At 45.5% G+C, this 72089-nt stretch overlaps 1 long non-coding RNA gene across 2 annotated transcripts; it reads right to left on the bottom strand.

Annotated features, from left to right (window-relative positions):
• Positions 1-46921: 46921 nt before the first annotated feature.
• LOC123330651 lies at positions 46922-71274 on the bottom strand. Of its 2 annotated transcripts, none has more exons than XR_006546710.2 (3): positions 70983-71274; positions 59587-59842; positions 46922-47282 (listed from the first exon to the last, which is right to left on the bottom strand). It is a non-coding gene; the product is annotated as an uncharacterized LOC123330651 (long non-coding RNA). The 2 variants fall into 2 exon arrangements; XR_006546709.2 differs by lacking the exon at positions 46922-47282 and adding an exon at positions 52423-53085 and having other exon boundaries at positions 70983-71271.
• Between the last annotated feature and the right edge of the window lie 815 nt (positions 71275-72089).

The raw sequence follows: 72089 nt of genomic DNA, 5'->3' as shown, positions 1-72089 counted from the left end.
TCTTTTAATTTCATGGCTGCAGTCATCATCTGCAGTGATTTTGGAGCCCAGAAAAATAAAGTCTGACACTGTTTCCACTGTTTCCCCATCTATTTCCCATGAAGTGGTGGGACCAGATGCCATGATCTTCGTTTTCTGAATGTTGAGCTTTAAGCCAACTTTTTCACTCTCCACTTTCACTTCCATCAAGAGGATTTTGAGTTCCTCTTCACTTTCTGCCATAAGGGTGGTGTCATCTGCATATCTGAGGTGATTGATATTTCTCCCGGCAATCTTGATTCCAGCTTGTGTTTCTTCCAGTCCAGCGTTTCTCATGATGTACTCTGCATATAAGTTAAATAAACAGGGTGACAATATACAGCCTTGACGTACTCCTTTTCCTATTTGGAACCAGTCTGTTGTTCCATGTCCAGTTCTAACTTTGCTTCCTGACCTGCATACAAATTTCTCAAGAGGCAGATCAGGTGGTCTGGTATTCCCATCTCTTTCAGAATTTTCCACAGTTTATTGTGATCCACACAGTCAAAGGCTTTGGCATACTCAATAAAGCAGAAATAGATGTCTTTCTGGAACTCTCTTGAGAAGACATAAATAATCGTGAGAAAGACACTGCCTTCTACTTGGTCCTAAGTCCCCTGGCTCCTCTTTTTCCTTCACTTGCCTCACCCTACCTCCAACCACCAACATTTACATCCATCCTCACCATCAACACAGGCTGTGTGCTGGGCTGAGCGTGTCCTCTGCTGTCAAGTGGGAATAGTACCCTCAAGGTGGAAGCTGAGAGTGGCCAAGGCCACCTTATCCCTAAGCCCCTGCACTGCTCTGGAGCCAGGAAAGAGGCCTGACCACAGGCAGCCCATCCCAGGCCTAGAGGCGCCCTCTAGCTCAGCTTGACATAAGAAAAGAAACCAGGCCACCATATCTCCTCGGGTAGAAATACGACCAGTAGAAATGATGGGCCAGCAATTGGTGGGAGCCAAGCTGAGTTACAGGGGCTCGTGGTGAACCCAAATTGTGAGGCAGCGAATCCTGTGAGTACACAGAAGTATCAGAAATACACAGAGCAGAGGTGAGGCCCCAGACAGCAATGAGGAGGAAAGAGCAGGCACACAGCAAGAAGCAGGGACGCTGTGGACGCGGCGACCTCAAGAGAGACAGGGAGGGACTTCCCTGGGGGCGCAGCAGCTATGACTCCTCGCTCCCAGTGCAAGGGACTCAGGTTCCAGCCCCAGTCAGAGAACCAGATCCCATGTGCTACAAAAAAAGCCAACTAAGACCAAATAAATAAATATTTTAAGAGAGAGAGAGAGGGAGGATCACAGTCTCAGAGCCACCTCAGCTCCCAAAGCTTTCCTGGTGCCCCTCTGCCCTTTGTATTCTCCACAACCCACTCTCTCCTTCGAGGGATCTTCATGGGTCACCAGATTAGCCAAAGATGCCCCCCCTCAGCCACTGCAGACAGACCACATGCTGTAGGAGAGGGCCCTGTGGCGTCTTGCCTCCTACCGGCTGGGGCTCCTTCATCTCAGTGGCTCACTTCTTACCGACTTTACAGTTTCAGATCCAGAAATCCACAATCCATCCCAGAGAGATGACTTTTTGGCCCTCCAAGCCTATCCTCCCACCTCAAAAAGCTAAAGAGATGCTGAGCAGCACCGTGTCCTCTCAAAACATCTCAGAGGACAAGAAACCAAAAAAGCCCAAACGAAAAGATGGATTGAAAGTGTGTTGTTTTTTTTTTTTTACCTACAAGATTACAGAGAGACCAGTTATGAGCATGTGTGCATGTGTGTGTATCCGTGTGTATGTGTGTATGATTCTTTAATCCATTCACCTAGTTAGCCCTGATGAGTCTCTAAGTCCAACCATTGAGGGACCCTGAGGCTGAGAACAGGGAACGATCATGGTCAGGGGAGGGGCAGGTTTGCCTGTAAGAGGGCATGAGGGGAACTTCTGCAGTAATGCAAATATTTTATATTTTGATCTGGGTAGTGGCTCTTCCAGTGTAAACATATCTAAACCATCATCAAGGTGTACATTTAAGATTGGTACCCTCAAAAACCACTACAATATTGTAAAGTAATTAGCTTCCAATTAAAATAAATTAATTAATTAAAAAAAAAAGATTGGTACCCTCTACCTGGCAATTCTACACCTGGGCATACATCCAAAAGAAGTGAAAGCAGGGACCATTGGTGATTGCACACCAATGTTCAAAGCAGCATTAGTCACAACAGTGAAAAAGTGGAAACAATCCAAGTGTCCATCAACATATGAACAGATAGGCAAAATATAGTACATACATTCAATGGAATAGTAAGCAGCCTCAAAAAGGAAAGCCATTCTGACACATGCCACCACGGAGATGAACCTTGGACATTCTGCTAAATGAAATAAGTCAGTCACAAACAGGTCAGGACTATGGTGGTGGTGGTGATTTAGTCACCAAGTCATATCTGACTCTTTGCAACCCCACCAGGCTCCTCTGTCCATGGGACTTCCAAGGGAAGAATACTGGAGTGGGCTGCCATTCTCTTCTCCAGGGATCTTCCCCACCCAGCAATGGAAATCACATCTCCTGCATTGCAGGCAGATTCTTTACCATCTGAGCCACCAGGGAAGGCCAGACTTTGAAAATGTTATGTTAAATGAAATGAGCCAAACACCAAAAGACAAATACTGCATGAGTCTACTTTCATGTAGTCCCTAGAAAAGGCAAATTCAGAGACAAATTGTAGAGCAGAGATTACCAGGGCCGCAGGGGAAGGAGGGAGAAGTATTATTTAACAGGCACAGAGGCTTTGCTGGGGAAGATGAAAAATCGGGCCGTAGACGGTGGTGATGGCTACCCAACATCATGAGTGCATTAAAGCCACTGAATTGGGTGCTTACAAATGGTTAAATGAAAAACACTAAGAGCTTTAAATACCTTTTTCAGTTATGAGGCTCATCCACATCCAGGGCACTTTGCCAGCCAGTGTGGCAGATGCTGGATTCAGTCTCAGGTCTCCGAATTCAGAGGCCAGGATACGGTCCCGCACCCATAACGCAACCCCTTTCTAATAAACTGGTCAACCCAGCTCTGCTTGGGCTGAGAACAGCCTCCATCCTGAAGGGAGGGCTCAGGCTGCTGACCTCTCTTTACTGGTGTGGGTCAATGAACTGAAAAAAAAAATCTGTGTAACTTCAGGCTGGTGTCCTTCCTGAGCCTGTACAAAGCCCCTGGGATGTCTGTGGAGTTGCTTTGCCTCCAAAAAAAAAAAAAAAAACTGCCCCAGCTCCCTTGTCTATAAAAAGCAACTAGCTCAGAAGGTGTGGCTGAGACCAGCCAACGACAAAACCTCCCAAATCAAATGATGAATTTAATCCCACCTGGCATCAGAAAGCATGGACAAGAACCACCCCTCCACCCTTGCTACTCTGAGGCAGAATAAACATAGATGCTCATGACACCAACTTTCCACCCTCCACGTACGCTGTCCTGCCCTGCTCTGCCAGGTGGGCTAGAATAACCTGTTTGGAACAAAGATCCCACCTTATATTCAATAACATCAACAACCTTTGGATGAGGATGGGCACGTCTCCACAGTGGATTTTAGAGTTTAAAGCATCCTTTGAGGTCCTCTCACCAAATCTCTCCATTTTCCCAGAAGGAAAAACATAGGGAGGGAGTGGTGAGGATCACTGATTTTTTTAGCTAAATAGCCCTGGGTTTGAACTTGACTTTGACATTTACTTTGATATTTATATGGTCTTCAGCAAGCTGAGCTATTGTCTTTGAACCTTAGTTTGCTCATCTGTAAAATGGGGATAATATTACCACCACCATAGAGTTGTTGTAAATAATATTGGGTTGGCCAAAAAGTTCATTTGGGTTTTTCCTGTAAGATGTTAGAGGTCAAGAGCCTGGCACATGCCTCTGTCACTGTGCGGTAAGAGTTCTCCTCCACTGCCATCACCATCATTAGTATCTTCATGAAATGAAGACCCAGGGGGATGAAGGACTTCTCCAAAATCATACAGCTGTGGCTTGTGGCAAAACAAAGTCTTTCACACCAGTGGGTTTTTCCATTTCATCACCCTGAGACAGCACAATTACCTGGGCCTAAAAATTTACAGCACTTCATGGAAAATATTTGAAATCATATGACTTTTCCACATTTCCAAATTAGAAGTCCAAGCCTAATGTCCAAGAGTCTTCAGCACAGAAACAAACTTTTCAGAGTAAAGATACTGAAACCAAATAATGTGAGCCTTCTCACTCTCTGCCTTCATATCTGAACCTGAAATTCTCAGTGAGGATCACAGTGGAGCTGGAGATGGTCCAGAGAGTTCACCTAGAGGGTGGGCACAGGACAGCTGACCAGGAGACGACTGACATCTGTTCAGAAAGCTAAAAGCTGAACAGAGAATCCAGATGAATTGTGAAGGGAACAGACAATAACGATCATGGTAACAGCACCAACTGAGTGCTTAGTAGCTGCCAGATGCCGTTTTAAGCATTTACATCCATTACCATTGTTAATCCTCCAACCCTATGAAATAGGCAAAATTATTACCTATGTGAATGAGGAAGACAAGGCCAAAGGAGCTTTACAAACTCATTTCCCAAGGAAGGCCTTCCACGCACCATGGCTAAGATCTAGCCATACTGGGATACCTACTTGTCTCCCCAAACCTGACAGGCTGTCTCATACCATCTTTCCGTCTGAAATGCCTCTCCTCATCTCTGCTTATTTCAATGCTACTCATCCTTCAAGACGTATCAGGAATGTTATCGCCTCAGACTTTCCCAGGCATATTGCTTTCTGACTCATTCAGCCACAAGTTCATCACTTACCATATTGTATTATAGCTTGTGTGTGTGTATGAGTGTGCTTCTACACTAGGGGTGAAGAAAAAGGGCTGGAATCCTGTTTCATTTGCCTTTATATATTGCTTAATATGGGTTTCCCAGGTGGCGCTAGTGGTAAAGAACCTGCCTACCAATGCAGGAGACCTAAGAGATGCAGGTTTCATGCCTGGGTCGGGAAGATCCCCTGGAGGAGGGCATGGCAACCCACTCCAGTATTCTTGCCTGGAGAATCCCATGGACAGAGGAGCCTGGTAGGCTACGGTCCATAGGGTCACAAAGAGTCAGACAAGACTGAAGTGACTTAGCACGCGCACACATTGCTTAATATACATTTTTAAAAATGTTCAATAAAGGTTGGTTGGAATCTCAACGCCCTTGGTCACACAACTTGTCCTTGGAGAAACCAGGACACCTTCGATACGGACTCGTCCCTCAACTCCAAGAGCTCATGTGGACTTGAAGGACAGTCTTTCCAAAGTTGTTGATGTCCTGCACAGGTACACAGTTTCAAACTAGCCATTTGTCCTTATGGGTTCAGTGAACAAGTGGGCAAAGATCCATATACAAAGATGTTCATTACAGCCCTGTTTACAGTGGAAAAATATGAAAGAAACGTAAATGACCAACCAGGGAGAACTAGTCAAACATATATCAGTAAAAATATCTCACTGTATACCCAAAATGAAATGCCATGTAACTTTAAAAATGATAAAGTGCATCTCAGTGCACAGACACAGAAAGCTATCTGGGGTATATTCCTCTTTTTTCTAAAGCTATTTATTTATTTAATTTTTATTGGAATATAGTTGATTTACAGTGTTGTGTTAGTTTCAGATGTACACATTCTTGTTTTAATTGATAGCTTTTAGATGACATAAAAAGTAGCTTGTTATTAACTAGAACATTCAACAAAATAGCCCACAAATCCTAATTGTGTCAAATGACACAATTCTAAATACACATGCCTTATATTTATGTTTGCATGCTTGTGTACACATATTTGCAGACACATATGGTCAAAATATCTACAAAAGAGTATGTTTCAAAGCCAAAGAAAGTACATTCATCCTTTGAAAAAAAATCTCTGCTTTCTACTTTTCATCTCAATTTGCAAGATATGAGCTATGCACGGTTGGATAGAATATTAATAAGGTTCAGCCTCTAATTAAGATTTAAGCTTGATTACCTCCAACATCATATTGAGATACAGGAAAATATTCCTAAAGAATTCATATAGAGATGGATAGATGGACTGATAAATGGATTTAAAGAAAGCTTATAAAAACATATTTAATATAATTAAAAAAGAATGAAAATCATAGATATGGAAAAGAAAGGCTGGGCAACAGGACAATGTCAGGGCAAGTTCCCACGCAGAGACTCTCTGATGCCATCGCTACATGATCCCTGTCTACGGGCTGCAAGCTCAGCTCCCAGCAGTCAGAACGAAAGGGATGCTACTCGTCACTCCCTCCCAATGTGTCATGACCACAATCAGCCATCTTTGCTCTCCAGGTGACACAACAAAATGAAATAACGTCTCTCCTATGACCCCAAGCTAAAGATCACAGAGCAACTGAAAATATTCTGAAGATAATAAAAAATAAAAGGCCAAGAATCTCGCCCTGTTCCTTATCCAGCATCCTGAGATTGTCTATACCCAGTCAAGGAACTTGTCCACTGACTTCTTTTTTACCCCAAGACAGGCTCCTGGGCACAGACACTTATCATCTACCCTTTTTCAAAACTACAATTAAAAAAAAAGACAAGCCTCCATTTTAAACTGGGCCAGCCTTTAATACGTGCAAGGACAAACAGTCCCCAAACACTCCTGCCCACACCTCTTCACCTCCACGCCCACGCCCACCAGCTCCGGGAGGCATTTAGCACCTTCCTGAGCTTTCCGGAGAAACACGGTGCCGTGTGGCAGCTGTCTGGAGCTCAGGAACAGGGAAAGGGGTTGCCAAGCAGGAGAGGTGTGGGAAGTCTGGAACAGAGGTGAAAAGCCCTTTTTGCTATGGGGCTGATCTGTGGAGGCCAAAACTCATATATTGAAGCCCGAATGTCCAGTATTTCAGAATGTAATGCATTTTAGAGATAAAATCTTTAAAGAGGTAATTAATTTAATGAGGTCATTCAGGTAGGCCCTAATCCAATATGACTGTTATCCTTATAAGAAGAGAAAGGAAGGTCAGAGGCACACACAGGGAAACACGAAAACACAGGGGGAAAGTGGGCATCTGCAAGCCAAGCAGGGGCTTCCCTGGTGGCCCAGCTGGTAAAGAATCTGCCTGCAACGCAGGAGACCTGGGTTCTATCCCTGGGTTGGGAAGACCCCCTGGAGAAGGGAAAGGCTACCCTCTCCGGTATGCTGGCCTAGAGAATTCCATGCACTGTATAGTCCATGGGGTTGCAAAGAGGCAGACACAGCTGAGTGGCTTTCACTCACAAGCCAAGGAGAGACCTCAGAAGAAAACAACCCTGCCGACACCTTGATCTTGGACTTGCAGGCTCCAACACTAGTGAAGAAATACATTTCTGTTATTTCAGTCAGGGGTCCTCAACCCCAAGGCCACAGACCTAGCCTGTCAGGCCGCAGGCTGCACAGCAGGAGATGAGTGGCAGATGAGCTTCACAGGGAAGCTTCATCTGTATTTACAGTTCCTCCCCACGGCTCACGTTACGGCTGGAGCCCCGCCCCCTGTCAATCAGCAACAACATAATAAATGTAACGCACTTGAATCATCCCGAAACCATCCCCACCACCACCGCTCCAGCTCCCTGGAAAACTGTCTTCTGCAAAACCAGTCCCTGATGCAAAAAGGTTGGCAACACTGGTTTAAGCCACCCAACGTCTGGGGTACTTTGTTATGGCAGCTCTAGTAAACTAATACAAGATGATCTTAGAAAGAAAAAAATAAAAACTTACTATTGGGTAGACCACTTGATGAGAGACCCTGCCAGACACTAAAGAGAACTTTGAAAGAGAAAGATGGCCTTCTGCACATTGGCGCTGGGAATCCTCAGTCTGTCCCTGATGTTTTATTTTACTTTAGTGCCTTTTTGAAACTGATTTTGTTTGTTTGCCCAGACTTAGATGTCTGCTGATTGAAAAATCTCAGGACGTTTCCTGCCATCGTGATGCCGATTATTGCGGTGGTTTAGTCCCTGGTTGTGTCTGACTCTTGCGACTCTATGGACTGTAGCCTGCTGCCAGGCTCTTCTGTCCATGGGATTTCCCAGGCACGAATACAGGAGTGGGTTGCCATTTCTTTCTCCAGAGGATCTTCCCGACCCAGGAATCAAACCTGCACTGCAGGTAGATTCTTTACTGACTGAGCCACTAGATTATAACTCAAACGAATGTTCAACAGCAAGTGGGCTGTTAAGAAGGAAGATGGAATGGGGTTGGGTGAAGAGGGAGCTGGTGAGAGTGAAGGCCCAGGTATCAGGCCATGCACCTGACGTACATCAACTCATTCAATCACGTCACCCTTCAAGTTCAAAAATGGACATGGCATTTGTGGTTTGCCCGAGGCCACATACTAAGCAGTAACAACAGAATATGGATTCAGCCAGTCTGAATCCAGAGACTACACCTTAACTCCGACGTCTCAGTGAGGTCCCCTCCTTCCCCCAAGGGCTTCACTGAACCCAGGACAACTTAGGACTCTCCCAGCTATGACAGAAGCACAGCTTAAACTCTAATAACTCGAAAAGTGGGGTGGATCTCGAGGCAGCATTAAATCCAGGACTCTAATGAGTCATCAGGGCATTTCATCTTTCTTCTCTGCTTCCCTCTGAATGCTGCTACATCCGTCCTGCTGGTGATGGGTCCCCTCCACAAGATGGGTAAGATAACCATGAGATGACCAACATCACATCACACCAGCGTGCCAAGCCCATGGAGGCAGAAGGTCAGCATTCTCATCAATGCCAGGAAGACAGCCCTGGCCTGCTGGAGTCACATGACCATCCCAGAACCAGTGACTGTTGTTTGATTGTCCAGGCTTGGGTCAAGTGTCCACACCTGTGGCCAGGGCTGTGGCAGGAGGGCAAGAGGCCAGATGTGTTACCAGGAAGAGGGGAAGGGGACAAGCAGCATTAGCTCCCATAAATTCGTAGACCCTAGTCACCCAGGCAGGTGAGCAGGTTTCCCCAAAGTGATGAGGCAAAAGCAAAAGTCAGGGGCCTCAAGCCACTGCTGGGCGAGGCCCACAGTGATATTTGCCTTGACTTTCCAAACACCCAGGTTTCAGCACCAGATATGACCTTGGGTGGCCTTGGCCTGCAGCAGCTTGGAGCAGGGCTTGGCTTCCCAGCCAGAGGCTGAGGCTGGGTTGCATCAGTGAAAGCACCAGATCCTAGCCACCATACCAGCAGTCAGCGACAAGGGCCCTGGCCCTTTGGCTTTGCAGAAAAGAATTCCCCAAAAAAACAAAAAGTAGGAAAGCAAGTAAAGTATTAACTGGGAGAAAAAAGAGTGCAGTACACGTGGATAGACACGTGGGGTTACTCAGAGCGAGAGTCCCTGAGTTGCGCCCTTGTGGCAGTTTGAATTAACTTTTATGGGGCATTTCTTCAGGGTTTCCTTTGGCCAATCATTTCGATTTGCCTGGTTCACAGTCCATACTTGGTTTATCTCAGGATCCTCCCACGTGCGCGCACGCATCTCTTAGGCAACATGAATCCGACCTAAGAGACCTGTTGGTACCTGGCATTAGTAAGCATCACTCCCCTTTGCAAGGAGCTCTTCTGCATATGTGTGGTCCGGAAAGTCTCCTGATTTCGGGAATGAGAGAGATGTGGTCTGGGCGGGGCCCAGGCTCCTCCCTTAATGGTCCAGCTGTTCTTGGAGTTTTGGTCAATAGGGAATGAATCTCCAATTGCTTTCCCTGGGGAGGGGGTGGCCATCTGCTTCCAACCTCAGTGTCATGGTTAGGATGGGGAGAGCTGGGTGTCTGGGCTTCAGGAAGCTGTGAAAGAAGTGCTAATGCGGGGAGCTGTCCAGGTACAAAAGGCTACAGAACGCTAGTATCTTTTGTGTAAGAAGGGAGAGAGACAAGCAAATATATCCAATTTGTATTTGAGTAAAGAAACTCTGGAAGCAAGGATGTACAGAAAAAGAGGGGGTTTTGATAACTTACAGGGGGTGGGGTGAATACAAGCAGTATTCAGTCTCACTGTACATCTATGGACATTTTTATTTTTTAACTATTTGAAAGTATTGCCAGTTTTCTAAAATACAAACTTAATTTAATTTAAAATAAAGCCTAAAAATTATCCATAGAAAAAAATATGAAAGGAAACAGGCTGAAAAGATTAACAGTGGATATCATTGGATATTAAGCCTAAGTATGATTTTTTTCCCTTTGAACTTAATTACCAAATTTCCTAAAATGAACAGGTACTGTTTTTCACAAGGAAAAGAAAATGAACTTTAAAAAGAGCTGAAATGAAAAAGTCACATGACATCTGAAGCAGAAATCATAACTGACAATATCATATACATTTATTTCTCAGTCCCTCTAAATCAAGCTGCCCTGCAGCCCCACCCTCACCACCGCCCCCCACCCCATCTACTGCTTTAAAGAGCCAGGAAATCGCTGCACTTTGAATTTCAAAGAAGATTTGTAACAGCAGCAGAAAGAAAGTAGTTTTGAAAGTCAGGCTTTGTTGAGAAAAGGAATTTCTAAATTCCAAACTGCTTCCCTCGCAAAGAACACCACGTGGCGTTCTGGATAAGTTAGCAATGCTGAAAGAAAAAGACAGGATGTGACAGGGGGAGAGCTCTCCAGGCTTCTCTTCCTCAGGAGGGTGATGCTGAAGATAACGAAGATGCAGACCGAGAGATGGGGACACCCTCGCCTGGCCTGATTTCTGAAGAACCCAGCAACCCCACCTTGCCCATGGCCATGTGGGCCAAGAAGTGTCCAGCAAAAGAAGGACAGAGAGAAGGGTGCATCCAGGGGAAGGGGACTATGACGGACCATCACACACTTCCCCAAATTTACATGTTCAAGTCCCAGCTCCCAGGACCTCAAAATGTAACGGTATTTGGAGATATTCAAAGAAGGGTTTGAGTTAAAAAGAGGCCATTATAGACATTTCTCCAAATACATAGCACAAGCACATGAAAAGATACTCTACATCACTAATTATTACAGAAATGCAAACCAAAACCAGGGCTTCCCAGGTGGCACCGCGGGAAAGGATCCACCCATCAGTGCAGGAGACGCAGGACACACAGGTTCAGTCCCTGGGTTGGGATGATCCCCTTGAATAGAAAAGGACAATTCATCCCAGTATTCTTGCCTTGAAAATTCCACGGACAGAGGAGCCTGCCAGGCTACAGTCCATGCGGTTACAAAGAGTTGGACGTGACTGAGTGACTGAGCACGCAAATCAAAACTACAGTGAGGTTATCACCTCACACCAGTCAGAATGGCCATCATCAAAATATCTACAAACAATAAATGCTGGAGAGGATGTGGAGAAAGGGGAAAGCTTTTGCAGTGTTAGTGGGAATGTGAATTGATGCAGCCACTATAGAAAACAGTATGGAAGTCCTGTAGAAAGCTAAAAACAGAACTACCATCAGTTTAGTCCAGTTCAGTTCAGCCGCTCAGTCGTGTCCAACTCTTTGCGACCCCATGAATCGCAGCACGCCAGGCCTCCCTGTCCATCACCAACTCCCGGAGTTCACTCAGACTCACGTCCATCGAGTCAGTGATGCCATCCAGCCATCTCATCCTCTGTCATCCCCTTCTCCTCCTGCCCCCAATCCCTCCCAGCATCAGAGTCTTTTCCAATGGGTCGACTCTCCGCATCAGGTGGCCAAAGTACTGGAGTTTCAGCTTTAGCATCATTCCTTCCAAAGACATCCCAGGGCTGATCTCCTTCAGAATGGACTGGTTGGATCTCCTTGCAGTCCAAGGGACTCTCAAGAGTCTTCTCCAACACCACAGTTCAAAAGCATCAATTCTTCGGTGCTCAGCCTTCTTCACAGTCCACCTCTCACATCCATACATGACCACAGGAAAAACCATAGCCTTGACTAGACGGACCTTTGTTGCCAAAGTAATGTCTCTGCTTTTTAATATGCTGTCTAGGTTGGTCATAACTTTCCTTCCAAGGAGTAAGCGTCTTTTAATTTCATGGCTGCAGTCACCATCTGCAGTGATTTTGGAGCCCAGGAAAACCATCTTCTTGCTGCTGCTACTGCTGCTAAGTTGCTTCAGTCGTGTCCGACTCTGTGCGACCCCATAGACGGCAGCCCACCAGGCTCCCCTGTCCCTGGGATTCTCTAGGCAAGAACACTGGAGTGGGGTGCCATTTCCTTCTCCAATGCATGAAAGTGAAAAGTGAAAGTGAAGTCGCTCAGTCGTGTCCGACCCTCAGCGACCCCATGGACTGCAGCCTTCCAGGCTCCTCCATCCATGGGATTTTCCAGGCAAGAGTACTGGAGTGGGGTGCCATTGCCTTAGCACAGGAAACTCTGATGTGCTGAAAAGGAGGAAACTCAAAAGGGAATGGATAGACGTATGTGTCTGATGTTTCACTTTGCTATACAACAGAAACTGACACAGCCTGCTGTAAAGCAACTATACTCCAATAAAAATTCATTTAAAAAGATAAATAAAAAGAGGCCATAAGAGTGAGGCCCTAATGCAATCTGACGAGTGTCTTTATAGGAAGAGGAAGAATCACCAAGGGCATAAGAAGATAGCAGGGAAATGAGCACGTGAAGATGAGCAAGAAGGCAGCCATCTGCAGCTCAAGGAGACAGGCCTTAGGAGAAACCCACCCTGCCAGCCCGCACTTTGGTCCTGGATGCCCCACCTCCAGCACGCTGAGGAAATAAATGTCTGCTGCCACAGCCACCTCATCTGTTGTATTTTGTTATGGCAGCCGGAGCAAACTAACACAGAACCATCTCAAAGAATGTTCCCAGAGCAACAGCGAGTAGCTAAGCAAGTGGGAACGCCCACCCGGTACGGTGAGGCGCTCCTAGGAGGGCGCGTATCAGGGGCCCACAGAGACCCTTAGGGTGGAATTGGACTGCATCAAACTCCGGACCCTCACCACCAAAGGGAGCGGGGAGACCAGAGGCTTCAGAAGTGGGTGCTGTGTGACCCACACCCAGACAGGGAAGGGTGAGCAAACCAATCCCCCAGTACACATATGACGAGTGCCAGGGACCAGGCAAGATCAGCCATGCCAGCCTCAGCACGGCCCACAGCACAACAGCCGTGAGCAGACCCCGCCAGAGTCACAGTGTCACGGGGAGCGTGACTGGTGCCCAGAGAGCCCTGGGGAAAGGGTGGGTGATCTGAAAGACTCTTTCCCCTAAAGAGACTGTTTCCATTCAGATGCATTTCCATTTTTAAGCACCTCTGGCTGACTAGCTGTGAGGCTTTCTGCCATATTTTTCTGCACCTCTGAATTATGGTGGATTCACTGCCAACCAAACTCTGGTGTGACCGATAGGGAGAAGTCATCTATAAAGGAGATGGCAAGAAAAAAATGACCTCAACTTGGTCAAAGCACTGAAGACGCTGAGGGCATCCTAGCATGGAGTCTGGACTGCCTTGAAGTCCGTTGACAGTTCCAGGAGCCTTGATGGGACTTGGGCAGCATGAATCCTCTCTTGAGATGTGGCACAGACCCCAGGAGCCACATTATATGAGGTTCTGGTCAGTCTCACCAGAGGGCGAGTTCCAGTCTAACGGCTTGGAGGTCTTCCTGCTTTTTTTCCATTTTTAAAAGAGCAGATGTTCTCCTGGGAAAGAGATATTTAGCTACCCAAACAAATCAGAGAAGTGGAGGAATGGAAATAAACCAGGCATCTGCCTGCCACGGTGGCAGTACCCAAAGAAATCACATTAGCTGGAGAGGAGCACCCAGCCCCAGGGAGGGCGCGCAGCGGCTCCCGTCCCGGGTGAGTGACGAATACGACTGTCTTTGTTCTGGTTCTCGACATGAAGGACGGTCTGTGGGGTTATTTGTCTAGCTTGTTGACTCTCATAAAAGACATTCATAAATTTATTCTTAGTGCCAGGGGTGCTTACCGGTGTCAAAGTGCAGTCTTTTCAGACAGTTGCTCCGTGTTAAAACAAGCCACTCAGATGCATCTATAAATAATTGTCTGGGCTTCGTTTAGCTAACAAACGGCTTTTTTTCTTCTCTCTCTCTCTCCTCTCTTTTTAAAATCAACTCTAAAATGATTTCATAAACAACAGGAGGAATTTCCCATTAATATTAAAGTGTGTCTGGGTTGGTCATTTTAATAGAACTTTCCAGAGGGAACAAGCAGTCCTTCCATCTTGTCCATGTGAAACCTATTCCCTTTTCAGAATAAGACATTTGGCAGCCCAGCCTCACTGGGACCAGTCATAGCTTCCCTTCCCCACCATCCTATGTCCATCTCTTTCACTGCTTTGGCCAAAAAAGGAGGAGGACAGCAAGGCTGTGGAGAGCAGCAGCCTGAGCCAGTCAGGAGAACGTGTCACCACCCCGAGGCCGCCATGCGTCTACTCTGACCTCAGATGTCCAGAATTTTACTTCTCAAGGTACCACCTATATAGCCTAGAAAGGTAGAGTTATGGCCATATCTGTTTCACGGATACAACAGAACTCCCCCTTCCAGTCCCCTGGGAAAACAGTGACTTAAAAGAAGGCAGATATTTATTTCTCTTTTACATAAAAGTAGTCTAGAGATGGACAGCTTAGGGTTGGTGTGGGGCTCCACAGTTTCACCTTCTGTCTTTGTACTTCATCACCTTTGGCATGTCACTTCATGGCCCAAGGTGGCCGTTCCAGTCCAAGCATCATGTCTGAATTCCAAATAGCCAGAAGAAATAGAAGATAAAGGGTATTCCTTCCCATTTAAGGTCACTTCCTAAATTACCACACACTACTCCTTCTTCTGCTTCACAGGATAGCATGTAGTCAGATGAGCTCACCTAGCTGCAAGGGAGGCTGGGACTAGCCAGGCAGCAGGGCTACTTGAAAGGGAAGAATGGACGTTGAGAGGTCACTCGTTATCTAATCCGCACGATGGCTGCACGTGATCCTCTCCCGTAGTCTTCCACGCCTACTCCAAAGCCCCAGCGCCACAGTCCTGCCACTGTTCCTTTTTAAAGAGTTTCATTTTTTGCATCCCTTCTCTTTAAAACTCACTTTCTATCCTTCACTCTTTCTTTCTCAGAGTCAGGATTCTGACAAATTGCACTGCCAGACTGAATTCAAGCTCAGTTCTGACCAGGTCAGGACCCCGTGTTGTCTTAAACGGCTGCCCTGTGGACCTTCTCCACAGGGCAGCCGTTTAAGACAGGTCTGAAGAAGCCAGGAATGGAAATCACCCCAGGAGGATCCCTGCAAGTACAACTTGAAAGCCAAACTGGAGTCTTGCTTCATCCCTGCTTCACTCAGGGAACACAAATCTTTCAGCCTTTATGGTCCACACCAGGGAAGGTGCCAAAAGCCATGGGGAGGGCAGAGCTGCTCTGGCTGGGAGAAACAGTGAGCCCCATTGATGGGTGAAGCCGCTGCCTGCACCAGGCGTGCACATGTTGTGGATAGCCTGCTGCTCCTCGGGTCCACCCTGGACTCTAAAGACCAGCCACCGCAGAGACCCCACACCTTGCCTGACCCCGAGGCTGCCCCTGCCTGGCCTTGTGGGGTTTCGGCAGACCATACATGGCCTGTATTTGCTGACCTCCTGTTGCCCTCCTGCCCTTCTGGAGCACGTCACCAGTTCAGCACAGTGCTTTCTCCACTGTGTAACAACTTCATTACTGTCACAGATAAACGCTGTTGAGCATCAAGTGTCAGAACGTGAAATCCTCCACATGAACTCTACCCACCCACCCTGCGTGGATCACAGGAGTAGAGTGATTAGTAAAAGGATACTCAGCAGTTGTCAGAGAAATACGAGGTCGGAAAACTACAAGTAGGAACGGCAAGGGAAAACAAGCCACAAAGCAGCCTTGCTTACCCTGCATTCAGTGACACACCCGTGCCACACAATGTCAAAAGGTGTTTCCACCCCGCAGAAGCACGGTCAGTTAAGTTTGGAAACTGCTCTCACTAGAGAGTCAGACTTCAGCAAATTAAAGGCTCTGAAAAGGTCTGCAGTACAGAAAGTTGTTTATTTCCTTATTTAGCCCAGCCTTTCCTAAACTGTTTAACTACCCTCTTTTCCTTCTGGAATGTCTATTACTGTCTCATGAAACCAATGTTCATCAGAATACTGAATGAGGCTCTAATGCACTGAGGGTCACGGCTATGTCTCTGGCTCTGGAAATGAATCCCCAGCATTCACATCCCCGCTCCGGCAGTTTTTAGTGGTGTGACCTCGAGCGCATTACTAAGTCTCTTTGGCTTTAATTTCCTTGTTGGTAAAATGGGGGTAAGAATAACATCTGCCTCCTAGAGCGGTTATGAGGATTAAGTAAGTTAATGCATGTGAAATGCTTAGAACCGTTAGAATAAATGTTAGTGCTGATGATGACAATGATGATGATGATGGAGGAGGAGGAGAAAGGGAGGAGGAGGAGGTGTGGAGAAGGAGAAAGAGAGTGAGGAGGAAAGGTGGTGGAGGGGAGGGGAAAGAGGAGGAAGAAGGTAGCAACCCTGTTATTGGAGGCTGGCTAGAGCTCACAAGTAAGTTTCTCCCAGGTATCAGGATTCTGATTAAAATCATCTGCAGATCTCCATTGCCAAGATACGAAAGCAACCTAAGTCTTTGACAACAGATGAACAGATAAAGATGTGGTATATATCTGACTCTTTGTGACCCCCATGGACTGTAACCTACCAGGCTGCTCTGTCCATGGAATTCTCCAGGCAAGAATACTGGAGTGGGTAGCCATTCCCTTCTCCAAGGGATCTTGCTGACCTAGCAATCAAACCCAGGTTTCTTGCATTGCAGGCAGGTTTTTTACCATCTGAGCCACCAGGGAAGCCTATATATACATGTATATATACATACACACGTGCACACACACACATACACACACACACACACACACACACACACACACACACACACTGGAATATTATTCAGCCATGAAAAAGAATGAAATTTTTGCCACTTGCAGAAACTTGGATGGACCTGGAGGGCCTTATGCTAAGAGAAATGTCAGAAAATATATAAATAAGTCATACAGAAATCCTGTATGATATCACTTGTATGTGGAATCTAAAAGTACAACAAACTAGTGAAAATAACAAAAAAAAGAAGCAGACTCACAGATATAGAGGACAAACCAGTGATTACCAGTTTGGGAGCAGGGAGAAGCCATACAGGGATGGGGGAACGGGAGGCACAAAGTACTGGCTGTAAGATCAAGTCTAGGATGTACTGTACAACACAGGGAACATAACCAACGTTTTGTAACAACTGTAAATGGAAAGTAACCTTTAAAAGTGGTATTTAGAAAAAGCAACTGTATGTCTCCAGCATCCAGTGTAGGGCCTGGATGCTCCCAAAATGTTTGTGGAATGACTAACAAACAGAAACCAGAAGTATGGCATAAAGAATCATGAAAAGTGACAGACTTTGGACAGCAACTGCAGGTAAAAGGCAAAGGAGAATTTCTCCCAAGGGAGAGCGCCACAGCTGTCCTCCCTATTACAGACCTCCAGCGACCGCCTGGAGTGTTGGACAGGATGTCTGTCTCACACACACTGTCCCATGAGCTGGAATAACACACTGGTGCTTTTTTTTTTTTTTTTTTTTTTTTCAGAGCTGATGCACTGATCTACAACATGTCCTGGGATAGAATCAAGGCTGGTTAACTGGACCATTCGTATCATGGGTCATCGGGGAAATCAATGAATGATTACAGAGAGGGTCAGCAGTGAGAAAGGCGGAGAGGGAGAGCAGAGAGTGAGGGTTGTCGGGAAAACGCAGTCCGAAAGCAGAAGTGAGGAGGTGAAGAGAAGTCAAGTAGTGGCTGCAGGTGCTGAGAGATCCTGCGGAAACCAGCCTTGAGGGAGCCGTAATCTCTTCTGCCCTCACCCCTTGCTTGCACCAACTCCTGCTCCATCCCCAGCACTGTGGATGCGTCAGTCCATTTTTATTCTTCCAAATACCTATCTGTGCATTCACACAGCCATCCCGCACACATCCGGGTTTTACTTATATGGTGGTAAAATTCACTTAGCGCCTACATCCCTGGTCAGCCTGGGCTCAGCCCGCCCAGCATGGGGGCTGCTAAGGCAGCAGGAGAAGGTCGCTGAACAGCTCCCTTTTGTCTCATTGGATCCCATTGTTCTCACAGCCTCCAGGTGGCCCCCCTGCCAGCCCACCTTTTCCCACCTGCAGCTCCATCAGTGCTCACCTGGCTTCTCCATCCCAGCCTCCCTTCTCACCCTAGAACATCCCAGGCATTTCCCCAGCTTAGAGATTTCCCACTGGCTTTTCCCTCTGCCTGGGACACTTTTCCCGCAGACCGCCTGCTCCAATGCCCCCTCCCCAGTGACGCCTTCCCTTGGGTGCTACTGCCAACAGTTACCCCCACCCCTCGTTCCCGCCCCTCACCCCGCCCCAGCCTCTCCCCTTTCCGTAGACTTAGCCACCCACCCCTCGTTCCCGCCCCTCACCCCGCCCCAGCCTCTCCCCTTTCCGTAGACTTAGCCACCCACCCCTCGTTCCCGCCCCTCACCCTGCCCCAGCCTCTCCCCTTTCCGTAGACTTAGCCACCCACCCCTCGTTCCCGCCCCTCACCCTGCCCCAGCCTCTCCCCTTTCCGTAGACTTAGCCACCCACCCCTCGTTCCCGCCCCTCACCCTGCCCCAGCCTCTCCCCTTTCCGTAGACTTAGCCACCCACTCCTCGTTCCCGCCCCTCACCCTGCCCCAGCCTCTCCCCTTTCCGTAGACTTAGCCACCCACCCCTCGTTCCCGCCCCTCACCCTGCCCCACCCTCTCCCCTTTCCGTAGCACTTAGCCACCTTCTGTAGAGGACGGCATCGGTTTAGTTGTTAGTTGACTGTTTACAGCCTGAACCCCACGAATGCATAAGCTCCACCAGACAGGCATCTTAGCTATTTTGATCACCAGTGCATCTCAACAGCCTCCAACACACTCCTGATCTAACAGGAACTTGGTAAAAAGCATGGGAATGGACAGATGGACGGATGGGCTCAAGGCAAGAAGTGACAAGTTACAGCGTAAAGGAGACGATATTTGTTAATTCCCTGGTTGTCCAGTGGTTAGACTGGGGCCTTCACAGCTGGGGCCCCAGTTTGATGCCTGGTCAGGGAACTAAGATTCTGCAAAAAAAAAAAAAAAAAAAAGATGAAATTTCTGAACTCAAAAGAGAGAGGGGCTGGAGTGACCTCATCTGGATATTAAAGAAAGAGGTAGAAATTTGGGCCACTGAGATGGAGAAAGGGGTATTTAGAGACTGATACTCCCAAGAAAAACAAAACGATGATTTTCTCTGGGGATGGGATTCTGAGTGATTTGTATTTTATACTTTGGCGGTTATGATTTAGTCATTCAGTCGTGTCTGACTCTTGGCGATCCCCTGGACTGTAACCTACCAGGTTCCTCTGTCCGTGGGATTTTCCAGGCAAGAATACTGGAGTGGCTAGTCATTTCCTTCTCCAGGGGATCTTTCCAACCCAGGGATCAAACCCAGTCCCCTGCACGGCAGGTGGATTCTTTATCGCTGAGCCACCAGAGGAGCCCCATTTTATACTTTATATATTTTCTATATATATATATAAATATAAATACATATAGTAATAGATAATATAACTATTGCATTTTTATATTTTATATATGTAACATATATTTATATATGTTACACCTCCATATAAGTTTCTGCCTGTCAATGTTGGAGACTTGAGAGACATGGATTTGATCCCTAGGTTGGGAAGATCCAAGTAGAAGATATTAAGAAGAGGTGGCAAGAATACACAGAAGAACTATACAAAAAAGATCTTAATGACCCAAATAACCATGATGGTGTGATCACTCACCTAGGGCCAGACATCTTGGAGTGCAAAGTCAAGGGGGGTCTTAGGAAGCATAACAACAAACAAAGCTAGTGGAGATGATGGAATTCCAGCTGAGCTATTTCAAATCCTAAAAGATGATGCTGTGAAAGTGCTGCACTCAGTATGCCAGCAAATTTGGAAAACTCAGCAGTGGCCACAGGACTGGAAAAGGTCAGTTTTCATTCCAATCCCAAAGAAGGACAATGCCAAAGAATGTTCAAACTACCACACAATTGCATTCATTTCACATGCTAGCAAAGTAATGCTCAAAGTTCTCCAAGCCAGGCTTCAACAGTATGTGAATCGTGAACTTCCAGATGTTCAAGCTGGATTTAGAAAAGGCAGAGGAACCAGAGTCAAATTGCCAACATCCATTGGATCATAGAAAAAGCAAGAGAATTCCAGAAAAACATCTACTTCTGCTTCATTGACTATACTAAAGCCTTTGACTGTGTGGATCACAACAAACTGTGGAAAATTCTTAGAGAGATGGGAATACCAGACCACCCTCTAGCTTGGCTTCAGGTCTGCTTCCCATCCCTGAATGCCTTGCCTTGGAGCACCCACTTCATACATCACTGCACACAAATCTGAGGGATGCAGCTGGAGACGTCAGATGTAAACAGGCCAGGGGGGCTCTGAGCACTCCCGGAGACCAAGGGGTGAGGGAGCCTGGAGATCATTCTCCACCAATCCCCAGAAGATTCCACGCTGAGCACAGGCTGTTTCTTCTCCCGCTTCCTCCAGGCAGCCGTAGAGTAGACCACCTCCGGAATACCCAACACCTGGGTTGTCACACGAGAAAGGAAACCAGCCCGGCTTCCTGCCAGGGAGAAGCAGCATAGCAGGGGTGATAAGGGCCTAAGGCACGAGGTCTTTCCTCCCCACTCTGAGCCAGGGACTCAAGGCCAGCCTGCACACTGCACTCTGATCCCTGCCCTCTTCCCCTTCCCGTCTGCCCTCACGGCCTCCGGAGGTGCGGCAGTCATCAGCACCATGGGCCAGTGCCATGGGGTGCTAATAGGCAGCTCTCCAGACCCATCTTGGATGGGCCCCACCATGCCATGAGCCAGGACCACACATGGGGCCCTCGAGTGCCTTCTACTCCTAGGGACGGGGCAGCCAGGGCTGAATTCCTACTTCTTTTGCTGTCACTAGATAAGTTTTGACTCTTGAAAGGCGGTGACTCTACTGTGCCTCTCCAGACCTTGTGGACAAAATGACCACAAGGAGTGTGTGGACCTTCTCCCGGCATCGAGTGGGCACTGCTGCTTTTGTCTCCTCAGGAGCCACTCCAGCTCCTTCCAGTAAGATGCCCCCAAGGCCACGTCACTCTGAAGGCTCCTCTGATGAGCAGGCAGCATGACAAAATAAATGCACAGAACCTGGGCCACAGTGATTGGCTGGGGGGCAGACCCACGACCACAGACCAGCCAGAGAGACCTCACAGTGGCCTCGGGGGAAGGGAGATGCTTTCTTTCTGTCAGATGTCAAGCTGGGAGCACATAAGCCTTTGGCCAGGAATCACCATGGGGGAGGTTTGGTCAAGAGTGAAGTCAATGCATCCTCTGCTCCGTTGCTGTTAGGGTTCTGCTACTGCTGTTATTTTCTTCTAATTTCCTATTTACGCTGATTTGAATAGAGTTTTCCATCACTTGCAACTGAAAGCATAATAACCAATAACAATCCTGATGGATCAAATACAGGGAGGAAACTGTCTCTCGTGTCATATGGCTTTGCTCAGGGCCCTGAACATCTAAAACAAAGGCAGTGGAGAAGCAATGGATAGATCTGGGCTCTGGGCAGAACACATCAAATTTACTTTGCCTTCGGCTTCCTTTCCATGGAAATCTCCTTCAAAGCTCAGTTTAAACCTCCAGGACGCCTACTCTTCTCTCCCCAGTCCTTGGGGATACCTCCTGCTTCAAATTCCCGCAACATTTACCTGTCTGTGCCATTTACTGGTTCTCACGCCACCTTGACATTTTCAGGTCACAGGTCATGTATATGTGCTGTGTCTCCCCCCCAAAAAAGTAGCAAACTGCATTGCCATTACCCCAGGCACTGTGCTAGGAAGCCCATCATATGCAGATTCCTATAGATCCACCTGCAATGCAGGAGACCTGGGTTTGATCCCAGGGCTGGGAAGATCCCCTGAAGAAGGGAATGGCAACCCACTCCAGTATTCTTGCCTGGGAAATTCCATGGACAGAGGAGCCTGGTGGGCTACAGTCCCTGGGGTCACAAAGAGTTGGACATGACTGAGAGAGACTAACACATAGACGCTCACGGCCACCCGGCAAGTTATTATCTCTTTATCCCCATTTGAAAGAGGAGAAAGGGGAGCTTGAAGAAAATATGTCACTTGCCAGAACTCACCCAGGGGGACAAGACAGGGGGATTCTTTGAGATGAGAAACTTCTGGGTCATACTACTCTGCTCCGCAGATACACACCCTCAGCCCAGTGTTGTGTATCGCATATCGATTGCTCCCAAACATCAGCTAATGGATTCAACTATTATGAGAGGATTTGGGGAAGCAATAGGTCAGACAAGAGGAAAGATCAGTGGCACATGGGGCTGCCTCTCCGGGCAGCCCAGGTCCACAAGTGGAGGAGAAACTCCGCACAGAGGCTCCCCACACCCGCACCTATCTGCTGGGCCCAGCTCCATCCACCGCACAGAACCCCATTCACTGCCTGGCTAGAAGGTGAGGTGGCCTTCCCAGGTAATCCCAGCCAGCTCTTGGGAGCTGTGATGGCAGCTGGCTAACGGATGAGCAGTTCTCCCCTGGAACAGAAGAAATTCAGTTCCCATCAAGAGCATGAGACCCTAAGCCTAACCCTAACAATCAATCTGGGACCCAAACAAACCCACTCCCTGCTACCCAAACCCTGAGCTGGACCCAGGCATTAATTCTGTTACCAAGCAATGAAACAAACCAAAGCGTTTTTCCCGGGGGGGGGAAATAGCAGACTAGTCTGATCCTGAGTTTAACCTGTATATTTTCGAAGACTACTGAACAGGGACAAAAATCAGACATCAAAATGTTCTGTGAATGAAACCAATATTCATTCAATCCAAATTCTTGACTCAGGCAGGAGCTTTTCACCTCCCTGTATGATTCTGTGGAGTGTATAATTGTGTTCTTGGGAACTTGGTGTGAAGCATAGAGGCTGGCTTTTTTTAACTGTGGTTTTTAAAAATGTTTTTATTTTAACCTTCTAAAAACAAGAATCAGAAATTTTCAGAGCATCCAGTTCCCTCTACTGAATGGACTGATAAAAATTCAAGATGGATCCATTATAACAGCATAGCCTAAAAGCCTCATGGAAGGCGATGAGTCTTGAGTCCTGGGTCCAATGGCCCAGGTGACTTTGGGCACGGGACTCTGGAGCTGTGGTTCCCAGAAGTCAAGAGCAGTGAGGGGCCCCTTGGGCGTTTCCCCTTTAAGAAGGCCTGACCCCCACAAAAGCATCTGACTCCAGATCGCATGCCCCGGAGGAGACAGCACTAGACTGTCCCATTCTAATTCCACCCCAGACTCTGTCCTTGCTGTTCACAGGGTCCCAAGCAGGAACCAGGAGTCTGAGAGCCCCCCGGCCATAAACACGTGCAGACCACACCAGTCCTGGAGCCTAAAGAAAGAGAATGCCACGCAGAGGATGGGGGCTAATGCCACGCAGAGGATGGGGGGCTGATGCCACGCAGAGGATGGGGGCTAACGCCACCACCAGCAGCTCAACACACTGTCACAGCATAAACAAGTGAAAATAGTCATCCCGTTGACTGAAGAGCAACTACTTTTGTTTTATAAAAACCAAGGGCATCCAAATGGCTAACAGTAGTTACTCTGAGGTACAGGAATCAAGAGCAGGAGACAGAACTCTTTACACTCATATCCATCACTTGGGGCCTTCATAAGGAGCATGCATGCATTGCGATTATAGTGTTTAAAATAAAGGCTAAAAGCTAAGTATATGATAAAGGCAGAAACCACAGAGGGAAAGACTATGGGCTTAACTGCACAAAACTGAAGACATATTTGTAAAAAAAAAAAATTACTCTAAATTATGTTTGGGGAGAAAATATTTACAATATTAATAACAGTAAATATTTACTATCCTAACATATAAAAAGCACTTGGAGAAAAAACAAACTTTAAAAAAAAATTAGCAAAAGACATAAAGAAGCAATTCACAAAAGAAGAAATACAAGTGGCTAATAAACATAAAATCTGCACTACTACTAATAATCGAGAACACACAATGAAAAGTCAGTTAACATTTTTTTCCTATCAAACTAGCAAATATGTGTCCAAAAATGTTATAATCCTTACTGATAAGAGGACAGACAGGTAAAGAACCTCATACACCGTTCATAGGAGGCCAAACTGGTAAAACCTTTGAGGAAAGCAACACTGCAAAGCCTATTAATAATTTTTAAAATATGCATAAACTTTCATATGGCTAATCTACTGCTAAGCATTTATCACTAAGGAAAATCATCATGGCCAAAGATACATGTATTTGGATATCCAGTGAAGCGCTGTTTATAAAAGCAAAAAGTTGGAAACAGCTTCACTGTCCAAACAATGAAGAATTGGTTTAATATATTATGGCATTATACAGAGGGGATAGCTACGCAAATATTAAAATGATGATAGAGGAAAATATGAAACAACATGAAAATGTTCTTGATATATGACGTGAAAAACACTGGATACAAAGGGTTTGCACAATATGAACCCTCATTTATAAACAAACACAGCTATATATCCACATTGAATGTTTAAATATCTGATCATAGGCTATTTTCATTTTCTCCTTTCTGCACTTTTTGGAATTAAAAATCTGTATTTTTTAAATAAAAAATACCCAATGCCGACACACATCCAAGAATCATTTTTAAGTAATCAATTAGGAAACAAACATCTTTAACTCAACAAGTTAAGAACCAAAGACATAGCAAATAAGATAAAGTAGTATCAATTGTTCCAAATAACCCCTCCAATTAATCTTCTATGCCTTTTTTTAAGACCACAGAATCTCGAGTTCATAGATGAAGTCATCGCATTGCAAAACTTGCTGGACCAGGACAACATTCTAGAGTCATAACCTACCCTCACCCACAGAAAAGAAGACAAGAAGCTTGCTCCCTTGTTTTCTTAGAACAATTGTATCTTGAAAACTCAAGATGGAAAGGCTGAAGCCAGATTTCACAGGGTTCTAGGACCAGGATGCTTTGGTTCTCCCATAGCATTGCTTCATGTCAGTGTGAAATTCACAGTTTCAGAGAAAGAAAGAGGTATATTTGAAGAGAAAATGGTATTCGCGAGCTGCGAAATACTGATGTCCAACACTAGGAAAGCAGATCAAATAGCAGCTGGGGAGACTTGTCTGTGGTGTTCTGCCTGGCTCTTCTGAGGCTGGAACACACACACACACACACACACACACACTCACACACACCTGGCACGTAGGAGTTGCTCAGTAAATACTGATTGGATAATGTTGGAGGTGAATTTCACTAGTCTCTTAACTTCTATTTGACCACACATCCTCAGCCAGAAACAGCTTCCCTCTCAGTGAGGGCCAGCACAAGACATTTAGGCCACAGAACTATGACTTTCAGGACAACACAGCAGCTCAGCTAAGGGGAAAGATAGACATATGAGGAAGTATAAACAGGATGCTAGTGGATTAATCCACTAACATGACTTCTCCACTGTCTCTCAGGCTGCTGCTGCTGCTAAGTCACTTCAGTCGTGTCCGACTCTGTGCGACCCCATAGACGTCAGCCCACCAGGCTCCCCCGTCCCTGGGATTCTCCAGGCAAGACCACTGGAGTGGGTTGCCGTTTCCTTCTCTAATGCATGAAAGTGAAAAATGAAAGTGAAGTCGCTCAGTCATGTCCGACTCTTAGTGACCCCATGGACCGCAGCCTACCAGGCTCCTCCGTCCATGGGATTTTCCAGGCAAGAGTACTGGAGTGGGGTGCCATTGCCTTCTCCGGTCTCTCAGGAGATCCTCCTAAACAGGTGCTAACTTCCAGAAATTACAATTGACAAATCCATGAATACTCCTTTCCTTGTAGATACATCCGTGTGCTGGAAAGAAGGTCTCCTTGGTTCATTCAAGTCTTTGGGGCAAGTCAGGAAGGCACTGTTTTCATTTACATATGAATTTTTATTGTAATCTAATGAAGACTGTCCACATTCCAGAACGGCAACCTCCTCTATTATCGCGTCATTGATCTTTCTCCGAATTCAGATAACAGCTCCTTGTGATCTCTGACCTGACATGTACAAAGAATTTCATGTCTAATGTATCGATTTTTTATGAATAATGGGACTCTAAAAGAAATTTCTCTTCACTGGCTTTTAACCACCCTGGGGATTTTCTTCCACTGTTTGTACATTTCCTACCAACCAAACCACAGACTGTCCAGGTGGCTGATGAACACAGTACATCACCTCACTTGGAAATGATCTGCAGCAGGATCTCTCTTAATAATTCTCGGAGAAGGAGGTGTTTTGTTTTCTTTTTAGAGTTCTGCTTGGCAGGAAGTTAAAGAGAAAACTTCCCAAGGGAAAGTTTTTGTAGATAAGGTGGGTTTCAGAAGGCCTTTGGAGGATGAAAGTTTCTACAACATGAAGATGTTACAACACTGTCGCTAGTAAATGTCTGCAGAATGGGATCACGCTAGTATATTAAAGGTTTGGTCCTGAGCAGTGGCATTAAGGAAGAGTACAGAGAAAGACCTATGATCAGAGCCAAGGGAGGACATTCAAAATCAAAAAGTCAAAACTTCATCCACATCCCTCTGTCCCAAACTGCGATGCCCATATTTAGTGATCAGACTTGTTTTGGTAAGCAACAATCATTGGTTGTAAACTGTTTAAAAACCATTTTACTAAAAGAATAGAGTTTGTTGTATACATGTTCTTTGTCCAACCCATGATGCTTGCCATTTTCGGCTGGAAATCTGGTTTATGCTATTTATACAGAGATTTATGTAACTTTCAGATGACTTTTGTATATATTTGTGTGTCTGTTCCCTCTTGTTTTGCATATGGCCAGCACTGAATATATGTTTGCTGTAGAAAGAGATAAATGAATGGCTGCCTTCGGAAAGCAAACATTTCCAAACATTTGGCCACAAAACTGGGGAAACTGCTGATGATCTGATAGGCTATGAACCTGATCCACTCTCATACAACCTGAAGGATCCCATCTGGAAACCTCCCCTCGAGAAGACCAAAAAGTACATAAACAAAGCAGAAAAAAGAAGTGGACCTACTGGTAAGTTTCAGAAATAAGGAGTAATGTTCACTTTCTTCCAGCTCATATCCAAAAGGGCGGTTGGACCTCTCTCCAAACCCCACCCTGCGCTCGGTGGAGGGCCCGAGTGAAAGGGTCAGCCCTTCACCGGCACATCAAATAGAGGACCATGGTGGTGGTTGAGGGCCAGGCCACAGAATAACCACTGACTTCTCTTTGCCCAATTCTCATCACAGCTCAGGGATGACCCTCCAGAAGCACAGAGGGTCAGTGGAAGGACGTGTGGCAGTCCACATCTCTAGGGTGAGCTGGATTCCCTGTGGCGATAGGCAGGCTCATCACTGGACAGATGCAACGTCATCTTAGGTGGAGCTTCACTGCACATTTACTGTTAAAGCAGTTACAAACTTCTTTATATTATTAACTTATATTCTCTAGGAAAATTATAGCCAATCCAGGAAACACTGCTTCAGAAGAGCACCATCAAAGGTGACACTCCACAACTGTCTCCTTCAAAGGTGTGTTTGATGCCAAGGTGCAGTTGGGAACAGAACTATACAGCCCCAGCTTTGGGGCTTTGGGGTCTTTGGTTCTGTCAGTCCTGCTCCTCCTCCAGACCCCCAAGATCCTACAGACAACATGGAGTTAAGCTGGTACATAGGTTTAGGAGAGACTACAAACCATAGCGGTATAAGTGGAGCAGCACATGAAAGGTTCCAAGAGGGTTTGTGGTTTACAAAAATAGCCCGTTTATCTTGGTTTCACCTTTTTTTCACATCCTGCATTTATTATCATGGACAGAGGAGCCTGGTGGGCTATGTAGTCCATGGGGTGGCAAAAGAGTCAGACACAACTTAGCGACTAAACGACAACAGAACAACAATATTATTATCCCACTGGACACAACTTGCAAGCGACAGCTCCACATTTTCTAAATTCTACTTGCTGCTGCTGCTGCTAAGTCGCTTCAGTCGTGTCCGACTCCGTGAGACCCCATAGACGGCAGCCCACCAGGCTCCCCCATCCCTGGGATTCTCCAGGCAAGAACGCTGGAGTGGGTTGCCATTTCCTTCTCCAATGCATGAAAGTGAAAAGTGAAAGTGAAATCGCTCAGTCGTGTCCGACCAGCAGCGACCCCATGGACTGCAGCCCACCAGGCTCCCCCATCCATGGGATTTTCCAGGCAAGAGTCCTGGAGTGGGGTGCCATTGCCTTCTCCTTACTTTGGGGTAAAATCTGACCATAAGAAAGCTGACAGTGTGGGACAGAGTGTTTGGGGTTCTTGGATAATTGTTTTTACAGGATGGGCCTTGCTTACATGGCAACTGTCTCAGTGGAGAGGTTTTTGGTTTTTTTCTTGATCTTTATTGCAGATCAAGATCAAGTTATTTCCATAATTAAGGATAACTGCTTCACAGAACTTTGTTGTTTTCTGCCAAATATCAGCATGAGCGCACTGCCCCCTTTGCAGCAGTGCTGGGGGAAGGAGGTCTTCAACCATCACACCATGTCCCCACCATTAAAACCTGGGCTAGGAGCTAGCCTAGCCTCAGCTCCAGCAAGTATCATGCTTCTCCTAACAAGCTGACATGAGTTAATGATGCACAACGTGAGTCGTCTTGTGGCCCTTATTTCCCTCTTTGCTTTGGCCACCACAAAGCTCGGAGCCAAGCCTGTCATCCACCTTCAGAAACTGTGCAGAACTTCAAAGCTCAGATGTGTCTGCCAAGTCTATCTCAGATGTGTTCTTATTGTCTCACCCTTGTCCCTCTTCACCCCGGCATCCTTATTTACATAGGTTGTCCTACCATTTTCTATGTCTTTGGTACAAGGTGTCCTAGACACAGAAGCGGTGGCTTCATACATGTTTTGACCCTCCTTTCACTCCATGAAGACCGAGCAGGGAAGAGCATCTGGGCCACAGGATGGGAAAGGGCTGTCTGCACATAGGAAAACAAACATCCTGTTTGTTCCATGGAGAAACATTTTGCATTTTTACGTGGTTTACTTTTTATACTTTTGGTAGATTGTGGTTTTCTGAAATTATTTGTTTGGGTGTAAATCACTGAAAGTGCTGTTTGTACACTGCTTGTCTATTTTAGCTTTAAAAAAATATTCTTGAGTACTTGGAGCCTGGATCTACATGTAGCCTACCTGCCCTCCAAATAAAAATAGTCAGGCTACCTCTCTGAAGATCTCAGAAGCCAATCTGGCCCCTCTTCCCCAGTTTCAGCTGATGGCAGCATCTGACACAAATGAAAGGCGACACACAGGCTGAGACCAGCATCCTCCCAGCCTCACGTTCTCCCCAGAACCTCACCCCCCAGCACCTGTAGCAGTTTTACTATTTATGTGCTACCCCATATAAGGGGTAAAGGAATATACTCTAATCTTTTAAGGTATCAATAGGCTAGTATTGGGACTTCCCTGGCGGTCCCGTGGTTCAGACTTTGTGTTTCCACTGCAGGGGCACAAGTTTCATCCTTGGTCAGGGAACTAAGATCTTGCATGCTGTGCAGCACAACCAAAAAAAAAAAAAAACAGAGAGAGTATTTCCTTACAGAGACTGTGTTTGGTTTCTTCCATGAGTAAAGGTGAGTATGCTGCTGCTGCTGCTAAGTCGCTTCAGTCATGTCCGACTCTGTGCGACCCCACAGAGAGCAGCCCACCAGGCTCCCCCGTCCCTGGGATTCTCCAGGCAAGAACACTGGAGTGGGTTGCCATTTCTTTCTCCAATGTATGAAAGTGAAAAGTGAAAGTGAAGTCGTTCAGTCGTGTCTGACTCTTAGTGACCCCATGGACTGCAGCCTACCAGGCTCCTCCGTCCATGGGATTTTCCAGGCAAGAGTACTGGAGTGGGGTGCCATTGTATAGTTATCTCCAATAGCCAAGAAGAAAATCCAGACTTGGACAGTTCAGGAGCTTGAGTTTGCATTTCATCTTTCTGTCAATCCCACAGTAAGTGACAGGGAAGTTGGAAAGGATGAGAAACTAAAAATTTAGCTCAGAAGTCAGGGAGCTCGGGTAGAAGGCAGCATGAAACTAACTCACGGACTATTTCTTCGATGCCCCTGCCCCCTCTTTCTTCAGCTCCCTTCTTTCATTCTAAAACTCCCCTTTCTATTCCATTTTCCCCTCCCCAGAAATCTACCAAGAGGCCTCTACTCTTCATCTCTGGCCCCAGACCTCCTAGCACTTCTTTCTCTTTCAGCCACAGTCCCTGTCCTTTCTGTCCACTCTCTGCTTCAAGGGAAAGGGCTTTGGTGGGAGAGAGGAGTAGGGTTAAGTCTACTACAATAACCTTTTTTATTTTTTCCCCTAATATTACTTTATTTTAAATTTTATTGGAGTTTTAGTTGATTTACAATGTTGGGTTAGTTTCAGGTGTACAGCAAAGTGATTCAGTCATACATATACATACATAAATTCATTCCTATCACAGAAAAAAAAAATCAAAAATGGGCAGAAGATCTAAAGGAACATTTCTCCAAAGAACACATACAGTATCCTTTTCTTAAAGTATGTCTTCTCTCTGAAAGATCTGCATTTTTAAAAAAGACCATAGCAGCCACACCTTGATGGTAAAAAAAAATCTGCCTGCAATGCATGAAACTCAGGTTATATCCCTAGGTTGGGAAGATCCCTTGGAGAAGGGAATGGCAACTCCAGTACTTTTGCCTGGAGAATTCCATGGACAGAGGAGCCTGGAGGGCTGCAGTCCTTGGGGTTGCAAGGAGTCAGGCAGGCACGACTGAGCAACTAACAATTTCCCTTCACTCTCAGGCAGGAAATTGAGAAAATATTGCAAGCTGCAGCAGGCTTCCAGGAGCCCTGACTCCCCTTGCCCTGGGAAAGCCTGAAGCCCCACACTGCCCTGTGGAAAAAGAGGAGGCTCACCCACATGTCCTCCACCAAGGCCCAGTCACCTTTGATGACTGGCCTGTGACTAAGGAAAGAGCCATCGCTGATGGAGAAGAGCCTGGGAAGGGTCTGCAGGTCAGAACTGCAGGGGTCGCAGCCCAGAGGGGCTGCCCTCACGGCCCACCTGAGCCACTGTGCACGAGACTCAACGGTTCATCTTTCCCCGGGAACCCCGACCCTACAGGCGGCCCATCAAAAGGCCCGGCCTGCATCAGATTCCTGGGGCTCAAGCTCTCTGAGCCTCCTGGTTTCCTTGCCGGGTGAGTTTCTAGTCGGCAGCCTGGGCGCTGGACTCCAAACTGCCCCACCCCCTAGTGGAGAGAGCCAGCCGCGGTCGCCGCCCGGACCCAGCAGCTGGGTTCAGCGAGCCGGCGTGGAAAGGAGCGGAGGCCCACGGGGCACAGGGGCTCCTCCCCGCGCCTGCCCCAGGGTCTCTGACGGCCTGCACTCAGAGTTTTCTGGCCTACCCCATTCACGCCAAGTCTCAGATTGTGAGAAGTCAAGCATGTGAATAAAAATGGAAAGTGTGTCCGTAAGCTCACACTCTCAGCGGGAATACAAGGAGTCATGGAATCAGACCCTGGGCGGCCTTATTGTTCCCTCATCAGCCAGATGTTTGGCCTAGCCTGGAGAGCACAGATCCCATAAACCCCACAGGCCCGACTGGAGGCAAACCCGCCCCCGACCCTCAGGGTCCGCACCCCGCCCCCGCCCCCGCCGCCGCGGCCGCCGCAGTCACGCTGCCCGTGGCCCCGACCATTCTGATCATTCTGAGGCTCGGAGGAGGCCTCTGCCTGCCGAGTCAGCTTGACATCCCATCTTTGCAGCTTATGGGGGGGATCTCGGTGTGTGGTATAGGGGGCTGCTTTTAGTTTGTTGATTTCCTATACATTGACCAAAATATAAGAAAATTCCATTTAGAATTCCTTAGCTGGATGAACATTTGTGCTCTGTGACTCACTCTGATACAAAGATTCAAGGAAAGGTGACTGGGGCTAGGACAAGATGCAGCCTGTCCCATACAGAGCAGAGGCACAAAAGAACATTCCAGGCATTCGCCAGGACCACCTGCTCCTTTGATATGACACATTGGTCTGGGAGAGAAAGGTAGGTAAGCCCCCCAGACCTGGCCCCCACAGAAGCTCCCCTGGTCTAGTGAGAGAGACAAATGAAAGGAAAAAAGTAAAAAGGACTGCATTTATGGCTTTCCCTAGTCCAGGCATGAACCACATGGTGGGGAAGTTCAGAGGTGGTGGCATTTTGTGCAGAGTCTTAAAGAAGGAGCAGAAGAAATCTCCTTGGGTGTTTTTTTAGAGGCACCCTCGTCCTTCCATAAATATCCTAAAAGACTCAGTGCTCCAAGGCAGGCCAAGAGGAAGCCTTTGGCTCCAGGGATCCGAGAGGCTGCCACTGGCTCATGTGCCCCCTTCCTGAGTCCACTTCCCCTGGATCAGGGAGAGTGATGAGGCAAGCAAAGGAGCCACTAGCAAGGAGGAGGATGGCCCCAGGGCAATAAGTCCAGACCCCAGATGTTTGGGAGAGTCTCTAGAACATTTTTATTGGAGTATAATTTGGGGTATAATCGCTTTACAATGTTGTATTAGTTTCTGCAGTACAATGAAGTGAATCAGCTACATGTATACATATATCTCCTCCCTCTTGCATTTCCCTCCCCTCCAGAACATTTTTAAATTAGTGCTATCATTTAAAAGTTGGACTATTTCATATAAAAATTATCTTGAATTTTTCTTTTCTCTGAAAAAAAACTGGAAGGTATGGTGATGTTTAAAAAAAATATTAGTCGCCCTGTCATGTCCAACTCTTTGTAGCCCGCCAGGCTCCTCTGTCCATGGAATTCTCCAGGCAAGAATACTGGAGTGGGTAGCCATTCCCTTCTCCAGGAGATTTTCCCTACCCAGGGATCAAACCCAGTTCTCTTGCATTGCAGGCAGATTCTTTACCATCTGAGCCACCAGGGAAGCCCAAAATAGCGGTACCACACTCTAGCCTGGTAGCTCTAGGCTGGAGCTGAGTAGGAGCTGCCCCCATCAAAGGACACATGTACCAGTTAGCCTTTGCTCCATAAGAAACCACCCCCAAAGCTTAGTGGCTTAAAACAATCATTTATTAGCTACCATTCTGGATGTCAGCAGTTTGGCCTGGGCCCAGCTAGTGTTTCTTCAGCTGATCTCCCCTAGACTTGCATCCATGGCTGCAACCAGAGGCTGACAGGTGTTCGACTGTCCTCCACATGGCCTGCAGGGCTCGTAGGGGACCCAGAAGATTGCAAAACAGGATGCTTGCATCTCAGTGAGTAGACGTTCCAGGACGCGGAACAGGACATCTCCAGATGACGCAAGAGGGTGACTGGGGAGGGCTTGGTGCACAAGGGGGACAAGGGCAAGTTCTACCAGAACTGACGGGCAGCGCCTGTTCAGTGAAAATGGTTGCCCTTCACCTCCTTTCATGACAATTGTTCAGCTTTGGTTCCCCAGGGCACAAAAGTATGTCTGAAATGAATAAATCTCTTAAGATGAGATGAAAATTCATATGCTAAAATTCACATTGCCCTGAAATGCACATCACTCCCTATGCCGCATTCTTGACAAAAATGAATGAATCTAATCAAGTCTTTACACTTCAATTCTAGAATACAGGAACTACTGGGGAGAGAGGAACAGGTAAAGCAACGCCATGAAGAAACACTCAGACATTCAGAATGTGGGACAATTTGTACAACTCAATTGGTCTATCTTGTCATGGTTATTTAAAAAGAAGGGAAGCAGTAGGTGTTCTAGAATGAAACTAAAGAGATATATCAACCAAATGCAATGCAGGAACACTGACTGGATTCGAATCCCTAAAGAATTAAAATCCCATCCATAAAGCACATTTGGGGGAGTAACATGGATTGGATATTAAATTATATTATTACTGTTAAATGATTGCATGTTAATGATAATGATGTTTCTTAGGCATGACAATGATATTGTACACATGCAGGAGAAACTTCTTAATTTAGGTGATGAATGGTAGAATATTTAAGGTTTGTGCCAGTAATTAAAAATATTGTCTCTTGGCTCCAAACTCACCCTCTTGGCCTTGTGACGCTGGGTTTCGGACATTGCAAACCACACGAAAGGATCTGCCAAAAGAGGATGCTAGAGAGAGAGCCTGCAAGGCTGGAGGAGGAAGGACTTGCTCCTTCCCATCTGCTTCCCATTCCGGTACTGTCCCCTCAGCACTGCTTCTTCATCTCAGTTCAGGACTTCCTTCCTACAGCAGCCACGAAATCCAGCCCCATAGAGACACCAGCACCTTTTAACCAGTGCCCCCCTCAGAGGTCTGGGTCCCAGGGCCATAACTCGAGAGACCCTTGACTTCAGACAGGAGAGTCTCTGCAACAGGGAGCCCTCTGGTAGAAATCTGGTTTAATAACCCTCATCTTTGTCCCTTATGCCACCAGCCCAAAGGACAGTAGCTGCTTCCTGAAATTGCCTCTTCCATAATTTCCAGGAGTCCTCATGTTATTTTTCTGGTTACCCAGTTAATAACATATTTAGTACGGGTTTCCCAGGTGGCGCTAGCAGTAAAGAACCTGCCTGCCAATGCAGGAGACATAAGAGACCTGGGTTCAATCCCTGGGTGGGGAAGATCCCCTGGAGGAGGAAATGGCAACCCACTCCAGTACTCTTGCCTGGAGAATCCCATAGGCAGAGGAGCCTACAGTCCACAGGGTCGCAAAGAGTTGGACACAACTGATGCGACTTAGCACAGTTAAGTCAATATAGTAAATTCTCTCTGCTCAAATAGCAGGTGTGGTTTCTGTTTCCTGACTAGGTGAAGTGCAATGATATTTGCTACTTGTTTTAAAAAGACTCAGTCTAAAGGGAAATATATATAGATATATGTGTAGATACTATGTATACACACAGAAGCATATATTGAGACAAAGCAAAGAGACAAAAGTGTTGGATCTAGGTGCTAAGTACAGGAGTGTTCATTGTATTTGACCTACCTTCACTTTTCTGTGACTATAAAACTGGTCATGCTAAGGATTTCCCTGACAGTCCTGTGGTTAGGACTCCATGCATTCACTGCAGAGTGCCTGAGTTCAATTCTTAATTGGAGAACTAAGATCCCACAAGCCACGCAGCATGGAAAAAAAAAGGGGGGGGGGGGGGAGAGAGAGGAAATAAGGACAATAATACCTAACTCATGATACTGTTATAAGTCCGTTGAGATACTCATTATAAAAGAAAAAAACTACTTTTCTACTTTCCCAAGTACGTGTGCAGCCCCAAAAGCCATGCATCCCGAGAAGTCTGGGTTCTGCTGGTTGGCTTCTGTCCCAGAGCAGAGAAAGCGTGTGGATATGTGAGCCTTAGCCCAGCACCTGCGGACAGTGGCTGCACCTGCAGCCATCCACCAAGGCCCTGACTTGACGGAGAATCCAGGCCCGGGGGGATCTCACAGGTCACGTCAGATTACAGCAGAAAAAAAATCGGTGCCTTTAAGTCGAAAACAAAGAGGACTTTTCAGAAACTTTTCTAAGAAATCACATCAACAATTATGATCATCCCTATCAGTTCCAAACCTTTGACCTGAGCCCCTCATGTTCCAGATGAAGCCCCTTCTTCTTTCTCTTTCCTCCCACAAAATCCCCTTTTACTATGAAAGAAGGCCTCTCCTATACCTTATTAAATGACCCTGCACCCATCTCTTGGCAGAATGTCATCCAAACCCTGTAACCATCTTCCTTGTTCTTTCTTTTTTCTAAATTTCTTTGGGTCCAGTCTCACTGAGATACAGCTGACTTCTAACATCGCATTAGTTTAAGGTATACAACATATTGACCTGATAATCTGATATATGTATACAATACAAAATGATTCCTGCCGGAAGACATTGCTATTTCTTTTTGTCTGTGCTGGGCCTTCACTGCGGCACAGTCTTTCTCCAGTTGCGGCAACCGGAGGCCGCTCTTCATTGTTGTGTGTGATTTCTCACTGCAGTGGTCTCTCCTGTTGTGCAGCATGGGCTCTAGGGCGCTCGGGCTTCAGTAGTTGTGGTTCCCGGGCTCCAGAGCACAGGCTCAATAGTTGCAAGCTGCTGCATGGCATGTGGGATCCTCCCGGACCAGGGATCAGACCCGAGTCTCCCGCACTGGCAGGTGGATTCCTCACCACTGAGCCACCAGGGAAGCCCAGGCATCATTATTTCTTAAACGCTATTTTGCTTTTCCTCCAAGCCTCTGACCACTGAGCCACAATGAAAAGCCGGCATCTCTTTTGGTCCTGATCACTATACCCCACATTGCACTGGGTTTCTATCTGTTGTTTCCAGACATAGGTTTGTTTGCTTAATACCTTTGACCCACCAGTCTGTATCCCAGTGCAGGTCACTTCCCTATATTCTTCCCTTTGTTGGCTGCACCCTCTACGGATCCAGTTTTTGGTGAGCACAAGCTAGTTTTACTTCCTTAAGAAAAACACTGGCTACCTCAGCCCCAGTTAAATTTCACTCAGACAAGGAGGGTGTGTGTGAATTCTAACATGGTCTTAAAATAGAAGGCCAGGGAGTCACCTGCCAGTCTCTGGAGGCTCTTTGCAAAGCTTGTCATGGAGCTGACTGTGAAAGAGGCAGCGCTGGGATTAAAGAGCGGCCCCACCCCCAGGAAAGTGGGGTATCCAAAGTCTACGACCATTTGGCCCGCACTGCTCTGTGGTTTGCTCTGCTGTTTCCTATGTCTGAAACAGCCTCCCTGTCTTGCCTGCCTACTAAAAGTCTTCCTATCCAGTGAGGTCTGGCACAACTATTCTAGCCCTCATAAGGCTTTCTCTGCTTCCTCCAGTGCAAACACAGATGACTCATCAGCCAATAAACACGTGAAAAGATGTTCCTCTTCACCATCAGGAAAATGAACATTAAGAGAGTAGTCCAACACTTATCCCTTGGAGTATGTAGAAACACAATCTTTGATAATATCAAGCATCCGAAACAGTGTGGAAAAAGAAAGACTCTCGTATCCTGTTGGTTAGCGGAGCCTCTATGGAGGATCAGCTTGAAAGATCTAGTAACATTTTAAACATGCACACCTTATGAACAAGCACTTTCACTTCCCATCACCCACCCTTGGAGAAAGACTACTTCCATATACCAGCAAAAAGCACACAGAAGAATGCTTTCTGAGAGAAATAGGGACACGCTGGAAGCAATCTGAACATGCATTACCAGAGCAAGGAATACACTATGGTGCCGCCATCTTATAAGCTAGAGGGTAGCAGGTAAAAAGACTGAACCAGAGAGAAGCACGGAGGTCGAGAAGCGATGAACATGCCGGCAAGCAGATCTTGCTCTATGATACCATCCCTACTAAAAGAAGCCAGAGGTCCTTGGGGAAATGATGCCAGGGATGGACACGGTAGGTACAAGATGAGCCTGGAACATTTTGTAATGCCAGAAAGTAATGAAATGTTTCAAAAAAAGATGCGTGTCACAAAGACACAGGAAGGGGCTTCTACTGGCCAAACATGGCCAAACCTATGAGTCAATAATAAACAGATAAGTAAACAAAAAGACAGGGAGAAGGGAAGGTCCTAGCTTACCAGAAAATGAGAAGTCCCCTGGTATATGGGGAAGGATCATTACAGCTAGCAAATCATCATTTTGCAGCCATCTCAACAGAGATTGGCTCAGATAAGAATCATCAAAGGATGCTAAATCTGGGAGGAAATGTTGACAAGGAGCAGGCTATGCGCATGGTCTTAAGAGCCTTCAAAAGACTACATATTAGTTGCCAGGGGAAAAGAATAATAGCTTTACAGTGGACAACTCAGACCACATCTTATCCAGGTGATCAAAATTAGTATCACCAACAAGGGGCGACTGAACACTATGATTGTGCATATGTGGTCCCGTCACCTATATTTCCTGGTTGAAAATGCCTGACTTGAATCTAATCATCAACCTAATCATGAGAAAACAATAGAAAACCCAAAAAAAGAAACAGTTCATTTTATAAAAAGTGACTGTATTCTTCAAAAGTGTCCATATTTGGACTTCCCTGGAGGTCCAGCAGTTAAGACTCCACGCTCCCAATGCAGGGGGCCTGGGTTCAATCCCAAGCCAGGGAACTAGATCCCACATGATGAAACTAAGACCTGATGCAGCCAAATAAATAAATATTTTTTAGATGTGTCAATATCATAAAGTACAAAGAAAGACTATAAAAAAAATGGCCAATATTAATAGAAGAACAAAAAAGACATGACAATTAAAGGCAATATTTGATCCTAGATTGGAGGGGGAAACTCTACAAAGGACATTAATCACTTAATTGACAAAAATGGAATATAGATGGTAGACTAGATCAAATTAGCAAGTCAATACCACATTTAGAGGAGCTGATAACTGCTATGCCTATGTAAGAGAATATCTTTACTTTTATGCATTGAAGAATTTAGACGAGCGGGGACATGATGTACACTGCTGCTGCTGCTAAGTCACTTCAGTCGTGTCCGACTCTGTGTGACCCCATAGACGGCAGCCCACCAGGCTCCCCCGTCCCTGGGATTCTCCAGGCAAGAACACTGGAGTGGGTTGCCATTTCCTTCTCCAGTGCAGGAAAGTGAAAAGTGAAAGGGAAGTCGCTCAGTCGTGTCCGACTCCTAGCTACCCCATGGACTGCAGCCCACCAGGCTCCTCCATCCATGGGATTTTCCCTACTTACCTTCAAATGATTCAGAAAAGAAAATTACATTTTATCTGTATAATAAGATTACATTTCAATGGACATGAGTTTGAGCAAACTCCAGGAGACACTGAAAGACAGGAAAGCCTGGCGCCATGTGGTTGCAAAGGATCGGACACGACATAGCTACTGAACAATAACAAAGATTACATTATATCTATAACGTGTATATACATACATACATGTATATACACACATATATAACAAATATTAAATCTGGAGAAAGGTTATCTGAAGATTCTTTGAACTACTATTCTTGTAACTTTTGTGTTTAAAAAGAAGTTGTTGCTTCAGACTAAAAAGTTGGAAAAAAATTATGTAGCTATACGTAATAGCATAGAGCTCCAAATACACTGCTGAGCGCAAAAGGAAAATTTGCAAGATAACTCACTCAGTGTGATGAGTTCCCGTATTACATCCATTTGTACATAAGTAATTCATAAAGAAAGGTCTGGAGAAATACCTACCAAATTGATTATGTAGTTTACCTTTGGGGAAGAGACTAGGAAACCAGGATAGCTCTCATAGAACAGTTCATCTGGGGACCTCCCTGGTAGGCCCAGGGGCTAAGACTCTGCACTCCCAAAGCAGAGGGCCCAGATTCGATCCCTAGTCGGGGAACGAGTCCCACAGGCCACAACTAAAGATTCTGTGTGCCACAATGGAGACAGGGCACAGCCAAATAAGTCAGTCAATAAAATTAAGAATAGCTCATCTGCAATATCTTTATTTTTTAAAAGAATTTGTGAATTGGGCTTCCCTGATAGCTCAGTTGGTAAAGAATCTGCCTCCAGTATGGGAGACCCGAGTCTGAATCCTGGATCAGAATGATCCCCTGGAGAAGGGATAGTCTACCCACTCCAATATCCTTGGGCTTCCCTGTGGCTCAGCTGGTAGAGAATCCACCTGCAATGCAGGAGACCCCGGTTCGATTCCTGGGTCAGAAAGATCCCCTGGAGAAGGGAAAGGCTACCCACTCCAGTATTCTGGCATGGAGAATTCCATGGACTGTATAGTCCATGGGGTCGCAAAGAGTTAGACACAACTGAGTGACTTTCCACTTTCATTTATGAATTGCTTATGCAATTAGAAATAACTTTTTTAAAAGGCTAAAGTTGCCTTGCTCTCAATTCCCACTGGTGACAAGGGTCATGGCTCAAGTTTTCTGAGACAGTTCTCATTTAAATATTTGAGCCCAGTCTCACATACAGCAGTCTCAGAAAACCTCCAGCTTTGGGGTTTGAGAAATCTGGTCAGGAAATGGCAGCGGCATGGAGTGTTTGGAAAGACTTCAGAATCAAACAGAACTAATTTGCACCCTTCCCTCCATCACTCACCAACAGTGCAGCATTAAGCAAGCTTCCTCTAGGAACCTCACTTCCCTCACCTGAACAAGAGCAAAGAATGCGTCTAGAGCAGCGACCGGGCTTTATGTACAGTGTACATAAGGCATGTGTCCTGGGGCTGGTGAGCATCTGTTTATTGTTACTTACTCCACCTTTCTTAGTGAGCTGCTTCTTGTCCTCTTCCCCTGTGAGCCCAGTGGCTCTTTAAAGAAGGATCCATCCCCTTACTCATTCTCTACTCCCAAATGTGCCCCACAGGACGCTCTGTACATTGTCACCTGACTAACTCTTGCTGGCAGGGTAAATAAACCCTAGCGCCACAAATCTGGAGCAACATGAAGTATGCTGAGGCCTCAGGTTCACAATGATCACATGTATGGAAACACGGCTTCTGAAGTCACTGTGAAGAAATCTGTAAGTGCCAAGAAGATGAAGACATGACCAATGACCTCATATGTTCCAGAGGTGAAAGAGCAGAGAACATCCCCCCAAACCAGACGTGTAATAGGTATTCAGTAACAGGTATTATTTTTAAATATTCTGTGGTCAAAAATGTTGAGGAAATGCCAAACTAGGTAAAACTAAATGGGCTATTTACTGCAGGACTTATCAGCTCCTTTTATGTGCTAATGTGTGCCATGAATGTCCAACAGTGTAATTTGCATTACACTACAAGCTTATTTGAACCCCCCTCCCACAGCTTTTTCTAAAGGATCTCAGTGTTTAGATCCCATAAAATATTCTTTATGACTGTGGCTCACCTCAGTCAGCTGAGCTAGATCTGACTGAGGCTCAGATCATGAACTCCTTATTGCCAAATTCAGGCTTAAATTGAAAAAAGTAGGAAAACGACTAGACCATTCAGGTATGACCTAAAGCAAATCCCTTATGATTATACAGTGGAAATGACCAAGACATTCAAGGGATTAGATCTGATAGAGTGCCTGAAGAACTATGGATGGAGGTTCATTACATTGTACAGGAGGCAGTGATCAAGACCATCCCCAAGAAAAAGAAATGCAACAAGACAAAATGGTTGTCTGAGGAGGCCTTACAAATAGCTGAAAAAAGAAGAGAGGCTAAAGGCAAAGGAGAAAAGGAAAAATATACCCATTTGAATGCAGAGTTCCAAAGAATAGCAAGGAGAGATAAGAAAGCCTTCCTCAGCTATCAGAGCAAAGAAATAGAGGAAAACAATAGAGTGGGAAAGACTAGAGATCTCTTCAATAAAATTGGAGATACCAAGGGAACATTTCATGCAAAGATGGGCACAATAAAGGACAGAAATGGTATGGACCTAACAGAAGCAGAAGATATTAAAAAGAGGTGACAAGAATACAGAGACCAGATCAGATCAGTCGCTCAGTCATGTCTGACTCTTTGCGACCCCATGAATCACAGCACGCCAGGCCTCCCTGTCCATCACCAATTCCTGGAGTTCACTGAGACTCACATCCATCAAGTCAGTGATGCCATCCAGCCATCTCATCCTCTGTCATCCCCTTCTCCTCCTGCCCCCAATCCCTCCCAGCATCAGAGTCTTTTCCAACGAGTCAACTCTTCTCATGAGGTGGCCAAAGTACTGGACTTTCAGCTTTAGCATCATTCCTTCCAAAGAAATCCCAGGGCTGATCTCCTTCAGAATGGACTGGTTGGATCTCCTTGCAGTCCAAGGGACTCTCAAGAGTCTTCTCCAACACCACAGTTCAAAAGCATCAATTCTTCAGCGCTCAGCCTTCTTCACAGTCCAACTCTCACATCCATACATGACCACAGGAAAAACCATAGCCTGGACTAGACGAACCTTTGTTGGCAAAGTAATGTCTCTGCTTTTGAATATGCTATCTAGGTTGGTCATAACTTCCTTCCAAGGAGTAAGCGTCTTTTAATTTCATGGCTGCAGTCACCATCTGTAGTGATTTTGGAGCCCAGAAAAATAAAGTCTGACACTGTTTCCACTGTTTCCCCATCTATATTTCCCATGAAGTGATGGGACTGGATGCCATGATCTTCATTTTCTGAATGTTGAGCTTTAAGCCAACTTTTTCACCCTCCACTTTCACTTTCATCAAGAGGCTTTTGAGTTCCTCTTCACTTTCTACCATAAGGGTGGTGTCATCTGCATATCTGAGGTTGATATTTCTCCCAGCAATCTTGATTCCAGCTTGTGCTTCTTCCAGTCCAGCGTTTCTCATGATGTACTCTGCATATAAGTTAAATAAACAGGGTGACAATATACAGCCTTGATGAACTCCTTTTCCTATTTGGAATACAGAGAAGAGCTATACAAAAAAGATCTTCATGACCCAGATAACCACGATCACTTACCTTGAGCCAGACATCCTAGAATGTGAAGTCAAGTGGTCCTTAGGAAGCATCACTATGAACAAAGCTAGTGGAGGTGATTGAATTTCAGCTGAGCTATCTCAAATCCTGAAAGATGATGCTATGAAAGTGCTACACTCAATATGCCAGCAAATTTGGAAAACTCAGCAGTAGCCACAGGACTGGAAAAAGTCAGTTTTCATTCCAATCCCAAAGAAGGGCAATGCCAAAGAATGTTCAAACTACCGCACAATTGCACTCATCTCACATGCTAGTAAAGTAATGCTCAAAATTCTCCAAGCCAGGCTTCAGCAGAATGTGGTCCATGAACTTCAAGATGTTCACGTTGGATTTAGAAAAGCCAGAGAAACCAGAGATCAAATTGCCAACATCTGCTGGATCATCAAAAGAGCAAGAGAATTCCAGAAAAACATCTACATCTGCTTTACTGACTACGCCAAAGCCTTTAACTGTGTGGATCACGACAAACTTGGAAAATTCTTCAAGAGACGGGAATACCAGATCACCTGACCTGCCTCCTGGGAAATCTGTATGCAGGTCAAGAAGCAACAGTTAGAACCCAACATGAAATAACAGACTGGTTCCAAATCAGGAAACGAGTACATTAAGGCTGTATACTGTCACCTTGATTATTTAACATATATGCACAGTACATCATGAGAAATGCTGGGCTGGATGAAGCACAAGCTGGAATCAAGATTGCTGGGAGAAATATCAATAACTTCAGATATGTAGATGACACCCTTATGGCAGAAAGCGAAGAACTAAAGAGCCTCTTGATGAAAGTGAAAGAGGAGAGTGAAAAAGTTGGCTTAAAACTCAACATTCAGAAAACTAAGATCATGGCATCCGGTCCCATCACTTCATGGCAAATAGATGGGGAAACAGTGAGAGACTTTATTTTGGGGGGGCTCCAAAATCACTGCAGATGGTGACTGCAGCCATGAAATTAAAAGACACTTGCTCCTTGGAAGAAAAGTTATGACCAACTTAGACAGCATATTAAAAAGCAGAGACATTACTTTGCCAACAAAGGTCCGTCTAGTCAAGGCTATGGTTTTTCCAGTGGTCATGTATGTATGTGAGAGTTGGATGGACTATAAAGAAAGCTGAGTGCCTAAGAATTGATGCTTTTGAACTGTGGTGTTGGAGAAGACTCTTGAGAGTCCCTTGGACTGCAAGGATATTCAACCAGTCCATCCTAAAGGAAATCAGTCCTGAATATTCATTGGAAGGACTGATGCTGAAGCTGAAACTCCAATCCTTTGGCCACCTGATGCGAAGAACTAATTCATTGGAAAAGACCCTGATGCTGGGAAAGATTGAAGGCAGGAGGAAAAGGGGACAACAGAAGATGAGATGGTTGGATGGCATCACCGACTCGATGGACATGAGTTTGAGCAACCTCCAGGAGGTGGTGATGGACAGGGAAGCCTGGCGTGCTGCAGTCCATGAGGTTGCAAAGAGTCAGACACGACTGAGCAAGTGAACTGAACTAAAAGTATGCTTTGAAAAATACTGCTTAGAGTTGTTTCTCCACTGTCAGTGCATAGTAAGAATACTACCTAGTGGAAATTTAACAATATAACTTGCCTACCTAACCCAAGAGGGCAAAGGAGTAAACTAAGTTAAGAATTAACCAGGACATTTTTAAGGGTCACTGTCAATTTCCCTCGTATTTCTCCTGTTCCTTTGCCCTGCTGGTCCAAGAAACATGTGCAAAGAACCCTGACCAAAGAAAAACAAAAGGCTATATTTATGACTGAAAAGACAGACCCCAGTATACTTACGGCTTCACTTAATCTTGTTCATTCCAGGCTACCCAAACAGCAGATAGGACAAACGACTGAAATAGCCAGGATTTTGCACTACGGTCACGTCATGGACCACACGTAGAAATGCTTGTCCCTACACCAGCCAACTGGAATAGTTAAGCAAATGTTCCATAGGGTGGGGCTAGGAAGGCCAAAAGTCATACTCATGCTCATTATGACCTCAACAAATAGGCAATGTGACAGTCTGAAGTGTCACCTTTTTATTTATTATCTCTGAGTAAGAAAAATCTGTTACATTAGCCCATCCAGCATTTATGCCCCCCTTTTCGGATAACAACACACCTTTCTTTTGGGGCGTTGTTCTTCCCCTTTTCTCCCTACCCACCCCCCAACACTGCATGTCTTGATGGGCCTGTTAATCCAGGCACCCTGTGCTCCATTGCCCAACGAGTGTGTACTGCACCCAAGATACAGTCAGTTAGACCCTAGGTCACCCAGAAATTTCAAAGCTAAAATAGGACATGCCCTCATGCACTCTTTCATGTCTGACTCTTTGCAACTGCATGGACTGTAGTCTGCCAGGCTCTTCTGTCTATGGAATTCTCCAGGCAAGAACACTGGAGTAGGTTGCCATTTCCTTCTCCAGGGGATCTTTCTGACCCAGGGATCAAACCTGCATTTCCTGTGTCTCCTGCATTGTCGGTGGATTCTTTCCCAGACAAGCCATTATGAGCCATTGCAGAAGCAATAGGGTGCAGAATAGAGTGATACAAGGCCAAAAAAAGGTTAGGCTTTGATGGACATGTCGGTAAAGCTCCAGAGACAGCATTTAAGTGATGTTGCAGCTGCTGCTGCTGCTGCTAAGTCACTTCAGTCGTGTCCGACTCTGTGCGACCCCATAGATGGCAGCCCACCAGGTTCCCCCGTCCCTGGGATTCTCCAGGCAAGAACACTGGAGTGGGTTTAAGTGATGTTACACAGGTCCAATACTTTGGCCACCTCATGCGAAGAGTTGACTCATTGGAAAAGACCCTGATGCTGGGAGGGATTGGGGGCAGGAGGAGAAGGGGACGACAGAGGATGAGTTGGCTGGATGGCATCACTGACTCTATGGATATGGGTTTGGGTGGGCTCCAGGAGTTGGTGATGGACAGAGGGGCCTGGCGTGCTGTGATTCATGGGGTCGCAAAGAGTCAGACACGACTGAGCAACTGAACTGAACTGAACTGAACCCAGGTCCCCAGGCTTCCCTGGTGGCTGAGATGGTAAAGAATCTGCCTGCTTTGTGGGAGACCTAGGTTCGATGCCTGGTTTGGGAAGATCCCCTGGAGGAGGGCATGGCAACCCACTCCAGTATTCTTGCCTGAAGAATCCCCATGGACAGAGCAGCCTTGCAGGAGTTGGACACACCTAAGCAACTAAGCAAACACCCAGGTCCCCAGAGCTGTCCTGGGTCCCCTCCTTTGCAGAAATTCAGCTTCTCTTCTGATCCTCTGAGATGGGAGTGAGATGAAAGACCCCAATTAGAGTAACAACCTTTTGCTTTCTGCTTCTGTTATCTTGCTTTAACAGCTGCTGCTCATCATTCCCTGCTTTCTCTTCTGTGATCTGGCTTGCTTGGTGGGAACTTGGGCTGCCTGGGGAGGGGAAGAATCTGAGCTGTTTGAGCGGGAAAACCCTAAAGACTTGGAAGTTTGCGGTGTATAAAAGATACCCAGAAGAAAGTGTGGGCACTCAGCCTCTGGAGGCGACCCCACTGAGCCTGCACCGGTGCTGAATAAACCCTATTGTTCTGCACCTCCAAGTGGCACTTGTATCCTTCCATGGTTCCTACAATATGAGCGCCCCCAAAAGCCTGCCAACAGATTTCCAGAGAGTTTCCGTTGCTTGCAGCTGAAGAACATGGCTCAATACACTGAGCAAAATAATCTCAGCAAGTTATGTCCAACTCTTGGCGACGCCATGCACTATAGCCCACTAGGCTCCTCTGTCCATGAGTTTCTCCAGGCGAGAATATTGGAGTGGGTTGCCTTGCCCTCCTCCAGGGGATCTTCCCAACCCAGAGATCAAACTCACATCTCTTATGTCCCCTCCACTGGCAGTCAGGTTCTTTACTACTAGTGCCACTTGGGAAGCCCCTACCTCTCCTTTCCTTGGACTAAAAATCTGAAAGTGACCTGAAAGCTCCCCTGACAGCCTAACCTCCACATTCCTCATAAAAAGGATGCTTGGGCCTCACAGTTCACTAGTGATGGTCAGCCTGCCTGTGTGTCCTGAGCAGATTTTCACACAACTTCCATTTTCCACGTAGATACAACCTAAACTGCTCTGGGTAGAAGGTCTGAGTTGTGACTGTTTTTCCTCCCCTCCTGGGCCAAACTGGCCCTCCACCACCATTTCTCAAATGCTGCGCCAGAGTGTGTACACGCTGTAAATGGTCCAGGGAGCCTGAGCATGCCCCCACAGCCTGTCTCTCAGCACAGCTTTTGGCTCCGTGTTCTGAAGGCTCTTGCCCTCGGTCAGGAGCTCCAAGTACGGAGCGTGGCAGTGCCCGCTCTCCGGCTCCTGTCAGCGGCTCACAGGGGATCACCGGGCCAAGGACATTCTATTCTGAGTGTGGCCCCAGCATGTTTCATTTCATCAGCAAAGCACGAGTTTATTCTGGAGCAAGATGTTTTGGGCATATTCACAGAGGTCAACGAGCAGTAGTACTTCCTTATATGCAGAACACAAAATCATCACGTAAAAATCTGACCCAACTGGCAGTATGGGGTTTAAAGTAAACAAACTCAGCCTGAAAATGACCTCGCTGGGCTGGCCAAGTTTGCACCTCAGAGTCCCACGCTGCAAGAGTGGTACAGAGTCTGTAAAAATCAAACTGCAGTGATCTTCGGTTCTCTGGCAGAATGGCTGAGAACCAAAGCATCCATTTTTCTCTTAGAATGGGAGGCCGTCACTGGCTGCTGAGCATACGCTGCAAATCCGTGTCCCTTAGAAAGAGCAACAACAAAGGAGCGTCAGCTCAGGTTCTTCCCTGCAGGGCGGCCCAGGGCTTTCCGAGCAAGGGCAGGAAGGGAACCCAGACTTGCCCAGGCTTTCCAAGGGAGCTGAGAAGCAGCTGCCCTGCCCACAGCCAGCTGCTCCGCCCTGTGTCTTCTCAACCTACCTTGTAAGATCAGGCCTCAGGCCCCTCATCTGTAAAATGTGAGTAAATAAGAGACTGCACAGAGAAATGCAAATCAAAACTACAATTAGGTACTACTCTGCACCAGCCAGAATGGCCATCATTAAGAAGCCTACAAACAATAAATGCTGGAGAGGATGTGGAGAAAAGGGAACCCTCCTACACCGTTGCGGCACTAGTGGTAAAGAACCGCCTGCCGGGGCAGGAGACGCAAGAGACATGGGTTCCATCCCTGGGTCAGGAAGATCCCCCGGAGGAGGAAATGGCAACCCACTGCAGTATTCTTGCCTGGAAAGCCCTATGGACAGAGGATCCTGGCAGGTTACAGTCCGTGGGGTCGCAAAGAGTTAGACGCAACTGAAGCAACTTAGCTTACTTGCACGCACCTACACTGTTGGTGGGAAAGTAAATTGGTATAGCCATTGTGGAGAATAATATGGAGGCTCCTCAAAAAACTAACAATAGAACTCCCATGTGACCCAGCAATCCCACTCCAGGGCACGTATCTGAAGAAAGCTGTAATTCAAAGATACATGCACTCCTACGCTCATGGTAGCACTACTCACAACTATGAACTGTGACATCGAAGCAATATAAATGTTCACCGACAGATGAATGGATAAAGAGGATGTGGTAAATAAATATATATGTATATATAATGGAATACTACTCAGGCATTAAAAAGAATGAAGTAATGCCATTTGCAGCAACATGGATGGACCTAGAGATGATCATACTACGTGAAATAAATCAGAAAGAGAAAGACAGATGCCGTAAGATACCACTTACAGATGGAATCTAAAATATGACACGAATTAACTTATCTATGAAACAGACACAAATACAGAGAACAGACTTGTGGTTTCCAGGTGGGTGAGAGGTGGGGAGGGGTGAATTGCGAGCTTGGAATCAGCAAACCATTACAACATAAAGAGTAAAATATAAGAAAACAAGATTCTACTGTACAGCACAGGAAACTATATCCAGCATCCTGTGATAAACCATAATGGAAAAGAGTATGAAAAAGAATGTGTATATATGTATATATATAATTGAATCACTTTGCTGTACAGCAGAAATTCACACACCATTGTAAATCAACTATACTTGAATAAAATTAATTTTTAAAGAGAAGAGACTGCATTAAAAAAAAAAAAGTCCTAGTCAGAGGACTGGAGTTCTGGTCAGAAGATGGATTGAAGATGTTCTGAAACACAAGCTTGCCCCAGATCACCTGGGGTGCTTGTAAAACTCAAGATTGCTAGGCCCCACTCCAAGAGACTGACTTAGTATGTCTGGAGGAGGTCCAAGAATATGCAATGCTAACAAGTTCTGAGGAGCTGATGCTACTGCTGGTCTGGGGACCCCACTTTGAGAACTCTTGGATTAGAGAGAATAATAAAAAACTAGGAGATACCATTGGGATGCTATTGCAATACTGCAATCATTAAGAGCTGATGGAGTAAAATGATGTCAGTGAAATGGAGATAAGTGGTCCAGAAGAGTTCTATCCTGGAGGTACCACGGAGAGGACTAGCCAATAGCTTAGATGTTGGGGATGAGGGAAAAAGAAACATCAGACACTCTTAGATCTCTGGCTTGATAGTGGCAGACACTGAAATGGAATCCTTAAGCAGGGATGGATTTGGAAATAAGGGCTGGGATATTATAACTCTGAGATCTCTGCAACTTCAAAATAATGTCAAGCAGGCAGGAGGAGCCTTCTGGAGGACAGCATCCATATCTATCTTGCTTTCCATTATATTCCCAGATCTGAGGCCAGGGCTTCTTGGTATGTAATAAATATTCAGAAAACCTTTGTTACAGGTTGAAAAATAATAAATGGAGGCTGAAGAATTAGGTTAACCAAAGACACTGGGGTACCAGATGGCACCATGTTTGAGGAGGCTATGAACAGTCACTCTTAAGGCATCACCACTGGATCAGCGGCACCATGGCTCCATCACTTCCAAACCTTGGCATGTATGCTGAAGTGGGAGGTTGGGGGCAGAAGAAAAGACAGAAATGAGCTCCCCAATTCACTGTAGGGGTATTTAACAGTCAGATATATCACATTTGAGTCTTTCTTGGGTGGGTTTTGAGATGGAAAGGTTTGAACTGTGAACTTAATGAGCATGAAGGCCAGAGGAATCTAGCTAACATGGGTTTTTTAGAAAATAAATCATGGGAAAATCAAGCTGTGCAACTCACAGAAACGAGGCGGGAGGGATGGGGAGATGGAGGAAAGATGGAGGACAGAACAGGAAAAGGGGCTTAACTGAGACTACCTACCCACCAAGGGTGAAGGGGCCAGTCTGGATTCCCTGGTGGACCTTGACCCTGAGGTCCTCACCACATCTGAAACATGGATGATGGACCCTCAGCCTCCCCTCTTACCAAGTTGTAAATTAAAAGGCTGTAATTCCAGCTAGGGGTTCTGGTGACATCATAAACCACAGAACCACAAGCTCAATTCACCAGAAGCCCCAAGATGGAATTACAGCCTTCTTTCCTAATCCAGGCAGCTCTGGTCACTGCCATTTTTTCATGATATAATAGAAGCGAGCAATATTTTAACCATTTGCTCGTGGCCTTCGTCATCTAGCAGCTGGGGGTCCCTCTCTCCTCTCCTCTCTCCTCCTCTCCCACCCTGACACGTGCCTTCCTATTATGCGGTACCCTTTCCCCTTAAGGGAGCATCCCTTGCTTTCCGAGGCTGCCCCTCCCCAGACCCGCTCCCCACCCCTCTCTCCTCCACCTCTCTTCTGTCTTCTGGCTCCTCTAATGGACTAGCTACATCCTGACTTCTACCTTAAATTCACTTTTCAAAAGAAGCCCCATCTCCTCCATGTCTAGGACAAGGTCCTGGAGAACAGATCCCAAACTGTCTGGAATAAATTCCCCAAAGCAGCCTAAACTGGAAGTTGTGAATGAATGAGGGAAGTTTTTAGTTTAAAGACGAATCTTTCTGAAAGCAAATGAATGCTTCCAGTATCTGTTTGTTCTTGGTGTGGGTTTGAGTCCTAACTTTGATCAACCTTTGATGACACAGTGTATATCTGGGTACGCATTACATCTACCCCTGCTTCCCCATCTTAAGCCAATGGTTGGTACTTAAGTTCTTACGGGAATCGCATGTAAAGGGAAAAGCCACAAGGAAGGGTAATAATAAAAGCAGTTATCTGAGGGGTCGGGGAGGGAAGGATTGGGACTTTGGGGTTAGCAGATACACACTATTTCTACACAGAATGGATAAACAACAAAGTCTTACTGGATAGCACAGGGAACTATATTCAACATCCTGTGATAAACCATAATGGGAAATAATATTTTAAAAGAGAATTAATACATAGGTATGACTGAATATTTTTGCTGTTCGGCAGAAACTAACACAATACTGTAAATTAACTATGTGTCAATAAAAACAAAAAAGCAATTATCACTTAATGAATGATTCCTATATCTCAGATGGGCTTCCCTGGTGGCTCAGTGGTAAAAAATTCGCCTGCCAATGCAGGAGACCCGGGTTCGATTCCCATGTTGGGAAGATCCTTTGGAGAGGGGAACAGCTACCCACTCCAGTATTCTTGCCTGGGAAATCCCATGGATGGAGGGGCCTGGCAGGCTACAGTCCATAGGCTTGCAAAGAATCTGACACGACTTAAGAGACTAAACAACACGATCTCAGATACTTACATTCCTCATCCCTTGCACAGAGGTATTATTTTCCTCATTTTATAGGAGGAGGGAAACTGAGGTTCAAAAACATTGAGTATTTTGCCCAAAGTTTCACAACTACTAAGAAAACCCCTTGGATTTGACCTTCATCCAACTCAGAAGTCTCTACCGACATGCTTGGTCAGTATCCCCCCAAGCAAAATATTTTGAGAATAAATGTTGCATGGGTCTCTAAAAGGGCTTAACAATTGATATTCATGTAACAGGGGTTTTTTAATTCACAGGGGATGAAAATTCTACACAATTTTAGGGTACAATAGGAAGCAAAAAACACATTCCACTGGTCTGTGCATTTTGCAAAAAACAACAAAGTAAATTATTTTAAAAAGACTATGACTTCCCCTAAACCAAAACCAAACAAACAAAAAAACTTAATTCCACACTGATATAATTTGGCAGGAATAAGGTGGACCAGTGACTCTATAGGGGTGTCAACCACAAAACATCAGTATTTGAGACGGAGCTTTCCAAAGAGCTCATATGCACGGGTCTGCCTGCCCACGCTGTGTGCGCCATGCAGTGCAAACCCTGGGCACCTAGGGGCTGGCCCCCAGCAGGAGAAGCAGGCCACCTGGGCATCTTGGATGTCCTCCAACGGCAAGAGGGAGATGAGGTGCAGAGAGTCAGTGCTTCAGGGGTTAAAGAACTGCACTCAGTTGCTAAGTCATGTCTGACTCTTTGCAACCCCATGGACTGCAGCCTGCAAGGCTCCTCTGCCCATGGGATTTCCCAGGCAAGAATTGGCTGCCATTTCCTTCTCCAGAGGATCTTCCCAGCCCAGGGATCAGACCCGTGTCTCCTGCTTGGCAGGTGGATTCTTTACTACTGAGCCACCTGGGAAGGCCTTTAAAGAACTTTCAGTTCAGTTCAGTCACTCAGTCGTGTCCGACTCTTTGTGACCCCATGAATCGCAGCATGCCAGACCTCCCTGTCCATCACCAACTCCCGGAGTTCACCAAAACTCATGTGCATCGAGTTGGTGATGCCATCCAGCCATCTCATCCTCTGTCGTCCCCTTCTCCTCCTGCCCCCAATTCCTCCCAGCATCAGGGTCTTTTCCAATGAGTCAGCTCTTCACATGAGGTGGCCAAAGTATTGGAGTTTCAGCCTCAGCATCAGTCCTTCCAAAGAACACCCAGGACTGTCTCCTTTAGGACGGACTGGTTGGATCTCCTTGCAGTCCAAAGGACTCTCAAGAGTCTTCTCCAGCACCACAGTTCAAAAGCAACTTTATAAAAAATATAATGATGCTACCATTAAACAGAGGCTGCAGCTCACCTACTTCACAAAAGAAAAAGAAACACATTGGGGATCATTTCAAAATGCTATCTGCAAACATTTGAGAACACAGCAGTCTTGGTTTTAGAAAAGTTGGACTAGAAGAGGAAAAAATAAAGAAAGAGAGCCAGTTCTCGTCTTCAGAAAATGCATCTCTGCCTAGAGAACCACGTGTTTGGATGGTTAAAGGAAGACGTGTGAGGTAGTGACCTAATTTTTTTCCTCTAGCATCAGGGATCATAAATAACATCTTCCCAGAGACTACAAATGGGGAAAGACCGTCAGCATATATTATATGAGGTTACAAAGTGGAAGTGAATGCCATGTGAACAAGCCGGCGCCCTGCTTCTGCAACTTCAAAGTGAGATGACCAAATCTGGTGATGAGAACAATTTATTCATTCCCAACAACAAACATTTGATTACCAAAATAATCCCATAGCATTTTGCTGAAGAATGGAAAATCATCATCAGCTTCTAAATGTAGAAAGACAATGAATCTGAAAACACCATGTGGGTTTTCCTCATAGACTGAGTGTCCAGGATCCCACTGGCTCTGCACACAGACCTTCAGGCAAAGCCAGCCTTGATCAACTGCAGAGAAAGCAACAAGAGTTCTGATGAGACAGTAGTTAAGAGTACAAGCTCTGGGGCCAGGCTACCTATGTCCAAACTTGGCTGTGTGATCCTGAACCTTCAGTTCCTTCAGTTTCCTTGTTTGTAAAATGACGGTAAGATTGGCCTATCCTGAGACTTCCCTGGTGATCCAGTGGTTAAGAATCTGCCTTCCAATGCAGAGCACACAGGTTCGATCCCTGGTCAGGGAACTAAGATCCCACAGCTGTGAGGGGCAACTAAGCCCACATGTCACCACAAAGAACCCAACGCAACCAAAAGAAACAACAGTACCCTACCTCATGGGCTTGTTGGGAGGATTAAATGAAATGCTTATAACAGTATGCAGTAAACACTCAAAAGTGACAAATATCATGAGCCTTTTCTACCCTATTACTACGCTTTTGTTGGCTAGAACTCTTGCCAGAGGTAGAAAATCAGTCTCAAACTTAGCTCACTTAACTGAAAAGTCCAGAGGAGTACCAGCCGCAGGTGTAGCTTGATCCTGGGACTCCACTGGTATTGTCAGGCCCTGATCTCTCTCTCTATCCCCCTCTCCATCTAGTCTCTCCTTCCTCTGGTGTAGCTCCATTCTCAGACAAGCTTTCCCTTCATGGTGGCAAGATGGTAACAGCATCCCCCTATATCCGTCCAAGTTTAAGTCCAGCAGGAGAAGACGCAGCTTATACCTCAGTAGAGCCTGCACAAACTTGAGAATTCAGTCTGATAACACCAGTACAAATCATTGCTCTTCATTTTACTGATTACTGACAAGGTTGAGCACATTTTCATTTTCATGGCATTCATCTCACTAAAGGGTGTTAAGCTCATCATTTACTGAAAAGCTTCATATTCATTATGTATAATATGAGAAAAGCGTGTATTTTCTGGTTTACTGAAGGGGGTGTCCTGGATCTGCCAAAATTAGAGGCTTCTCCCTTTTGAGTGGCAGAGGATGAGATGGTTTGATAGCATCACCAACTCAATCAACATGAACTTGAGCAAACTCTGGGAGGACGCGGAAGCCCGGCATGCTACAGTCCGTGGGGTAGCACACAGTTGGACACAACTTAGCGACTGAACAACAACAACCCTTTCCTGCCCTTTTTTGGGCAGAAGACTTTCACTCTGATGATCTGTTGGTCTCCTGAAGCATTCTGTTAAAATAGTAATTTCAATGTTGCCGTACCCACACTCAACTCCATCTAAAAACTGAAACCACAGCAATGCCCAAGCCCTTTCATCTCCCATAGTCTTCACCCCCAAGTCCCCACCTGACACCCTCTTGACTGCTGGGGCTGTTAGATTTCCTCCAAGCACCAAGGAGAAAGTCTGGCTTTAGCTGTTCCTGTTCATTTTGGCATCATGTTAGAGCAAGTCCCTGCTCTTTTCTAAACACTTGATGGAAACTTGCTTCCTCAGCTGCCCAAATCCCCATCCCTCAACAACAAAGTGCTAGGAGAGCTAACCTACCAACTTTTCTGCACAGATTTTCTGAACACCACGGTTCCTGGGGGTTTGCTGTTTAATGTGCCTGGGAAGCTGGAGGCCAAGAATTTTCCCCACCAACATACGTGGTGCCCTTGGCTTTGCTCCCAAGCTATTTTGGACCCAGGTAAGTCCTGCTCTCTTTAATGACTGGACTCAAGTACACCCGAATCTCCAAGACTGGGCTTAGTCATTCCTGCCTTTCTACTCCCAGGCCATTTGGCTCACATCCAGAAGAGTGCTGGGCTGAGATTGTTGGCTTTCTCACCCACATCTTTTCCCACCTGCCTACACCTAGCACAACATCCAACACAGAGTTCCAGCTCGGCACATGCTGGCTGAATGAGTCCCCCCTAGAGTGATGAGATACACGTCTACACTCAAGGACCTTGTCATCCTCGTGACCCCACTTCAGGACTTCCTGAAGTGTGGTGTACACCCTCATGACCCTAAGTAAGAAGCAAGGACACAAGATTGGACTTTCCTACTCTTGTTTTACCAAATTCTGTGCCACTGAACATGGCCCACAGTGCTATCAGAGTGCCAGTGTGGTAGTTGTAAATATGAGGAGGAAAGTAAGCAACTTAAGAAATCACTTCCTAAGTGCTTCCAATGTGCAAAAAGCTGAAAGGAAAGTGAGTATATGTATCAGTCATATTAGCCTAGGTTTTGCTGCAGTAACAAACAATCCCTAAATCCTAGTGACTCTTAACAACAAAAGTTTATTTCTTGCTCATGGAACATGTCCACTGTGGGTTTGACAAGGGTACCCAGGCTGAGAGAGCAGCTGACCATCTCAAATATGGTCAGTCAGCATTCAAGACGGCATAAAAACTCTGGGCCATCAGGTACTGGCAGTTCATTGCACACATCAGTTCCACCCACAACTCATTTGCTGGAACCAGGCCCCACCCAATCATAAGGGGACCAGAAAATACAATCCTGCCATGTGTTGGAAAAGGTGGAACTGGAAATATTTGGTAAGCAGCACTCATGTGGCCCATAATAGGTAAGTTATGGGCCTTAGACTTTGATGGAGGAAGAATAACATTTAGGGGAGGAATTAAAACATTATCAATCATGAAAAGGAAGAAAGAAAGGTGAGGGTGGGAGATGCTAGCATGGAACAAGCAGGTCCCAGCATCCCATGAAGGAGAAGGCAATGGCACCCCTCTCCAGTGTTCTTGCTGGAGAATCCCAGGAACGGAGTAGCCTGGTGGGCTGCCGTCTATGGGGTTGCACAGAGTCGGACACGACTGAAGTGACTTAGCAGCAGCAGCAGCGTCCCATGAACATGTGATTCAGTCACTGAATCTAGAGCTATTGTCTGTTACATGTGTCATGTGTACCTGGTAAATGCGTGTGCTAAGCTTTTGGTTCAATTAGAATGCTCAGGTTAGCAAAGACATCCACTCTGGCCAAAGATGGGTGATAACAGAAGGCTCCAGAGGAGCTCACAGAACTGGAGGGAAAGTAGATGAAGCAGGCTTTCCAACAGAGATCAGACCAGCTCCAGGGTTCTCAACAGCAAGACCAAACCACAGCCTCATCAGCTCCAAGTGTGTCCTGTCCTCATGTCAGGCAAGAGAGGCTATGGCGTGGCTCGGGTTCTGGTGCAGATCAGAGAGGGAAGGCCAGCCACATTAAGGCGCCGTGAAGTAGGGACCCCAGCGAGGGAAATGAAGGTGCTGCTTCCAGAACAAGGGGGGTGATCAATGATGGCTCAGGCAAAGCAAATGTTCCTAACAGCACTTTAAATCCAAATGGATTATCACAACCATACATGGGTACTGCCTCCCCGTTTACACAAGAAGAAGCTGAGCCTTAGCGCATAAGGAATGTCCCAACATTACACAGCTAGTAAGTGTCAGAAGCCTGATGCTGTGGGGACCCCAGTGTCTGTACCTTTACCATCATTATCTACTATCTGACACTGATCTGGTGGCTTTTTTTGTTGCCATTTATCATGACACATCAAAATGAGAAGGAGGACAAAACGGTCACATTACCACTAATCATGTGACCATCACATCTGTAGAACACTTTACTATCCACAAAGTGTTTTCACATATATGACCTCCTTGTTCTTACACAGTGTGAGGTGGGCAGACCCTCTATCACCCATCTCATATATTGGATAAAGATGTGGGGTCCAAGACTGCATTTCTAGGTCTTGTTTCCAGTTGGAGGGGATGGCTTGGATCTTTCCTGGCAGGTGTGGGACTTTGTCTGCTGGTCTGCGGTGTAGGGCTGGCAGGTTATGGTCAGCTTGGGGCCAGAGGGCAGGACCATGGTTGGAAATGACCAGGCACATGAGGTGCGTGGGAAGCCAGAGCCTCTGAAGAAAGAGCTTGGTCTCAGTCTCTCCAGGAGACTCTCAGGGGAGTTCTCCACGTCAAGTGCATGTAGGTCTTACTTAGTGGTGTTAGTGGAATTAGGGAAGCGCAACTGTAAGGAAGCTCGGCTCCTAACCCTTCCTGCATCCCTAACAGACTTGACTCAGGAGGCCCCTAGCAAATGTTCCATGCTGTAAAACAAAGCAAAAAGCTAGTCTTCATAGCCTTCGGGGTGTCTGTAGAAGTGAGTTAACAATAAAAGAAGAAAGGAGCTATGGGTATTAAAGCTTCCCTGTCACTACCTTCATCTTCCTGCCTGCATGTAACCAGTCCCTTCTGTTCCTCAAAACTTGGAGGCAGTACGATATACGGTGGTTTGGGTTGACCAGATGTCTCTAGTATCCCATTATCTGGCTCCAAATTTCAGTATCATCATTTTCTGTTCTGTGATTTTGAGTTATTCATTTCTCTGAGTCCATATCCCCATTAGTAAAACATACCTACTTTATGGGCACAAAGATAAAGTGAGCTAATCCATGAAAAGAACCTAGAACAGTGCTCAGCACATAGCAGACTTTTAGAAGCAGTCTAAATAATAAATCAGAGACTGACTGACTTCTCCAAAGGTAGACAGCTAGCCAGTAGAGGAGTCGGGATCCAGACCCAGATCAGAGTCTAGATTCTAAATGATTCTTCCTGCCATGCCATGATGCCTCTCAGAGCCATGCTACTTCTCACAGGGTTATTAATCATACAAAGGAGGGGCTTTGAGTTTCTGGTAGATACAGGTAAATTCATGTCTTATTTCACTTTCCACTGAAGCTCTCCTATGATTCATACCTTACCTTCAGTGGACTTTTTACCTCCATGAGGCAAAAGCATGATCCTTAATTTTTTTTTCCTTAAAGTCACCTAGCCTTGAACTTGTCAGATCTGCCTTGACTCCTTAAAGGATGCTCTGTAAGCTTGGGAACAACAAAGGAAATAGTGTTTTTACACAGCATATGCCCACTTACCTAGAGGAGAAAATTCTTCCACAAAAAATCTCTAGCTTGACCCTGACACAAACTTATTTGAGTAATCAAAAGACACACTACTATCTCTTATAACAGGGAGTCAAGAGATGGTATAGGCTGCAGGTATGATATGATCAGGACTCTATCTGAACTCCTCGGGCTCTCTGGGCTCAGCCTTCCTCCACACATTGACTCTGAACTTCACGCGGGCATATGGCAGCCTGTACAAAGGGACTTGCTTACTCTCCATACCCAGGGAGAGAAAGAAGACTGTGCCTCATTCCATCCTGGGCCACGCACCCACCCCAACCTAATAACAGTTGCTGGGGCAACATCATGTGATCATCAGATCAAATTCAAATCCCTCAATCAGTTATTGACAATCACCCTCAGGCCAATCAGGGCCTTGAGGTGAGGATGGACTCAGATTCTGTGGGACCCAGGGGCCTCAGGGGAGGAGTGGAAACCAGAAAGCCAGGCTCTATTGGGCTGGAGAAAGGAAAAGTAGGTGCTAAGCACTCAGGCAACAAAGCCCATCCCACAAGGATGGTGGGCAGCAGGGGACACACAGTAAGAAAGTCCTGTGCCCAGGAATCCAGGGGGGAAATCTCGTAAGACGTCACAGCTCTTAAGTCAAAGGTCTAATATGAGATCAACACATTGAATTTAAGGGAAAAGTATCATAATAGTTACTATTTACTGAGCAACATCAATTGAACATGGAGATAGGTACTTTCCCTGCATCATGCCGTTTAACTGTTTAACCCTCACACCAGCCCCTAGAATTTGGAGTTTATACTCCTATTTTATAGCTGAGAAACAAGGCTTTGAGCAGTACCGTGCACACAACTGAGAGAGAGAAACTAGGACAACAACAAACTCGGATTTCTGTGTACAAAAAGCCCCAGCACAACATCTTGCTTATTATACTTCGAGAAACAAAAGTAGGATGTGTGAGTTAATTTCACGTGGCTCTAATACCATTGTCAGAAAGCAGGAAATAAATGACCTTCAGCCTCTGGGCCCATGGGGAAACACACACACACACACACGCACACACACACACAAAACATTGTTAAAATTTAAAAATAACGTGCAAAGTGGAACCAGAATAACTGTGGTGATTAGGAGGAAGCCACCATACATTCTTCCTAAACACAAAATCCTACTTAGATTTGGGGCAGGAAGGTGGGAATCCCTCTCCCCCATTCCAGGGCTAGCTTGTCATGTGTGGACACTACTATGAGAGTGACTTTAAGAGGTTGTTTTATGCTAACATAAAAAAAAAGCTACCTCCTTTGAAAATGAGGTATCTTTTGGTCCAGCCTGTCTGTCATCCAGGTTGGCATTTACAGCATTTAAATGAACATGTACACTAAAGTGAGTTTTGCTCGTGAAGGGCACTTGACTGCACAGGTTATTGGGTGGGGCAGGGGAGCAACTTAGTCAACAAGACTCATGGGATAATAGCCATCGGGGGGTCTTAATAGAGAAGGTGTCCTGTGGCCATCCCTACAGGCTGCTGGAGTCCACACCTACTTCACTACCCCTGCAGTGAGGACTGAAGTGAACTGGCCTGCTCTTGTTGCTAGAACAAAGCTCCATGACCTTAGTGGCTTCAAACAAGACAAATTTGTTACCTAGCAGCTCTGGAAGTCAGAAGTCCAAAATGAGTCTTACGGGGCTAAAAGCGAGGTGTCATCAAGGCTGTTTCTTCTGGAGGCTCTAGATGATGACGATGATGTATGGTTTCAATGGACCTGGGTTCTGTGACGTTGGACTTGTGCTCGGAGGCTCTAGGGGCAAATCTGTTTTCTTGTCTTTGCCAGCTTCTAGAGGTTGCCCACATTCTTTGGCAGCTTAGCGCACGTGCACACACACACACATATTCAAAGACTGGGAAAAAGAAGACATTACCTGTATGATTCAGGGCCCTAATACATATTAGTCCTGATATTTCAGATAAACCCCTCTCCCACTCAGATGTTGACCTTTTCCCCTTCCACACACAGACTAGAGGTGTGTCTTTGTCGTGTCTCTCCCTACCTCTGACTACTAGGAGGATGCCCCCTGGGAGCTCTGCAAGCAGACAGGGAGCTGAGTAGGGCAAGAGAATTTGGAAAATGGGGAGTTGGGAACATCTCCAGTGGAGCAGAGTTTCCCAGACTTCAGGCATCCGGGTACCATCTTTAACACTTTGTCCTATATTGGCATCTTACCTGTGCTACTCTTAAATTAATACTTTCTTAAATCGACTAACTTTTGGTGAAATAAGTTGTTTCATCTGATATTAATTCCATAAAAAAATAGAAAGAATGCAATAAAACTAAAAATCATCAAATATTATTAAAACAACTTATTGTTTAAGAATTATTAAGATAAAAGTATATCCATATGCCACCTAAAATTGTCATACATATCAGAGCTTTTCAAACTTTAAAAGTCGCTCAGTCATGTCCAACTCTTTGTGACCCCCATGGACTATACAGTCCATGGAATTCTCTAGGCCAGAATACTGGAGTGGGTAGCCTTTCCCTTCTCCAGGGGATCATCCCAGCCCAGGGATCAAACCCAGGTCTCCCACATTGCAGGCGGATTCATTACCAGCTAAGCCACAAGGAAAGCCCAAGAATACTGGAGTGAGTAGCCTATCCCTTCTCCAGGGGATCTCCCAATCCAGGAATTGAACTGGGGTCTCCTGCATTGCAGGTGGATTCTTTACCAACTGAGCTATCAGGGAAGACTTTAATGCTTATAAATCAGCTGGGGATCTTGTTAAAATGCAGATTCTAACTCTGTCCAGTCTGGGATGAGATCTGAAATTCTGTATTTTTAAGCAACAAATGGCAACTCAAGTTTCAGAAGACCGAATCACACACTCATGGGACATTTAGGCTTGTTCATTCCACCCCAGCATCCTCTCACCCCTATCTTTCTTTCCACCTCCCTGAGACTGGTGTCCTTTTTATTCTCCCTCTACATTTTATTCCCCCATCCATCAAATACAAGGCTGGAACTTAGCTACCATGGACATCAACAGTGCTGTTTCCCCAAGTACTTCCAGTTTTACCCCTCCAACACATGGTAAGATTGTACAATCTGGTCCCCTATGGTCGGGTGGGGCCTAGATCTGGCCCATGAGTTGTGAGTGAAAGTGATGAGTCATTTAATTTCTGTTTCCCATCTGGGATGGTGACTGACCATAATGAAGATGGTAGCTGTTCTATCCGCTTAGGAGCCCTTCCCAACCCAACAATGAACATGTACCATGAACAAGAAATCAACTTTTGTTGTTAAAAGCCACTGGGATTTAAAAATTGTTCATTACTGCAGCAAAGCCTAGCCTAACCTGTCTGATACATATGCCCGAGTTTCATCTACTTGAACCCTCAGCACTCTGGCGGATGGAAGAACTTGACAAGTGTTTTGTCAAATTGCTTATTTTCTCCCCCAAACCTATGACTAATATGTTAGTGTTCTTCTGTCATTTCTGGTCATGTTCAGTGGCACAGAATTTGGTAAAACAGGAAAAAAGAGAAAGAAAGGCCAAATGTATTTCTTTGCTTCTTACTGAGCTGCATATGAGCTGGTGTGGGATCCATGGAGTAGTTCCTCTTCTCACACTCTACAAATACCTACACTTTTCCATACCACTTCTAGTTCCCAGTCACCTTCTGCTATGAAGTTTCTTTTTGAAGGTATTATGCAAGGCTACTGATGGGGAGTGAAGTTTGGTCCACCCTTCTATGGAACAAATGTTTTCCTAGATATCTAGCTTGGCTGATGTGAACAAGTTTCCATCAACATAGAGGGCAAATTCTAGTCTATCACATCCTTCCACATGTGATAACATACCTCTCACCAGACCACAAATCCAGAGGCAAGGTAAACTGAATAAGTTACTGTGACTAAAGCACCCAAGTAGAGAATACAATGAACTAAGAATCCAATCCCAATTCTGATATCGTATTTGTCCACCAGCCTCATTGGAAGGCAAGTGAAAGAATCCCAACTCACGCAATTTATAAGAACACTAGAAAATAAAAACCTTTCCAGATTCTCAAAAAATGTCAAGAAGAAACTATCCCTTCCATGACAGCATACTGTTGCCTTTTTGCTGGCTCTATTCTCAGCTCTGCTTTTCCCAAGTGGCAGCAAAGATGACCACAGCCTGTCCAGGCTTACATTTCAGCAGCTCAGCAACTCTGGGAGAAAGAGACACCCTCTTTTCCAAGGGCTCCATCAAAAGTCATAGAATGAAATTTCATTGGCCTCATTTCAGTCACACGCTCACCTCTGAACCAATGTTTGTGGCCACGGAAATGCAAGTGTTCTGAGTGGCCAGTCCTGGGATCATGCCCACCTCTGGAGACAGAGGTTGGAGCAGCCTCAGTCAAATCACATGGACTAAGAGATGGGAGGGGTAAGTCTCTGCAAGAAAATTAGAATCCTATGTCCAATAGGTGGAAATGATTGCTAGAGAGACAAAAGCAGCTGGAAGCCACTCCAGCTGCAAACATGCTTTCATCACTCCAATCTCAATTCTAAATGAAATCTTTTGTCAACATCCAAGGGAACTACAAAGGCACTCCAGTGCACCGTCATTTCAGTGCAAACAGATCGCAAAGTGACACGAACAGTCATCCCAAAGACGCAAGAAGTCATGAATGACAGATGAGTGATGATGGAGCGCTGCTCAAGCCCAGTGCAGGATTATTGGCAAGGGAGGATATGGCCAAAATCAGACAGCTGATAACTGAAAAGGGAAAGTCTGCAGGGATAACGCCAAAATAAGAGTTTCAAAAAGAATGATTTAAACAGAAAAGTTGATGTCCTCAATTGTTTTTTGTCAACATTGATCCTTTTTACAATAAGATTCTGGGTATCCAGGAATGCATCGTATGAGTTGAATTTTTTTTTTAATTACACCAAAAAGATAAACATCTGACTTGTACCTTGTACATTCCACCAATTAGTGCACAGTTGCAATTAAAAACTAAATATGGTTAAGTATATGGTTCATTTTTCCGAATTAAATGGGTGTGAAGAGGAATTTCATTGAGATTTTGACCCTGACACAAATAATACAAACAAGAATTAATAAATTTACTGACTTTTTGTGCTTCCTCTTCTGAGAAACATGTTCATGTCTTTGCCATGTCTCTAGTTTCTTTCTTATTGACTTGTAGGTGTTCCTTTTATAAGGTTGATACTAATCTCTGGTTGTATGTATTGCAAATATCTTCTCCTATTAAGTTATCAGTTCAATTTACTGAAGGTATTTTTTAATTAACAAAGCATATATCAAAGCGCTTTGTTTGTTTGTTTTAGACTCAATAAGAAATATTAACCCCTATTTTAAGCAGATTTACCTGAAAGGTTGTTTCCCAGTATAATTAGCTTCGAGGACTTTCTGCAGTTCAAAATCACTTTCCTTTGCATCAATGCAAGACACTGATAAATTTTCACTCTGACTTTTTTCTTCAACTTTCTAAATCAGCACTAGGAAATAACCCAATATCTTTCCTTGGGATGGGCCAGATTGGATAAATTTAACAGGATGGGTGTTTCTCTGACATGATATGGTCTGTCTGAAATTGATAACTTCTGGCAAAGATCTGCATGCTATTTTAAGTTCTTTCTTGGAAATCAGAGAACATTCTGGTTACATTAATATCACACTTAAAAATCATCAATTAAATTAGCCCTTTTCTAAGACATTTTTAAGAAAACAATCTTGTCATATTAGTTTTCAATGCAGAAAATATAATATTATCTTTATGAAAATTCTATGAGTATATTGGATTTCATTCACCATCATACACTCAAAAAATTATTTCTCCATCTGGAAGAAAAACAAAGTTAGACCCTTACTTCATACCACATAAAAAATTAATTCTTAATAAAGTTCTAAATGAAAAATAATATTAGAAGAACATTTTTATAAAATCTATAGGAGGCCCTCCTAGTGAACAAGCATAAATATTATAGCTCCAAAATAAAGAATAGGCAGATACAACAATATAATATTTTTTGTGTGCAAGCTTCTTAATCCAATTAAAAGTGAATAAGCAAAAAGGTCATTTAACCACCAAAAAGAGCAAGATAGATCCTGGGTTGATTAATTTGGTTTTCGGTCACTGAGATCCTAGGCTCTGTATTTTTTTCACTCTGCAATCCTCAACTTTGGCTTTTGCCCTAGGGCTTGTCCCCAAATGCTCCCCTTGATCCAAGTGCCACAGCTTCCCTCAACAATGTCCAGAGACAAAAAAGGAAAAACAGCACTCCTTGGGTCCCTTTTGCTCTGGTTTTTTGTTGTTGTTGGGTTTTGGGGGGAGGGTGCGGGGGTTGTGGTTTGACTCTGCTTTCAGGATCTTAATTCCCCAACCAGGAATCAAACCCATGCCCTCAACAATGAACACACAGCATCCAAACCACTGGATCACCAGGGAATTCCTCCATGGGTCCTTTTTGAAGGATGTGAAACCATCCCTTAGGATTTCCCTTCTCAGGAACCCCCAGTAGAGTTCAGTCATTGGAGAAATCTACACTTCCTGCATCTCAGTGGCCATAATCCCATCACAAACCTATGCCTGAAGCACAGAATTAGTAGGAGAAGTGGAATAACCATAATTGGCTTGAACTAACCAAAATTCACCCTCTGGGACTGGGGAGAAGCCAATACCCTACTCTTAAAGCCCAAGGCTACCCCATTAGCAAGGAAGAAGAGGGAAACTGCTGCTGGGAAAACAACGCACAGCACCTGCCAGAGATAATATAAAATCTCCTCCTCAAAGTAAACAAGTTTACATTATTGAGTTTAGAATATGTGCCAAGTTGCCCTCTAGAAGCTCACAGTCTAGCGTAAGAGTTGGCAAACTTTTTCCGTAAAAGGTCAGATGATAAATATTTCAGTCTCTGAAGGTCATTTGTTCTCATGCAACTACTCAGCTTTTCCAGTGAAGCTCAAAAGCAACCACAGATAGTATGTAAACAAATGGACTGTGCTCCAATAAAACTTTATTGATAAAAGAAAGTAGTGGGCCATATTTCACCCAAGGGCTATAGTTTGTGAACCCCTAGTCTAGTGGAAAGATAAGTATGTAAACCGAGATCTCACACTGTCCTGCAGACCTGTTTTGTTTGGCAAACCCTGGGTCTAAGAAAGACATTCACTTTCTAACTGACCACAGTCCCCACTAGTCCCTATTGTCTCACACTATACCACTCTCACTTTTACAGTCGTAACTCTCAAGTAAAGGTAAAGACTGTTTCATCCAGAGTTCTAGGGAACACCCACTTGCTTATTTATGGCATCTTTTGGGACAAACTTTTTTGTACATAAATTTCATTATTTACCATGCAATGAAACTGTTTGTTCCACTGTGACCCTTGGTATACTTTGGGACCACACACACACAATTTAACGGAATTATCTGGGCACAAATCTTTCTAGGCATGCAGTCCAGAGGAGCCCCATGATAATTCTTTCTCAAGAGTGATCAACAGCCCTGAGTGGTCCCTGTTGACAAGCTCCGTGGTAACCCAATCTCTACATTCTGCTGACGAGCCACACTCCCGTGGTTTATGAGCTCAGTGGAATCCCTGAATAGAATTATACCCTTTTATTGAGTCCTAAACCATATATTATCATGAATACTAAACCAGTTCAAATGGTCCATCCCCTCTGCCTTAACATTAGACAAAGCCTTTAGCAATTACCCTTCTCTTTAAAGAATGTGTTTTCTTTGGCACTGAATCCTGCTGAAACCTGATGTGCCCAAGCCTTCTGCATCAGGCTCCAAGTTAGGCTGCCTCTGGCCCCATCGGTGTCTGGGGTCATTCAAAGACCACAAGGAAGCTAAGTGTCTTCCCTTTCCATAAAGAAAGGATCAGCAAGGAGAATTACAAGCATGGGCTCAACTTGAGAGGGAATGGTTACAACCCTTACAAAGAACAGTAGCTCTTTATCATCTGACATCTTCAGGTGATGCAAGCCCTTGAGAAGCACGCTTTCCAACCTCAACAAGTCCAAGGCTCTCCAGAAGGTGGTACCTTCTTTAGCAATTCTAAAAAAGGAGTCATGTTCTTTCTTTTCATTCATTCAAGAAATATCTATTCGGCATCTGCTGCGTGTCAGCTACTACGCCAGGCACTGCAGATAGAGCAGGAAATGGAAAAGATCCAAATGTGACAGCAACAAGCGATGTTGAGGAGGAGTTGGAAGTAGATAATCAATAGATCACCAAGTTCACGATGTGGAAGCAACTTGTCGTAAGCAACATGATGGAAAAGAACAGAATGCTGTGTGTATGAGTTCCCTGTGGCTGCTGTAACAAAGTACCACTCACTGGGTGACTGAACACAACACAAATGTATTCTCCCATAGTTCTGGGGGCTACAAGTCCAAAATCAAGGTGTGGACAGGGCCACGCTCCCTCCAAAAGCTCTAGGGGAGAATCATTCCTTGCCTTTCTCATCTCCTGGTGGCCCCACGTGCTCACTGGTGCATGGCTGCATCATTCCAATCTCCCCCTCCATCTCCATGTGGCCATCTCCTGTTCTCCCCACGTGTTTCTTTTCTGTGTATCTCTTAAAGGACATTTGTTGTTGGATTCAGAGCCCACCCAGATAGTCCAGGATGATCACATTTTGAGATCCTTCATTTAATGACATACATCTGCAAAGACCATTTTTCAAAATAAGGTCACATTCACAGGTTCTCAGGGGTTGTGGAACCCAGAACTTGGGAGTCACCATTCAACTATAGGAAACAACAATGGGATAACTCATTTTAGATCAGAAGGTGGAGGGAGTCAGAGAAGGTTCTCTGAGGAGGTGAGATTTAATCAAGACTTGAAGGGTGAAGAGGAACATATCACGCAGAGGAGAGGAGAGTATGGTATCCACATACCGTGCATAGGGACAAGGAGAACGGCATTGCTGACTGAGCGCCCAATCTATGCAAAGGCCCCCAAAGCTGCTGAGCTTACAGTCCTCTAGAAACTGAAAGAAGGTTAGCAGGGCCAGAGAAGAGTGAGGATGGCCTGAGGTCTCCTGGGAGGGATTGGCAGAGGCCTAGCCTGAAGTCACAGTAAAGAGATGGGATTTCACTTCACGTTTAAGGGGGATCCCTTAAAGAGTGTTAAGCATAAGAATAGCATGATTAATTTACATTTCACCCTGAAGGTATTTTCAAAAGCATAGCTGGCATCAGTTTAAACTGGGAGTTCCTATCTTTACTGGAGTCTTGGTAATAACAAATGCATCCTATTTTATCATTTACACCACTAGATGCCTTGATTCCTTTAATTAAAAAAAGCATATAACTCAAATACAAACCAGAGTGCCGTGTAGTGGTGCCAGTGTCTGTCTGACAGTCCATTTTAGGAAGCACAGTTTAGAGATCAAAAATAATGAGAATTCCAATCTTTGCTGGCATCTCTTCTAGAACATCACAGGGGATCTAATTCTTAATCTATACCAACACTTAATCAAACCCTCTTTCCCCATTGCTCTCCTTCATCTCTCTTATCTCTTCTAACCCACAGCTTCCTCTTGCCCAGTCTTGACTAATTCTCCATCAAAATCTCTCCCCAACACCTAGCCTAAGGTTCTTGACTCCTTCACCACTGATCCAGCGTTTTAAACAGACACAGCCTCCCTTAGCAGAGAGAGGAGGCAGAACCCAAGCAGCCAGGGACAGACTCCAAAATCCAGTTTCTCTCTCTCTGAGGAGGTGTTGGCGCTAAATACAGTTTTATGCCTTCTTTCTTTTCACACACAAACTTTTAAATTTTTAATTAAAACCTCCGTGAGGATGGAAACTACATTTCACACATTTTGCATCTCCTACATTGTAGAGTTAACCTCTTTGCAGAAAGGTGAGACAGACTGATAACAGGAGTTTGCCGGAGACCCTGAATCCTTGTTCTGCGATCAAACATTCTTCCCACATCATCTATGAAGTTCCTGAGCTGAAACTGTCTGGTCTTAATTAAGCTGTGGCGACATCTGTCATAAGTGATTAGTGACATTTTTCCATCCACTCATCACCCCTAAAAATGGACTCAAACCTGCTAAGGAGGAATGAACAGACCAAGGCAGACGGGAGCATAGGTGAGGGAGGTTGCAGGGGTCACCCAGGGGGATGTGAGAGGCAATGGGGCAGGGAGAAAAGCAGCTGCCACACTGGGGACCCTGCTCCCAATGGCAGGCGTTTGGACGGCCCAATCCCCTTCTACCAGTAGCATCTTCTACCAGTGAGACATGACCCGAAAGGATAGCAGAGGACAGCAGACAAAGATGGGCAGTTCACCATGGACTGCAGGCTCCTCCAGGCCAGAAACTGTGCTTAATTCAACTTTGTATCTCCCGCCTCCCCTCCACCCTCCACCTCCTGGCTCCTAGGCTCCTAGCCTCGGATCTGGCACACTGTGAAGTTGCTGGGGTGGCTGGGTGGTTAGTTAAGTGAGCAGTTAAAGTCTCTAACAAGAGCCTTCCCAAGTGCTATTCCTCTGAGACTTGGCAAAGGCCATAAAGTTACACTTGTTTCTGCTCCCTTAAGCCAACCCCCGAACTTCCCAGACTGAGAAAGATTCCTGATTTCTAAGAATGACAATGTGGTATAATAAATATATATATGACATGTATTATATATATATATACACACACACACACACACATACAGTAGTTGGTCTTTGTCCTGGGTGACTGGCACAGAGCTCCTAAAACCCTTGGAATTTTCTGAGTGATGAGAATGTCTTTTGTTATTCATAATGACTTCCTTTGACAGTACCAGAAATTATGCTAATGACATGAACTTTGGCAGACCCACTGGATACTTTCAGGATGGCAGCAGAATGCCAGAGAAACCAGCCGCAGGAGTGGACCACAGGTTGGAAATTTCAGCACCGCCCCCGCTCTCTGCACAGCCCTAATCTCTGGAGAGAGGAGAAAGGCTAGAGACTGAGCCTAGTCAACAATGGCCAGTGGTTTAATCAACTGTGCCTATATAATGAAGCAACACGAAGCTGGGGGAGCTTTCAGGTTGCTGCACTCACGGATGTGATAGCAGGCTGGCACCCCAGAGAAGGCACGGAGGTTCCCTCACCCCTCAACTTCAGCCTGCGCATCTCTTCTGTTTGGCTATTCCTGAGTTGTAGCCTTCATAATAAAACTACTATTGCTAAGCAGAGCACTTTCTGGAGTTTTGAGTCATTCTAGCAAATTATGGAACCTGAGTGGGATTGAGGGTCATGGGAACCCCCAATCTGTAGCTGGCCAGACAGAAGTGTAGGTAGCTTGGGGACCCTATTTGCAACTGGCATCTGGAGGGGGGAAGCAGTCTTATGAGACTCAGATCCTGACCCGTGGGCTCTGTGCCAGCTCCAGGTACTTAGTGTCAGAACTGAATGGAACTGTAGAACAATTGGTGGCAGGGAAGGAAATAATTAGTTGCTACTGGAAAAATGAAACCGAGATCCCAAAGATGCTCACTAGCTGTCAAAGGGTGCACATCCCAGCCATCCATCAGAGGATCTTATTCATGAAAACGTTCTCATTTTAAACGCGTATGACCACTTTAACTGTACTCTTTCTAATGCCTGGAAATCCCACGGACGGTGGAACCTGGTAGGCTACGGTCCATGGGGTCGAAAAGAGTCAGACACGACTGAGCGACTTCACTTTCATTTTTCTTTCTTCTTCTGTTTTACAAACTCTACTTAAATCCCTCTTCAAATATAAACATTTTTAAGCACCCATCATGTGTAAAGTGCCATAGGGTAGATGGTCTTCAAACTTTTAAGCGCATACTACTCCTAAAAGAATTCTGATGCTGTATATAAGCCCCTGCACATTTTCATTGTAAATTTAAATAGTACAAACCATGCACTTCCCACTGTATTGTAAATATTGACATTTTATAAAATATAAAACTGTTACATCACTCTTTTAAAGTTTCCAATGGAATCCAAATGCCATAGCAATTTGATACCCACCATCAGCTATTTTAAAAGCTACATAAACAAACTCTTTATGAGTCAGAAAAGTTTACATTTTTCTTTTTTCCTCCTTGAAATTATATTTACTTAACATAATTTTACTGTACTTGTAATTTTTATGCTATAAAGTCTTTTATTAATCATCCTATCAAAATTTTATGCAGGAAAAACATACATTGAAATTGTAATTTACTTTTTGATTTCTGCATGTTAGGCTCTGAATGTTAAAATATCTTCCTTTGGAGTCTATACATTTGATCAAAGCATTGTAGATATATTAAAAATATTGGTGTATACATGTTAAATATACATAATACAATTTGTTGAAAATACAAGTCTTAATCAATATGAGGGTTCCACAGAGACTTCCCTGGTGGTTCAGGGGCTAAGACTCAGAGCTCCCAATGCAGGGGGCCTGGGTTCAATCCCTAGTCAGGGAACTAGATCCCACTAGATCCATGCTGCAACTAAGACTTCACATGCCACAACTAAGATCTGGCTCAGCCAAATAAATAAATATGAGGGTTTCACAGACATGGGTATTTTTAATGTCTCTGTTTGGCACTTTAGGGTGGGGAAGAGCTGCCACTTCCTCGGAAAAAGTGAGAGAAAAGCATCTGGAAAGAAGAGGAGCAAAGGAGAACGGGCCTCCACAACAGGTGCGCTCTCAGGCAGACGTGTTCGAGCAAAGGATGCTGGAGTGGATTCATTTCGAACTACCTTTGCTCACATCCCCATGGAAAGTTCTTCCATACCCCCAGGGATAACAGAAACCTGGGTTTAAAATGCAAGTTATAGGCAATTCATGGAGGAGCAAGACATAATTTCAGTCTTTGAGGAGTTTACACCTGGATAGGGTGATGAGATTAATCTCCACCTGAGATTCATAACAGCAAACGATCTAAAAAAAAAGAAATCATTCAAGTGGGCAGCAGAATGACCCCCAAAGATGTCCACATCCTAATTCCCAGAACCTATGAAAAATGTTACTTTCCATGGCAAATGGGAATGAAGGCTGATAATCAGCTGACCTTAAAATAAGGAGATCATTCTGGATTTCCAGGAGGGCCTAACGGAGTCCCCGGCATCCTTACAGTGGAAGAGGGAGTCAGCAGACCAGGTCACAGTGATGCTCTCAAAGGAAGGACTCAAACCGCCCCTGCTGGCTTTAAAGGTGGAGAAAGGCAGCCTCTCTAAGCTGCAAGAGGCAAAGCAACTCATTCACCTTTAAAGCCTCCATAGGGAACAGGTGGCTCAGTGGTAAAGAATCTTCCTGCTAATGCAGGAGGCGCTGGAGACGTGGGTTCAATCCCTGAGTCAGGAAGATCCCCTGGAGAAGGGAATGGCAATCCACTCCAGTATTCTTGCCTGGAGAATCCCAAGGATAGAGGAGCCTGGTGGGCTGCAGTCCATGGGGTCACACAGAGTCGGACACGACTGAGCGACCAACACACGCAGGGAACACAGACATGCTGACACCTTGACTGTAGCCCAGGGAGACCCATATTGGATGATAAGCTGGTGCTGTCTTAACCCACTGAGCTTATGGTAGTTGTTAGAGCAACCGTACACATCTAACACAATAGCAATCCGTTCCACATACAGAAACAGGAGCCTTGGGGGCTCAGAAAAAGGCACCTCCTCTTTCTGGGAAAGGAGGGTGTGGTGGTCAAGCACTGGCCACACCTGAGCATGAATCCCACCCCATCTGGCTTGGCCTGGGGGCACTGCCAGCCTGAGGACATGGGCATGCGGCCTGCTCAGCCGCTGGCCACCACTGTCCCCACATCCATCCTGTCTGCTGTCTGGAGAAAGGAGGGGTCCTCGCGTCTCTAATCCTCACAACAACCTTGCAACGTGTACTGTCATCCCCACTTTACAGCCGGGGAGACTGAGGCTCAGAGAAGCAGAGGATCTGTAACTGGCAACTGTTAGTCCGTCCATTATCCTGGACGCTTTTCAAAATCTAGCTTCCTAAGCCCTGCCACAGACCCTCTGAATAAGAATCTCCAGGAATCTCCAAGTTCAAATCAAACCCAAGAATCTCTGCTCCCAAGTTCCTTGGGGGTAGGCTTGAGCACCACCACACAGGGTCGCTTAGAGCTGCCAAGGGTAAATCCTTACGTCTGCAGAGTGAG

Source organism: Bubalus bubalis, chromosome 19 (genome assembly GCF_019923935.1).
Source record: "Bubalus bubalis isolate 160015118507 breed Murrah chromosome 19, NDDB_SH_1, whole genome shotgun sequence".
In the NCBI taxonomy this organism is placed as follows: domain Eukaryota; kingdom Metazoa; phylum Chordata; class Mammalia; order Artiodactyla; family Bovidae; genus Bubalus; species Bubalus bubalis.
This window is presented reverse-complemented; position numbering and strand designations above follow the sequence as displayed.